The sequence below is a fragment of the Pinus tabuliformis genome, chromosome 7, assembly GCF_031772625.1.
Source record: "Pinus tabuliformis cultivar Carrire ecotype Pingquan chromosome 7, CPIR1, whole genome shotgun sequence".
Taxonomy (NCBI): domain Eukaryota; kingdom Viridiplantae; phylum Streptophyta; class Pinopsida; order Pinales; family Pinaceae; genus Pinus; species Pinus tabuliformis.
Genome location: NC_142293.1, coordinates 1,908,233,593 through 1,908,305,681, shown reverse-complemented (window position 1 = coordinate 1,908,305,681; position 72,089 = coordinate 1,908,233,593). Strand labels below are relative to the sequence as shown.

General features: G+C 38.9%; 1 protein-coding gene across 1 annotated transcript; it reads right to left on the bottom strand.

The window, feature by feature from the left end:
* Positions 1 to 40,729: 40,729 nt before the first annotated feature.
* On the bottom strand, positions 40,730 to 65,792 carry LOC149256122 (nuclear transport factor 2-like). Its single transcript, XM_089455235.1, has 4 exons — positions 65,646 to 65,792; positions 65,352 to 65,411; positions 47,162 to 47,389; positions 40,730 to 41,809 (listed from the first exon to the last, which is right to left on the bottom strand). Exons 1-4 carry the CDS (start codon positions 65,790 to 65,792, stop codon positions 40,730 to 40,732), a joined length of 1,515 nt encoding a protein of 504 aa, XP_089311361.1.
* Between the last annotated feature and the right edge of the window lie 6,297 nt (positions 65,793 to 72,089).

The window sequence follows — 72,089 nt, the reverse complement described above, 5'->3', positions numbered from 1 at the left end:
ATTCCTACTGCATGCATAATGTCTAGTCGGGTACCTGTCAAATAAAGCAAACTCCCAATCATGGATCTATAAGTTGGTTGATGAACTATTGTTGATTCATCATTTGTACTGAGGCTGCATCCTATAACCATGGGGGTACATACTGGCTTTGAATATTCCATGCCATACTTCTTCAAGATCTTCTTGAGGTACTTGGTTTGAGACAAGAAAATACCTCCTTCATTTTGTTGGATTTGCAATCCAAGAAAGTATGTCAATTCATCAAGTAATGACATTTCAAATTCTTTCTGCATAACCAAGGCAAAGTTTTGACTCATAGCCTCTTCATTGCTGCCAAAGATAATATCATCTACATACACAACAAGTATTAGCAATTTGTTATTTTCAACTTTCATATAGAGATTGCTATCTGCTGATCCTTTTGAAAAGCCTTGTTGGTGAAGATATTTGTCCAACTGATAGTACCAAGCCCTTGGAGCTTGTTTGAGACCATAGAGAGCCTTTTTCAATCTGCATACAAGGTTTGGATCATTCCCAAGAATGAAACCATCTGCCTGCTCAATTTATACTTCTTCTTCTAAGTCTCCATTCAGAAAGGTTGATTTCACGTCCATTTGAAATACCTAGAAGTTTTGAAAACTTGAGAGAGCAAGGAACATTCGGATGGCCTCAAGTCTTGCAACAGGAGCAAAGGTCTCTTCAAACTCTATTCCTTCTTGCTGTGCATACCCTTTACAAACAATTCTGGCCTTGTTTCTAATTACTTCTCCATTTTCATTCAATTTATTTTTGAAGACCCATTTTGTCCCTATGGCATTCTTATCTTTTGGTCTAGGAACCAATTCCCAAGTGTTGTTCTTTTCGATCTGCTCAAGTTCTTCATCCATTGCTTTGACCCAACATTCATCTTTGCATGCCTCTTTCACATTTTTTGGTTCAGTGGAAGAGAGTAATGCCAAATAGCTTGAAGCTTCTGCAATTGTTTTCTTGTTTGTACTCCTGCTTCTTTCTGTCCCACAATCTAAGATTCTAGATGATTCTTCTGGACATATCTGGATGGAGTCTTCTCTTCTATTCTTGTCCGCTCCTCTGGTTCTTCTTGAGGTTCTTCTTCTTCTTGAGGTTCTTCTTCATCATTCTGTCTTTGAGGGTAGCCTTCATCTTCTTCGATGTCTTCATGATGAACTTGCCTAGGAATGCATCCCTTCTCATCAACCACAACATCAATGCTGTCAACAATTCTTCCAAGTCTTTTATTGTAGCACTTGTATCCTTTGCTATGTGGAGAATAACCAAGAAGAATGCCTTCGTCTGCTCCTGGTTCAAGTTTGCCAAGTTTCTCATCAGTATTCTTAATATAACATTTGCTCCCAAAGATGTTGAAGTGCTTCACCGAAGGAGTCTTACCACACCAGAGCTCATGAGGAGTTTGAGTGTTGTTTACTCGGACATTTGTTTTGTTGAGAATAATAACTGCAGCATGTGCAGCTTCACCCCAGAAAGTTGCGGGAGTACCTGATTCATCAAGCATAGCACGAGCCATTTGTTGGATTGTTCTGTTCATTCTCTCCACAACTCCATTTTGCTGAGGAGTTCTAGCTGTAGAGAATTCTCTTCTTATCCCATGTTCTTCACAAAAATCAAAAAATTCATTTGAGGTAAACTCCCCACCTCTGTCAGATCTAAGGCACTTAATCTTGTGTCCTGATTCATTTTCAACCAAGGCTTTGAAGGATTTGAATTTTTCGAATGCTTCATCTTTGTGCTTCATAAGTCCTAACCAGACAAACCTGGAGAAATCGTCAATGAATAATATCAAATATTCTTCTCCTCGAGGTGTTCTTTTTCTGAATGGTCCACATGTATCTGTATGTAATAGCTCAAGAGGCATGCTAGTTGATCCTTCCTTCTCAGGAAAATTAGTTCTGGTTTGCTTTCCAAACTGACATGATTTGCATATGGTGTTGTTTGGAATTTTGATATCTGGAAGATCACGAACTACCTGATATTTGCATGCTTTCCTTATTTGTGGAAAGCTTAGATGCCCCAAACTCCGATGACATAGCCAGTGTTCATCATTCTTGCTCAAATAACATTGTTGTTGTCTTTCTTCAAATATGTATAGATTATTTGGAGTCCTTCTTCCTTTGATCACTGTTTCACCTGTATCAAGATCACGAACACAACATCCATTTGATCTAAATATTACCTCTGTTCCTTGATCACACATCTGACTGACACTCAAAAGATTATGCTTCAATCCATCAACATACAGAACATTTCCAGCTTTGACCTTCTCTTTCAACGGAGCAACGCCTTTTCCTTTTATGGCTGCAGAGATATCGTTTCCAAAAGAAACTTTCTTTCCCTTTTCGGATGCGGTATATGATTCAAGTTTTTCTTTGTCCCCTGTCATATGCTTCGAACATCCTCTGTCAATGTACCATAGACTTTCTTGACCTTCTGCATAAAAGGCTATTCCACTTCTTTCTGGTTGTGGTTCCTTTATTCTCCATGTTCTAACATTTGAGGTTTGTTCCTTCTGAGTTGTCTTCCAGAACCTACTCCTGCATTCAGAGTCTTCATGACCAAATTTATTACAAATAGAGCATTCAACTTCATTTTCAAGAACCGAAAAGTTGTTATAGGTCCTTTTCATGGTTCCAGTCATACTTCTTTGCTTTTGAGCTTCTCTAGTCATGATTGTCTTGTAGGCAACACATTGAGCTGCTTTGTGACCGAAGTTATGGCAAGAAAAGCATTGGCCATTAAAGAAATTTCTCTGATAATCAGATCTATCATCCAACCGATTGTAGCTTCTATTGACATCCATTCTTGGGGCAAATTGGGAAGATTTTACCTGTGGTTGATTGTATCTTCTGTTTGTCCTTAAGGCCGCTTTTCCCCGAACTTCTTGATAGTCTTTATTTGTTCTTGAGGTAAACTGTCCCTGATTCACCTGATGACTTTTATTTGGTCTTTGTTCGCTCCTCCTTGCTGCATCAAGATAACTTTTAGAGGTAGAAGCTTGAGATGTTTCTCCATTATATCCCAGACCTGTCTTGATCAGAGGAGAACGCTGCACATTGATAATCTCATCCAAGGTTTCAGATCCTTTAACAAATTTAAGATTAATTGTTTTTGTTTTCTCAATCTCCTTTCTAAGACAAACAATCTCACATTCCAATTTTTCAAGATGTTTTTCCTTTTCTGCCAGTTGACATTGTAGAGAATCAATAATAACACTTTTCTCTTCTAAGTAAACTTTGAGATTATTTATTTCTTCATAAAAGCCTTCTACATCTATAGCATCCATGTATTCATCATCTTCAAAAGCCATTAAAAGTTTATATCTATAACCCTGTTCATCTTCGTCACTATTTGAAAGACCATCACTATCTTCATGAGTGTAATACTTTTTCTTCTTTTCATTTTGTTTCTTGTTCTATTTAACAGGTTCCTTTCCCTTGTCATTCTTATCTTTGTGAGGACATTTGGCAGCATAATGACCTACTCTTCCACAAGCAAAGCATTTAAAAGGTAACTTACCTCTGAACCTTCTAGAACCCCGTTGAAGATTTCTGACAAAATTTGATTCTTCTTCTTCATCTTCTGGCATGTGACTTGCTTCATAATAATCTTCTTTGCCTGAAGCCTTGAAAGCAACTTCTCTTCTGTCTGATGGACCTCCTTTTCTCATTTCATAAGCAGTTAGAATTCCGTGAAGCTGAGACATAGTAAGAATTCGTAGATTTCCCTTTTCTTCTATTGCAGACACTTTAGATTCAAATTTGGGGGACAATGATCTTAGAACCTTTTCAACCACAATAGCCTCTTTTATTTCTTCACCCAAGTTTTTCATGCAATTAACAATCTCATCTACCCTAAGGAAATAGTTAGCCACACTTTCATCATTATACATTCTGAGAGTCTCATACTTAATCCTGAGAGTTTGAAGTTTAGCACGCTTTACCTGTTCGTCTCCTTCATAGCTCGTGACAATTTTGTCCCATATTTCTTTTGCGGATTTATAGTGCATTACCTTCATGAATTCCAATTGGGATATACATCCTAATAGGGTACTGACTGCTTTCGTATTTGTTTCATACTTCTTTTTCTCGGCTGCATCTATAGGAGTAGCTGAAGGAAAAGTGTAGCCTGTCTCTATGATGTCCAAAACTTCTGTACCAAGAGATTGAAGATAGGCAGTAACTCTTACCTTCCAATAATTGAAGTTTGTCCCATCAAAAACCGGTGGCCTGATTGATGCTTCTCTCTCGTAGTTGCTCATGATGAACGATCTACCTTCAAGCGATCAAGCTTCTCTGAAGGACCTGCTTTGATACCAATTGTTGGAAATAATACTGAGAGGGGGGGTGAATCAGTATTATCAGATCAATAAAACTTTTTCAATACTCAGAAACATATACGCTACTTCAGTTAAGTGAACCAGGGTGTACACGCTACTGTGTCTAAAGCAACCAGCGTATAACCAGAAATCTTATGATTCAGTTAGTTTATCTTCAGTAAATGCATCATGACATTGTTAACCATATTAAAATTAAACAGGTGCAGTATAACAGAACAGATCATCACACAAAAGCCACACACATGAACACCATGATATAAGGTGGAAACCCAATGTGGGTGAAAACCACCTGCTGCAAGTCGTCTCTATCTTTCTTTAATAAGAAACTTCAGTTTACAATCTTTTGTACTAGTGCAGCCTTATACCAGTACGCAGGCTACAACCTGCAGAAGGCTACAACCTTCTCTCGTTTTCCAAACTCTCCTGGAAGGGAGCTCCAACCCCCTTTGCTCTTGTACTAGCTAAGATACTAGTACGTAGGTGCTGGCGTACAATATTCTTTCCTTCAGGTACCACTTTTCATCAATTTTCAGACTGGATACTCCTAAAGCACAACATTTCAATCTGAAGACCACGATTCATTCACTTTTCACAAAATAACCAATACTAGCATCATCAAACGTTGAATCACTGAACCACTGAAACCCTGTCAACACCCAGTCACCAGAACACAGAGCAGACTACAGAACCCTGTAATAACAGACAGACCCAACTGAAACCCAAAAATTAAGCTTCAAAAGATATACGCTACTTCAATGAAACAAACCCGCGTATACACGTGCTTTTACCGAATCCAACGTGCGTACAGATCTAAAAATAATTTCTCATAACTTGCAGTTGTACCAGTCATGAGTCATACTCAGAACATAACATTGGATCAGTATGCAGATCTAAAAATATGCGTAATCAACCATATACAGATAGTTCATTTCAAACAATTTGATCCCGATCTGTCCTTCCATCAACCGATGTGATCTCTCCTTGGTTCAAATCAAGCAATGTATCATCAACCTAGAACCTGCATACTAGATCTCTTTCTTCATTAGATATTCAAGACTTTTTCAATACACTAGCCTAATGATCTTCTTCTCCTTATATAGCATTAGGCCCTCTTCCATACCACGGGCCAAAACCATAGTAATACAATACCATCAACTTCAAAACTTGGTATCAACACGATTGTCGAGATACCTTGGTCCAAAAAACATAGGCTCAAGTACCGAGGACTAACTACCATGGACCAAAGGGAAGCTTCTCGACATGTACGCTCTTTTCTGTTCATGAAACTGCGTGTATACGCGACTTAGTATATAGCAAGCCTGCGTATCTGCGACTTAGTATATAGTGTACCAGCGTGTATACGCATCTTGGGCTTAATGAACCTGCGTATATGAAATTTCTCTTCATTCTTGTAGTCTGGACTGAGATCTATCATCAAAGAGAGTTGCCATCAAGGAAAACACCTTTACCGTAGCGCCACACCTGTGCCAAAATGCCAACACATGCTCCTTGAGCTAGATCCCTAGGTTTCTGACAAAATCTGGAAGAAACTTTGGAGGCATCAAGGGTGAATGAAAATTAAACTCTTCATGTGGTTGGTATACCACAGGAAAATCTTGACTTGGGACAATATCAAGAAGAGGGGTGTTCTGGGGCCTTCTAGATGCCTACTCTATGGGGAGCAAGAAGAAACAATGGAGCATCTACTCAACAATTGCATTTTCACTTCCTAGTTATGGGACATATTTTCCAAAATCTTTCAAAAATCCGATAGGGACAAAGAGAGCATCATCAATACCCTCAATAGTTGGATGGGAAATTTTTCGGACTATGAAATTCCCAACTCAGCCTGGGCCCTTACACCAAGCTTCATCATATGTAATGTTTGGAACGGGATTAACAAAAGAACTTTCAAGGAGGAAAAAAATCCCCCATATAGCTTGTATGAGACAATCCTGAAACAACTTGAGGAGACAGTGGGTAACACTGTTTCCAAGCACCATAATAATCCTCCATCATATTTGGATGGGAAAATTCTCAGACAGCTGGGGTTGCAAGGACTATCCCCTCAAGGTCTTAATAGAAAGGTTATAGCAAGGGACATGGATAAGGATTTCTAACATCCTTCCCAAGAAGGTTATCTAAAATAAAACATTTATGGAGCATCGAAAGGAAACACAGGATATTCTAGGTATGGAGGAGTCCTTAGGGATGCCAAGGGAAGTATTATCTTCATCTTCCATTGTCACCTAGGAAACACTACCAATAACATGGATGAACTAATGTCTTTGGAGTAATGCCTAGATTTTCTAAGGCAATGTGATAGTTGAAGCATATTCTGAACTAGTAATTAACTCAATGAAAAGAATAAATAGTGTAACAACGTCAGAGAAAGTCTCCAAACACTAGAAATTCATGAGGGTTTTCTAGAGAATTCATGATCACCTTCAAAATCTGCGCACTATTAGCTTTCATCGTGTTAGTAGAAAGGCCAACAAGTTGGTTGATCTTCTTGACAATCAGGGGGTCAGTAGTATAGAGGTCAAGGTTTCGATGGAGTGGCAGGATTTGCATCAAAGCAGACTAAGAACTCTTTGCTGTGAGCAAGAGGAAGAATATAGGATAGTGTTCAGACACAAAGCCATGGAGGCAATCCCTTAACCTTTTGGCCTTCGTATGTGTCATTAGTTTCTAGCAAACAGGTCTTTGGTGGGGGATCGAACATGGATGGTTGCTAAATTCCCCGGAGTCAGCGGGATGGTCATTATTGTTCTTCGAGGGGAAAAGAGTGGACATGATAGTTCCTTAATTAATGGTGAGCCTCTCTTCTTCTCTGGGATGTAGGTTTAGGCAAGAAAGTCGGGCAGACGTGGAAGGAATCATTCTTTTACCAGCAGCTGGAATCTTCACATTTTTGGGCCTCAGAGAGGAAAACCGCTTCCTTGGAGGTATTTGGATTATCACACAACTCTAAAGTGGGAAATTGTTTTAGTGATTTCTCAACGATCCCATCCATCTTCCTACATGTGGCAGAGTGAGGGTTCGGAAAACCGCCCTCCATCGCACACTAAAGTCTAGTTAACTTGTGTGGTGTGATATGGTTCTCTACCATTGGATCTCTCTGTGTGGATAACTGGTAATGATGGTTCATGCAACTTAGAGGGGTGGCCCGTTAAACTTCGATCGTCTTTGATGTGCTACATCTTGACCGTTGGTTTAGGCGACAGAATGAATGGCTCAAATCAAAGGGACTCTTCTGGGGTATGATAGGTGGTAGATCTCGCGGGCTTCTAGGGGCAGGTTGCAATTTTTGGTTATCTAAATTTTGGGTCAAGATTCACTGTTATCTTTTGGGCATGTTGATCCGAGAGGTCGGAATCAGTGGATTGCGGGCAGATTACATGCACGATCTTTTTTCACCATTCGGACCTGAAATCTGTTTAGTATGGTTTCTATTTTTTCATCGGGTCCATTTTTGGAATCATAGAATATGCCTTTTTTGTCCTGATATGCATCTCATTAGATAGATCTTTATAATTAGATCGGGTGGTTTAGCCATTGCTTTGATTTTTGGAGGTTTTGCAGTTAATTTTGTGGGCCCTTGTCCTGTTTGTCGTGCTTTAGGCTTGGTACCCAAGCTGTGAGAGGATAGTGGATTTTATGTCCCTCAGGTCTCTTTGGGTAGTTGTATCATATGAATAGAAGGTACGAATCTTGCTTTAGCAAAAAAAAGAAAGTACTTTTAGGAATGAAAAGCAGTAAAATCTACATGCAATTCTCAATAGAGCACTTTCAGGGATATTTTATTGCTCTTTAAAAAATATAAACATCTCCGAGTTTTCATTGTTGCACTCGTTAAATCTATACAACGATGGTTAGATCAATTTTGTGATACTTTATTGCTCTTTAAAAAATATAAACATCTCTGAGTTTTCATCGTTGCGCTTTTTAAATCCATACAAGGATGCTCTAAGAAACTCTTTTTTGATCTTCTTCCAGCTCATTAACAGAAAAAGACCAAAGGAGCATTCTTTTTATGCACTTTTTTCTCACTCTTGAAACTAAAAAAATCTCAAGCTATGTCTCTCGTCTAGTTAAACTCAATAAAGATGACACGAGCATTCTTTTAGCTACCTTTTATTGCTCGTTAAATCTGAAAAATCCCAAGTTTTTGTTACCAGGCTCATTAAAATAGACGGAAGCAGCAAGAGAACTTTCCTTTTTGGGACAATTTCTCGCTCTTAAATAAAAAATCCCCGAGTTTTTCCCCTCCTTCGAGCTCGTAAAACTATGAAGAAGGGATGATCCATTCTTTTCCCTCTTTTTCTCGCTCATTAAACTAAAAAAGATACGTTGAGTTTTCTTCATCTAACTCATTAAAAATTTTGATGAAGGTATTGGGTTTTTCATTGCGTGCCTCATTAAAAATTCACGACGCGACACGTGTTTAGTCCATCACCTCATACTCGTAAAAAAATGAAGTTGACATCTATTGGAAAAAGGTTTCTCTTTATCTGGGTTCAATAGATTAAAAGATGGAAAAGTAACTGATCAAGGTATACTATTAACCTTTTTTCACACCCGGTTAACAACTATGACAAAGGGACCACCATGGATTATCGCTTTACGATCTTTTCAGACTCTCTAAACATGAAAAGACCATCGAGTTGTCTAGTCTAGACTCTTTAAATTACACAAACAAGATATAGAGTCGTTCTTTTGATGATACTTTTCAGACTCTTAAAACATGAAAAAATCGATGAGTTTCCCTATCTGGACTCATTAAACTAATCAGATAGGGAAAACAATCATTCCTTTTGTGATTCTTTTCAGACTCGCTAAACATGAGAAGATCGATGAGTTTACTCGTCTGGACTCTTTAAATAATCAGACGGAGAAAGTGAAAAATACAACTATATTCCATATTTCAAAGCGTGGTTTGGCGGCAGTCGTTCCCTTGAACATGGCACTGCCTCAGATAAACCTTCATTTTGATGGCCTCTCAATATGAACCCTACACACCTATGAGTTTTAGCCTATATACCCTGATGTAATTGCATCTACGTATCCTAACACTCTGTAGTGTTCATGAGACTAGGCTATCTGGTTAAAACCATTGTTGTGCCTTCTATTATTCAAGGGTTCTCATTTTTTTCCTCCATCAACCGATCATACAAATCCTTTCATCATGCCCTCCGTTGTTTAGACCCAAATGCTCAAAAGATTCCTCAAAAAACAAAAGCATTCTTGTCCAGTTTCGTGTCGATTGATGTAGGACTGTTGTAGGGAAAAGTATCCGACTCGGATGACCCTATCCCACTCTAAGGGTGACAGTTCCTTAGCAACAACTGTAAAACAAACTACTTAAGGTTTACGTCTTTATGAAAGCAAAAGAGAGTGAAAAATGCACTAACCGTTGCCTTGCGCTTAATGTCGAACCCAAACTCTTCTCTTTGGCCGCTTGCTCCTAGCTCCTTGCTCTTTTGCTTGCCCAGCTACAATGAGATACTGCAAAATAACAAAGAAGGAAACTACAAGAGGCATGCAATCATAACTGGTTCATGGATTAGTGTAAACCAAACATGCAATCATCACAATATATTATTGAACAAGAGCACATAGAAGAACCTCAATAGCTTTTATTAAAGAAGAAGTAAAGGTTCTGAGAGTATTACAACCATTGAAGGCTCCAACTCAGCAACACCTCCCAGCAGAAATAATTGCTCCTCTTCACCTCTCTCAAACAATCACCCCATAGCTCTATAGTGAAACTAACAGCATATCATTACTTTGCACAAAATTCCAGCCTCTTGAGCTCATAGGAGAGAGCTCAATATATAGATGAATTGAGAAAGGATGAGTCAGCTTGCAACTGATGTGTAGCTGCCTTGTGTCCTCTCTCTCTTCAGTTAATCTTTATTTGATCTTCAGTTCTTGAGTCCACTTGGTGAACTTTGCTTCCACTTGGAGAAACAAAGCCTCTGACTCATCACAAGGCGAAATCCCTGATCCAAGTGTCATTTTTGGAAGATTCCAAAGCAATGACTCATAGTGCCACTTGTCCCATCTCACTCAGCGCAGGTGGCCTTTGTCCCACTTGCTTTGCAACGCAGGTACACCATGGAGCAGCTGAGTTTCAGCGCAGAAACCTAGTGGAGCACCTGCTTTGATTTCAGGATTGCTTGTTTTTGAGTGTTTTCAGGTGGAGAACTGATCTGAGAGCTATTGGTCTGCTGACCTTGTTCCTCTAGGGGTAGGAACATCATGTTTAGGGAACTTTGGATCCCTTGGATTATTGACAATTCATGCTTGTTGCTGTAAGGCACAAAATTGTCTATAACAGATGCCCCCTAAAGTATGAGGTCGTTTATCGGGTGAAATGCTTTATTGAGAGGATCCGAAGTTCATTCAATCTGCTGAGAAGTGTCCTGTAATAAGATACAATACAATACATTATTTTTCATACATTTTCATGATCTAGCTGAGGCGGTCATTCCCATGCTCAGCTTTATAAATACATTTTGGTACATAGAACAGACGATCGTCTGATTGTAGACTGATAATTCTCTGCTGAAATTATCATCCTTTGAGGAGGATGATCATATGCTGTAATGATGTACATATCAAATGTCTTTATGTCCTAAATATATATCGCAGCCCGGATGGATGAAACTAGATCCGGGGTCTTCAATCTCTTCTGATTTTCACTCGATGTACAAGTCGATCCATGTGAGAATTTCTTGAAGTCGAACATGGAAAGACATCGCTTGATTACCGGTCAATGATGTAAACCGTTAACAAGCGCGAGAGGAATCACCGATAAGGATGATGACCCTCAAGGTACGGCAGTACAATCCACATGGTGGGAATAAAGGACTTGGCATCGACCACCATGCAAAATCTTCTGGTCGAAGGTCATTGATGTATACCTGTCGCCGGAAGTGAGAAACTTGCCATTGAGGCATGCAAGCTTCAAAGTACTGAAGGGGGTGTTCCTAGATCAACTCCTTGGATAATGAGTTGATGTCGACAAGGAGTGATCCGTCAAAGGAGGGCCTTAATGAATCCCACATCAGTGACACGGAACGGAGCTAATGATTGTGATGAGGTGAAAACAAACTGTGATGTATGATTCAGGGCGGCGGTCGTGAAGTGGATGAAGGATAATGTATGGCAGTGGATGGAACACGTTTGAATCTTTGCAGAACCACATCTCTTGAACATATAACGACACTGATGTGATGGATTGGTAGCATTACCCCAATTGTGGATGGTGTGGCGAGGACCATGGTTATGAGACTGGTGAATGAAACAACCCAACCCGATGTGATACGGAGGACAAAGTGTCATGTTCAAGAGCGACTTGCTACCATTAATGCTGTGAGGTTCTCCCAATTTTTCCCCAGTCATTGTTGACCAGTACCTCTTTATTTTTGTCAAGCTTGAGGATGATAACATATGCTTGTTCTATAACCTGCCCTTCGGGCAAGCCCATCGCTATGTTTTAACGAGCCTAGCGATAGGGAAACTCGTTCTCGTCTAAAGACAAGTTTGTCGCTATTTAGTCATTTTAACGAGTCTAACGACAAGGAAAACTCGGTCCTTTTCATTTTTAGAGAGTCTGAAAAGGTACGAAAAGTTAACTCCAAAATTCCTTTTTCGTCTTCTAATCCCTTAAGTCCGAAAAAGTATAAAACCATACAGAAGGGATGAATTTTCGATTTCTTTAACGAGCCGAACAAAACAAGCGCTCGATCTTTTTGTGCAATAATCCCTCAGGTCCAAAAAGATTAAAATCTAGAGGAGGGATAGCTCTTCTTGTCCTTTTAATGAGCTGGAAGGCCAAAACTCGGCAAACTTTTCATATTTTACGAGTCAGTGAAAAGAGCTCAAAGAAGACTCGTCTTTTGAGGAACGAGTGATGAACAGGGATAGCAGCAGATTCCAGGTACAGGTTGGAATTCTCCAATCACGGCAGTGTCACAAGGATGGCTAAGTGAAATCACTCTTCGCAGCTGTTCCTCAAAATGGGTAAATAAACACATGGAGGTGAACGATTGGCCAAATGAACAGATGGAGGTGAGACTGCAAGAACACGACCAAGGGCTTTAACACGGCTTTCAAAGGTTACATTCTTCAAGGTTATTTACCGGTTCATTTTTTCTGGATGAGCTCGAACTGTTAGGGAAAGATTGCTCACAATTTATGTTTATTTTTTAACGAGCATGAGCATTGCTAAAACTGCTCGATTATTGCGTTTATTTTTTAACGAGCATGAACATAGCTAAAACTGCTCGATTCTTGCGTTTATTTTTTAACGAGCATGAACATTGCTAAAACTGCTCGATTATACCAGTCTTAATACAAGGAATGCTTTAGGTGAGGTAATCTTATTTAAGGAGCGATACCTCACTAATTACTCCAATTTGGCAGGTTTTAACTTTTGCCCTTCATCCTTTCTTTATGCAAGCTGGAAACGGCTAATCCTACGAGTTTAACGGGTTAGACCTACAGGTTTAAAGGGAGGACCTAAAAATTTAAAAAATAAATAGTCGTCCCGTGCTTGCACTTCAAAAGGTTCGCATGCCCCCAGGTATAAAGTATAATTTCGAGATTCTGTCCTCTTACTTATTATCCGAAAAATGGTTTTGTTTGCTGCCGCAAACTAAACTCTCTTTTCGGCGATGTCTATCATTAGGTTGCTAAGGATGGTGACTACTTGTTGCAGCAATTTCCTCTCTTTCTTTGAAGACTACCCCTACTCTCTTTCAAAACATATTGTTTTAATGGGTGAGGCTTGACATTCAAATATGGTGCCTTCTTGCTGCCACAAATAGATCTCCTCCTTAGGAGAGCCTACGTTTTTAGACAAAGGGAGCAATTCTTCCGCTTCAACATAACTTTGACAAAAGAATTTTATCCTAGCACAACCCTCTCTTCCTTTTTCGGATGGGGTACGGACTAGTCCATTCTTCTGCGGAAATTAACTTTATACCCAAGGTTTTCTCTGCCCAAGGCAGGCCAGGGTGCATGCCCCCTGGGTCCCAGTTCTTTTCTTTCCGAATTACTCGCATTCATCGGGAAGTAGAACCGGGGGTGGTGGCATTCCTTGAGTGAATAAACCGTTAAGGGATGGTATTTGACTATTTGCAATGCGTGATCTTGGAAATGAAAGTTGGTCTATGAGCTTGACCATTCTTCCTTCGTGCGGAAAACAGATGACTCTAAAGAGCGAGGACACTATCGCCTCCATGCAATATATATAGTCTCGTCCAAGGAGTAAGTTATAAACCAAGGGTCCCTGGATGACCATGATGTTCATATGAACTGTCTTCCCTTTCAATGTAACTGGAACATTGGGGAGAATCCCTAACGGGTGACTGGTTCCTTTATCAAAACCTGATAGATTTCTCATCTCAGGTAAAAGCGCCGGGCAACCCAGTGCTTTCCAAGCAACAGAGGAAAGGATGCTCACAGATGCCCCTTCATCAATGATAGTTCCAGCCATCACCATTCTGTAGATTTGGACTATGATTCTGAATGGGATACTGGCTGGTAACCGGGGTCTGCCTAGTTGCTTCCAATCAAAGGATACAACTAGGTTGCTTGGTGGTGGGACCGAATATACGACCGGATACGACTCTGACGATGTTCCTTCCTGCGATAAAGGAATGGGCGCATTTCCCTGATGCTCATCAGAGTCTATGTTGATGAAAAGAATATGGACGGTGTCATCCTTATCCTCTTCAGTGAGGGTGTCATTTGAAGATGGGTCTTCAATGACGGAGTCATTGGAGGATGAAACCTCTGAACGAAGAACTGGGTCAACTGCCGTTTCGACCTTTAGACTTTCGTCTAGTCTGGATTCAGTAGGTTCGTTCTCAATGACCGACACTTTAGCTGACCCTTTGAGCGGGTCAGCTGGATTTTCAACTATCGAGGGATTAGGCGCGAGTTTTTGGTATCCAGGAGGAAGTCGTAGTGGTGAAACCGGACAATCTTCCAAAACTCTCTTTGCCTCATCTAAGAATGGACATCGGTGGATGGCATGCTCGCCTTCACACAACATACAGGGTGATCTTGGTCTCCCTCTTCGTCCTTCACTCTTGCTAGTTGACGGACTGCAATCAACATGACTACCAGAGGTTGATGCTACCGGATTGTGCAACCTTGGGGACCAGTCTCTTAGTATCCGGGGAATACAAGGACAATCATGATGGAAGTGGGCCCCTTTGCAAATGACACATGGCGATTTAGGCCCGGTCGGTGCAGTGTGTGGGTTTTTGTCAGCTGTCTTTTGATTTCCCCTAGTCGCCTTCGCCATAGGCCCCTTCTGCTTCTTTTCTCTTTTCTTCTTTTCCTTCTTCTCCATGGGAGGCTGACTTTTGCCGGCTCTACCTTGTGAAGATGAAGGATCAGAGGAAGAATTATAAGAAGTGGAAGGCTGGTGGGTAGTTCTAGATTGGTCTGACTGTTGATTCAACTGCTCAGGATTACTGGCGATCTGGACTACATTAGTTGAAAAGAGCCATACAGGTAGGCCGATTGCCAATCCTGGAAGTGACAATGTGGCCATATGAGGCGCACCAACATCTCCCCAAGAGGAGAAGGGGTTTGGACTTCCACCAAGGTTACTTCCTTGGTTGGTGGGCTCCATACTTTTCAACTGAAAGATCAACGTGGGAATAACAGGTGATTATGTTCCGTTTAAAATAAATTTTATTAACAAAGCTTTTAGACACAAAATTGCTTTTTCATTTTTTAAGAGTCGAGAAAAAGCTAAAGATGACTCTAGTCACCTTCGATGTTTTAACGAGCCCGAAGTGACAAATGCTCGGTTGGACCTTTTCAATTATAGAGTTCGAAAGGGCCAAAAGAAACTGCTCTGGAGATCTAGGCAGAGGGTGTGCCAAACCTTTCGCGAAACCACAGAATACGTTTTACGGTACGGGTGGTCGATCTTTGTGAATGTTGTGTTCACTGCATCGCGATCAGTAGGGCGGCCGACACGGCTTCCTATGGATAAAGGATAATTTCCTATAGGGGTCTCCCAATATATACGCGACGGTACGTGGGAGCACAAGTCCGTATTAGTGCCACCGACTCTCAGGAGGAATCACCCACCTTCGTAGAGATCAACAGTCACTATGTTTAACGACCCCGGAACACGTCTCTACCTAGACCTCTAGATGTTTGCGTTATGTTACAAAGCGTTGTTATGTAAATTGGATTTATTTTAATGTTGATCTTGCTTAGTAGTTTGCCTTTAAGGATCACCACGAGATGTATATAACAAATTCCTGAATGCAGTCTAAGATGAGAAGCAAACTTTTCAATCTTTCAACTTTGAAAACCTTAACTACTGAGGGAAAAGAAAGGCAAATCTTTTCACACAGATCATAGAGCACACACTAAATGCAATTTTTTCCTAAATCGTCAAGCACACAGTCAAATGCAAAATGCACAATGCATGTATTTTCTTTTCCCTTTCTTAATGTGGATGGATTACAAAAAGAAAGTGGTTATATAACTTTGATTTCGATTTAAAGCGAAAGTAAACAAGATTGTCCAAAATCAAAAGACAACTTAAGATTCACTTGCTTAATCAATGGAAATACATGAAATCAAACCATACAGACGAAAGTAAAATGACTAATCAGCTATGGACAGCAAACAAGCTAACTCTTTAGACCAGCAAAAATGCCTAACAGAGGTTCAGATCTAAGAGGCCAAAAGCATGACTAGTTTACTCTTCGTTATGGGAAATTGTAAATGAGTAAGAAATACAAAGAACAAGTACAATTTCGTTATATAACAGAGACAGAATGATGGCAAGTAATATTGGTTTCAGAACAGGCACAAGACTGACACCTAGCAGCAAAACAAAGCGAAAACAGGCAAGAGAAAGGAGGAAACCCCAAATGCACTAGGCAAATTTGGGCCAACGCAGGTGCTGCACAGCCAATCTGGCTCTCAGCGCAGGTAGTCCCTTTGGGACCTACGTTGCAAAGCAGGTAGCCTGTGTACTACCTGCTTTGGAAAACGAGAATTGCGTTTTCACAGTTTCCGGGTCATAATTTTCTAGAAAATGCACGGTTTTTGCTCAAATCAGAAGCAATCAGTCAAGCACACTCAAAGGGATGATTAGGAAGGTAAAAAGCTATCACTAAGAGCTTACAAGGATCTTTTTAGATCAGCTCTTCAAATCATGAACTTGCTCAGAAATGAGCTAGAGTAGCTGCCCTCTACTTCGCTTTTGATATAGTCAAAAGCTTTTCGATTTGGTACTCTTTTGTTCAGGAAATGAATAGCAAAATACTACAAACACAATCAAACAGATACGATCCCCAGTGGAGTCACCAGTTTGTTGTAGGGAAAAGTATCCGACTCGGATGACCCTATCCCACTCTAAGGGTGACATTTCCTTAGCAACAACTATAAAACAAACTACTTAAGGTTTACTTCTTTATGAAAGCAAAAGAGAGTGAAAAATGCACTAATCGTTGCCTTGCGCTTAATGTCGAATCCAAACTCTTCTCTTTGGCCGCTTGCTCCTAGCTCCTTGCTCTTTTTCTTTCCCAGCTACAATGAGATACTGCAAAATAACAAAGAAGGAAACTACAAGAGGCATGCAATCATAACTGGTTCATGGATTAGTGTAAACCAAACATGCAATCATCACAATATATTATTGAACAAGAGCACATAGAAGAACCTCAATAGCTTTTATTAATGAAGAAGTAAAGGTTCTGAGAGTATTACAACCATTGAAGGCTCCAACTCAGCAACACCTCCCAGCAGAAAGAATTGCTCCTCTTCACCTCTCTCAAACAATCACCCAATAGCTCTATAGTGAAACCAACAGCATATCATTACTTTGCACAAAATTCGAGCCTCTTGAGCTCATAGGAGAGAGCTCAATATATAGATGAATTGAGAAAGGATGAGTCAGCTTGCAACTGATGTGTAGCTGCCTTGTGTCCTCTCTCTCTTCAGTTAATCTTTAGTTGATCTTCAGTTCTTGAGTCCACTTGGTGAACTTTGCTTCCACTTGGAGAAACAGAGCCTCTGACTCATCACAAGGCGAAATCCCTGATCCAAGTGTCATTTTTGGAAGATTCCAAAGCAATGAATCATAGTGCCACTTGTCCCATCTCGCTCAGCGCAGGTGGCCTTTGTCCCACTTGCTTTGTAACGCAGGTACACCATGGAGCAGCTGAGTTTCAGCGCAGAAACCTAGTGGAGCACCTGCTTTGATTTCAGGATTGCTTGTTTTTTAGTGTTTTCAAGTGGAGAACTGATCTGAGAGCTGTTGGTTTGCTGACCTTGTTCCTCTAGGGGTAGGAACATCATGTTTAGGGAACTTTGGATCCCTTGGATTATTGACAATTCATGCTTGTTGTTGTAAGGCACAAAATTGTCTATAACAAGGACACGTGATTTCCTACCCTTCGACATGTTTCTTCCTATCGACTTCAACACTCTATCTAGGAAGATAACCTAGAAACACATTCAACGCCTTGGTACTTGTAGACATTAGTGGCAGGTTACCTTGTGTTTGATCAGGGGTTTTCATTATGGGCTCCTAGTTAAGCGATTCTACGGTGTTCGATGACAAAGAAATCCTTCACACTCACTAGTTTGCACTGTGCATCTTGGCGACCATCACCATTATCAGTGGTCTTCCTCGCATCTATTAACGATCTTCATTATTGACTAGTAATTAGATGATTTCATGCATGTTCGATGTCAACACATCTTATCACATGTACCGATCTATGTTGTTCAGTGAAGCGGAAATCATGACCTTGGGTAGAGGCTTGCATCATTCTGCCTTGTTTCCTCTCCCAAGCTATGGATATATTTTTTTGGAGACAACTATTTCAGGATGATCTATGATGACACTGAATCCACTCTGTGCTTATCGGCGGCCATCATTGTTATATCTTTGTAGAGAAAATTACTCTGACATAGCTACTGAGCATGGGAATGCTTGACTCAGGACATGATTTTAGCAGTTTTGTATATCTGTGTTTTTGTATCAGGTTTCCCTTACTGCCCGAATGTTCTCTCTCTAAAAATTTTGACAGAAAATTACATTTTTAGTAAATTATTTCAGCCATCATCTCTGCCTCTGATCTCACACATTAGGGGGCATCTATTATACAACAAAATGACCTCCTCATCAACTCAAAGGTGAAAGATAGCACGATTGAAGGAAAGACCACAATTGCAGGCCTTGAATCCAAACTAACGTGGTTTTGCACTGCTAACCTGCTTCATAAAGCTTGTTACTAAGCATAAGGGAGAATTAGTCACCCTGCTAACTCAAGTTGTTAGACCAGGGGCAGCCTTAGTGAAACTAAGAGATGTTTAAGTGGTCAAGCCAACGAATCTGCTCACAAACATCTAGATATTTATCCCTAAATTTCCTCAAGAAAAGCAGGGAAAGTCCCAAAAATCAAACTATTTGGGGAAATTCCAATCTGAAAAAAGGCAAAAGGGAAAGAGCTAGAATAAAAGGTAGGTTCATTGCTTTTGCCCTAATGAAATCTAGGAGGAGCTTGGAAGCCCTAACTCGATTGCTAAATAAGCAGTGAGAGGGCCATTGTGAAAGGGGTCAGAGCATTTGAAAGGATAGCATACTAAGCTGTTGAGCATTGACTCAAATCTGAAGAAGTGAGCTAGAAGAGAGAGAGAGAGAGAAGAAGAAGGGGAAAGGGAAGACTGATACAATGGATGGCTGTAATCACTCTTATGTTATCTAATATAGAACTACAGTTTTGTTCCTACTCCATAGTGTCGGTATTATTGTCCATTGAATTGTTCATTCCGACACTTGTTTATATGAGTAGTTAAGCTATTAAATAATATATGTTTATTGTGCATTCTTACATTAGTTTTCAAGAGCATATGATGTGATTGGTTTCCCTTGTCCTTTGTGCAGGAATTGTCTTGGAGAAGACTTTGAAGGAGTTCTTCTTGCCTCATAGAGATATCCAAATGAATCTAGAAGGAACTAAAGCTGATGTTCATTCCATACCTTGTCAATTTATGTTTGATAGATAAACATGTGTATAACTTGATATGTGTTGCAGGTAATCTTACAGTCTGTCAAAGCTCCCGAGAAGACCTTTGAGGGTAGATTTCCTCTTTGATACACTGTGCATTTTACCCCATAACAGTCGCTTGCTCAGAACTAGCTGAAAGAGTCCCCAATCTCATGGATGCCTTGGAGTTCGAAGGCTCTTTTGTAATTTTTAAAGTTCTATAGCATGTGTGAAAGGTGAGTTTCATTTTATTTGTTGGTTGCACTTCCTTAATTGTACTTGGGGATTTGAATCACACCATAGTAGAATCTCGTCACATATTTATCCTAGTGGACTGGTTAGATTAGAGGAATGTGGGAGGAGGGTGTTACAAAGTGGTATCAGATCATGCTTCACCCCTTATACTAGATGTGCGGTGCATTGGTCATGTATTTATGTTGGTTGCAAATATTGTTTCTCTATGCTTGTGGTCTATCTCAATGTTGTGTATGCATGGCGTTGGTCATGGTTACAATTGTGTCACCATGTGAAAGTTGATGGTGTTGATGTTGGATGTGTTTATCATGAGTATATGTAATTTATGAATTGGTTATGCATGTTAGTGTTTCTATGTAATGGGCATGAATGTGTGTCGTACATATGTTGAATATGCACACATTGACATGGTGATAGTTGTCATGCATGAGGTCATGGTATGTGGTCGGTATGGTCATGCATTGGTAATTGTGGAAATGATGTTTATGTAGTTTTATGATTATGTTTATACGTGTATGATGCTAATATGTTTTCTCTTGTAGACAATTTATCCTCAACAGAACTATAATGAGGTATCTTGATTATATTATGTTCTAGTTTAGCTAATATGTTGTAATTAGAGAAAGAATATAAAAGATTACTAGGAAGATCATATACTACAGTTCATGAGAATTTCCTTATGGATAAGATGAGAAACGTGGTGTTGGGAACTCATTTTACATAGTAGACACATTGAGGAGATTGAAGGCATAAATAAGAAATTACAAAGCAAATAATGCTAGAATCAAGCATTCATAGAATAAACAAGCATAACTCAATACATTAATCCTTCATATATTGTCAGAATTTCAAAGATAGGGGCCACTTCAAATCAGACATGAGTAGGAGGATAGGAATAATGGGGCATATGGAAGTATTTCTCATAGTCATCACAGGCTATATAGAGATGACAAGATCAGAGGTGGAATTTCCTTATATACTCTGGATAGAAGAGGTGACGGACGCAAGTTCTATTCTTGTTCTAGTTCTGGGAAGCACTATGATCGTCATTGTTATCATCCTTACAGAAGGAGTGATAGGGGATATTTTCTCGATGAGTTTAAGAAAGCTAAGCCACCTACCTTTGATGCAGATTTGAGGAATCTAGAAGATGCAAAACCATGGTTACTCGGGATGAATAAGTTCTTTGAGCTGCATGATTACATAGAGAACATGAAGGCTAGAATAGATATCTTTAGCCTCAAAGGGAAAGCATATATCTTGCGGGAAGATGTGAATGAGGTTAGAGATATCAGGACAAAGGAGTTGAGTTGGCATTATTTCAAGAGACTTTTCAGGTAGAAGTAATTGTTAGAGAGTTACTACGATAACAACTAAGGAATTCTATGAGATAAATATGGGATTGATGATATATGAGGAGTACATGACTAAGTTCTTGGAGTTATTGAGGTATTTAATGTATCTTAAGGATGACAAGGAAAACGTTTAGATATTTTTTAGTGGATTTCCTTTAGCGTTTAGAGATTGGATTATCCATGATGAGCCTCGGTGACTTTAGTAAGTCATTTTAAGTTCAAGCATTGTTATGAACAATAAGAGCGTAAGACAAAATCTCAACAAGGATGGAAAGGAAAAGACAAATGTAAAGGTAAATGGAAGCTGAAGAGAAGAATGCCTCAAGATGCATATGAGAAAGAAAATGTTGCACGTGATAAGAAGTTCAACGTGTTTAGACAGAGACATGGATCAGAGATTGGAGGCCAACAAAATAAGGGTGATGGTACAAGATGGTTAGAGTGTTGGACATGCGCTAAGGAGAATCTCGAGAGATATTTTTTGCAGAATGAGGGTGGTTGGCATTATATTTACAGTTCACAGAAAGCATCGATAGTTGGGCATGTTGGACAGATAATTCCATGGATTTATGCAGTGTTGGATAATAAGTAGGGAGATCACCAATCAAATGTTATCGAGATGGAACGTAAGATTTGTGATCAAGTTGCTTCCATTTTGATTGAACCTAGATCTAATTATAGTTATGTTAGTCATGCCTTGGTGGATAAGTGTGGTTTGAATAAATAAGTGCATGTAGAATCATAGTTAGTGAAGTTGGCTACAGGTATAGATAAGACAGTGTATCATTGGGTAAGAGATTGGTCATTCTAGTTGAATGTTATGCCTAGCTCAGAACATTTGAATGTATTGTCATTGGGATCATATAGTATGATTTTGGATATGAACTAGTACTATTCTCCTAGGAGGAAAGTGGATTGTTACGACAAGACCATTGAATGTTTGGATGACAATGGAGAATAAATAATATTGCAGAGTAAGAAGATAGAAACATCAATTAGAATGTTGACAGTGATGCAGGTAAAGCGTAGTCGTAGAAAAGTGTGTTTTTTATTTGCAGTGCATATTTCTAGCGATAAAGGTAAGGATGTTGAGGAAGTAGAGGTATTGAACAAGTACTCGATGTTGCAACAATTTCAGGATGTATTTCCCGCAAAGATTTCATAGTTTCCTACACAAAAAGAAGTGGAATTTTCCATTGAGTTTGTACCCAGGGCAGCATCGGCATTGAAGGCACCATCCAAGATGACCACTCTAAGAGCGAGGAAGAACATGTCGAGAACTTAGTAGAAATGTTGAGATTACTCAGAGAGTATTAGTTTTATGCCAAGTTAAGAAAATGCAGTTTCTTTTAAACAAACGTACATTACATCGAACATGTCGTCTCCAAGGGAGCCATAACAGTGGATCCTCAGAAAATAAGAGCTATCATGGAGTTGGAAGATCCTAGAAATGTTTATGAGGTAAGGTTGTTCATCGGGTTAGCGAGTTATTATAGGAGGTTGATAAGGAACTTATATTGCATTGCATATCCTATTATATCACTATAGAGACAAGGTAAGAAATTTGAATGGACAGACGAATGTGCAGACGATTTCAAATAGTGAAGAAGTTGTTGTTGAAGGCTCAAGTGATAAATATTGCAGATCTAGACAAAAGTTTTGTGGTATCTACAAATTATTACAAGAGAGGACATGGTGGATCTCTTATGAAAAATGGATAGGTAGTAGGATATGAGTCATGGAAACCTAATGAGCATGAATAGAATTATTCGACACATGATCTTGAGTTAGCAGCAATCATCCATGCATTGGACATGTGGAGGCATTATCTTCTTCGCATGATGTTCATATTGATGAGCGATCACAGTGGATTGAGGTATCTATTTGACCAATTGAATCTGAATTCCAAATAAGCTAGATGTTTGGCCACGAGTAGTGAGTTGAATACGGTTGTAGATGCTCTTAGGAGGAGAGTAGAGGCGAATCACATAGTGACTATGAGCTCTTGTTCGATAGATCTACATGATTGGATCTTATAAGTAAGAGAACATGATGATAGGTACATGGAGCTTACGCACAAGTTATATGAGGGTACAAGTGATCAGGATGTGGACTATTGTCTTACAACATATGGTTTCGTCAGATTTAGGGACAGGATCTATCTGTCGAATGGCAAAGATCCGAAATACTATATTATGAGATTTTCATGCGAAGCCATCTTTAGATAACCCAATGTACTATAAGACATTGACAGTAGTGAAGAAGTTTTATCATTGGCCGAATTTGAAGAAGGAAGTGGTAGATCTTGTGGCTAGATGCTTATAATTTCAATAGGTCAAAGCATAATGCAAGCATATAGGTCCACTACTAAAACCAATTCTGATTCTAGAGTAGAAAAGGGAGGTAATTTTCATGGATTTCATCACATTTTTAGTGAGGACATGTAGACAACATGATTCCATCATGTATGTGGTGGATAGGTTGACTAAGTTAATGCACATCATTCCAGTTAAGGCTACTTATTCAGCTAGTGATGTGGCATAGGTATTCATGAAAGATGTAGTGAGGTTGCATTCTTTTCTAAGGAATATTGCTTTAGACATGGATTCTTAGCTCACTTCAAAGTTTTGGAAGGATTTTTTTGGTTGTTTGGGTATAGAGCTGGCCTTCAGCATAACTTATCATCTGCAGATAGATGGATAGAGAGAGAGGGTCAATATGATGTTGGAGGACATGTTGAAGATGAATTTGATGTATTAGTACAGGAGATAGGAGTACCTTCCATTGGTTGAGTTTAGTTACAACAATGGGTATCAATAGTCAGTCAAGATGAGTTGATTTGAGGAACTATATGGGAGGAGTTGTAATACTCCCATTAGTTGTAGTGATCCAGTGAAAATGTTGTTGATAGGAGCAGATATGTTGGTAGAGATAGAATAGGAAATGCAGGTAATAAAAAAGAATCTAAAGGCAACACAGGACAGAAAGAAATGCTATGAAAATTAGAACAAGTTCCTTAAGGATTTATAGGTTGGGGCACAAGTATACTTACACATCATGAACAAGAATAGATCCTTGAGGATTAGATCATGTGACAAGTTGGCACCTCAACGTTTTGGACCTTTTAAGATTCTTTAAAGGTTGGACCAATAGCCTATCACTGCCTCCAATAGTGAAATTCCATGATGTTTTCCATGTGTCATTACATGAGAAGTATGTTAGAGATGTTGATCATCTTATTTATTGGTTTTTATTGCAGGTGGAGCTAGATGGATAATTGCAGCTGGAACCTCATTGTATATTGTAAAGAAATATGCTCATGATTTAGAACCGAGCAGTCGAGCAGGTCAAAGTGTAGTGGAAGTAGTTTGGGCCCGATTAATCTCTCTAGGAGATGACAGACCATATGAAGGCTATGTATCCTTCTGTGTTCACTCATTCAATGAACTTTTTTTGTATATTTTTTGGTGTGATGTTTTTTTTATATGTACGGTAGCATGCTTATTACGAATATTTTCTATGATAAAAGATTTAACTTTTAATTATTTTATGTTAAAGTTAAAGTTAAGGCTTTTTCTTAGTAATTTAGTGAAATAAATTTTCAAAAAATATTGATTTCTTTGTTATTTAAAATGCATTTTAAATTTGTAACAAATTTGACCAAAAGTATGCCAAAAACAATTCCAAAATAGAAAACAACTAAACTATAACCAATAAATAAATAACTTAGGAGCCTTCGATTGATGTGATGAATATGGTTACTCATGTAAACCTATATTAAATCAAATAGTAAGTTTTGTTTGAACTTTTATTTTAAATTTAAATTAATTTATATTTTAGATATTTTTTAATAATAAATATGTTGATATGAGTCTTTCGGATTAATCACATTGTTAGGATTTGGTCGATGTTTCGAACGAGCTAATGTGGTTCATCATTAGGATTTGGTTGATATGGTCCTCAGGATTAACCACATTAGCTGGTTCGAAACGTTGACCAAATCCTAACGATGTGATTAATCCGAAAGACTAATATCAACATTATGGATCACAAAAGTCTTAGATGTAACAATAAATATGTTAGTTTGTTTTGAATTTTTTTTTACTTAAATAAAATTTTAACTAAATTAAAAGCCAAAAACCAAAATTCTTTGCTATAAATTTAAAATTTATTATATATCTAAATATATATATATATATATATATATATATATATATATATATATATATATATATATATATATATATATATATATATATAAAATTATATATAGCATAACTAACACACACACACACACACATATATAATCACATAGACACACACACATATAACTTTCAACAAAATTTTATAATTATTTAACGTAAAGTGCTCTTCGTAATCACATAAGATGGGTGATTCTCAATAACTTCTTAGGAGTAAATTTTTATCTAAAACCAATAATTTTCATTAAAATTTCCATTACTCATATTGTATAATTATTTTAATTTAATAATATGACAACTAGATATATCTCTTAGTTCTCACCCTTATTAAATTTTATTACTTGAGTAATGATTTGCAACTTAGACTTCCTATATTAAAAATAGATTTTATTTGTTTAATTATTCAACTATATTTAACTTACACATTCTATATTTATATTTAACTATATAATGTAAAATAGCATAACTATAACATCATATATATGTTTATGTGTGCCTATGTTCAAGTTCAAACAATGCGTCATTGACACATACATTTAATCCATGATGAAATGTTCATTTAAAGAGAATATTAGCATTTTGACTCTTTTCTAATTTGTACCATATTATTTCATTACGTAGCATGTTGTACCAAAAACATTGTCTTCGTGTGCTCGCACCCAACACATATGATGTGTCAAAATCAAACATTATAAGAACTCATCTTATGGTGCATTTGGCTAGCATGAAATTTTATTAGTTTTGCAAATAGTTTTATGTCAATTGTTTAAATATTTTTTCTCTATGAATAAAATGCATTATTTAGAAATGATAAAAAATGTAAGTTAGATTTGATCACTTTTGTTGATTGTGTTTACATGGAACTCAATACTATGATTGACAATTTATCAAAATGAGACTCTGAAAATGCGGACTTCAACCTATAGTATTCTACATGAGTTTATAAATGGTTTTCTTGTCAGCATTTTTTCTATGTCAACATTTTTTTTTTCAATTAATTTATATATATTATATGTATAATTTGTAGAGTCATCTATCATATGCCCCCCAACTATAGCCTATTAGAGTGTTGGGGGATTCACTATACATGGTCCGTCTCGTGAAATATCACATAGCCCAACTAGAGTATGTCTTCCACTCATAGATCCTCCATCTAACACCACTAAGAGTGTCAAAGGTAGCATTTTCATTACTGTTAATGATCTTGTTACCGATAGTGGACCTCGTTCACCTGTTGCATGTCACCTCTTGCATTTTAAATCCTATTTAAACTTTGTGTGTTTATATCTTGAAATTGTCTTTAATTTTTAAATCATATTCAACTCATGTGCTTGAGTTTAATGCATATGTTATTATTCTTATAGTTTCTTAAATATGTTAAATTATGTTTATAATTGAGGATGTTAGGGCTGAGTAGACATATATGGCATGAGAGCTCGATAAAATATTTTCTAGTTCACCTATTAGGCATAGTTTGTATTTGATGCGAGATAACATTAATAGGTTAGATATCATATTTTGGGATTCAAGTGTGTTAAGTAAGTCATTCATCTATGACCATTTCCATGAGAGGTAGTTGTAACTCACTAATTTCTCATGATTTTGAATAGTCCACTTAGCACACATTGCATCAGGTGATGCTCATATAGGGGTGAAGAAGTGGGATTCAAACTAGTGAAAATGAATCACATAGCGTCAATCATCACTTCCAAGGCTTGCACCCAGTAACCAAGACTTCCTAGGAGGTCACCGATTCAAGATCACCTCTGGCTTGAGCGCACTTAACTATGGAGCTTTCCCTACAATCAAGCCCACTTAGCTTTCTAGCCCATTTTCAAAACCTTAGCAAGTATTACGCCTCATAAACCATTCATGTAGAGTTCCCTTCACTCTTTTGAATTAAGTATTGTGGGTTTTCATAATGCATTATAGGTTAATTGACATATACCAAATAGAAAGCCCACAAAGGGATGCCCTATATTCCACACGTAATATTAGGGGGCTAGAGGTTAGAGGCCCACATACCTGGGAGGTAGTGAAAGATGCCGCCAAGAACATTAAGATTTGTGGGGAGTTGTTTGACATCCCTTTGGAATGTCATGATAGACATGCTTGTCCAATTATGTTAAAATATTTTAAGAATGTTGATGCAAACCCTTTTGTTTATGATCAATTCATTGGGGCTTAGGGATAATTCCCCTACCATGACCAGGTCCCATTTACTTTGCAAAGCAAATATATGATAAGTTCGTGCTACACATGAGGTTGGATTACACCATCACGAGATCTAAGTTTTATGGACATATATATGACCATGTCGGAGCTTGTAGGGATGTTGCACATGTAGAACCACCACCATGATTGTCGCCATGACCATCTGAGAGCCTCGTATTGTCGACAAAGCTAGAGGCGTAGTCATCACATCTCGATGCTCAGACTAGGCATACCATTTAAGATAACATTCAAAGGACATGGGTCATGTCACATGTTGCATAGCATGGAGAGATGATCTAACCAACTCCATTTCCTCATGACCCACGAGTTCCATTACATGATGATTCATATCTAAGCATTTAGAGCATGACCGGTTTTTTTCATATGCATATGCATGTCATGATACCATACATGACACAAGGAGGGTGCACAACCCATTTTTCATACACCAGGTACACAAATATAGAAATTTTGACTCTTATTTTCAAATAATACATTATTTGTATTAATGTCCATATGAGATGCAATTTATATTAGTAATTTCATGATGACATGCATACACAACCCAACTACATAAATGAGGTTCTGAGGTCATTTGAGGGGATAGTTGATGAGCCAATGCAACCTCATGTAGTGCATGCTTCCATGGTTTAGTATCCTCCACCTCTACCTCCACCTCATAACACTCATGTGGAGGAGAGTCACTATGTACAACCACATGGAAGAGTAGTTGAGGTAATTGTTTTTATTCCTAAGATTTCGTCATTTTCGTTTTTTAAGTTACATGTATACATGAAAATTAATTCATACACAAATTATAATTTGTCTTTGCTAGTGTGTACACATGGTCAAATGTAGAGTGGTGTCGGTGTTGCAGTTATGTATACCCATGAGTGGGGTGCTAGGTATGGATATGTTGTCTCATAAATAGAGGAGAACCAAACCGAGATTGATCAAGCCCCCATCTCATGTGACTTCCATTTACACTCGATTGAGTCATAGGTAGGGAACTAATTAAATGAACAATTGATAATCAATTATTTCAAGATCATTTATTATCTATAAATAATGTTATAATTAATTTGAATTTGAATGTCTTATATTGCAGTACTAGATTATGGACATTCACTTTGTGCAGTAGAATAGACATAAGAGTTCTAGAAGTGATACATTCGAGAGTGGATCATAGATATTTTGTATGTTTTCAAGACCATTTCATAGGGCATATTCGCATGTGATACAAACTTTGTATATTTTCATACATGGATAATTTATGGATGCATGAACGTTATTTCAGTTTATGGAGGCTTACTATTTTAGTTTATGGATGTTCTTGTACAATGTAATTTGTAAATATTTTCATATGAGCAATTTATTATCATCCATTCATTATTTAGTCTATGGATGTTTATTAATCTTATTGATGTATTTTCATTAAATTTTTGTCTAAGGATAAATGATAAGTACTTAGCTAGTTATTTTTTTCTATATTATAACTTTTATTAAAAAAGATAATAATTTTGACTTCTCGCTTCATAAACTAAGAAAATAAGTACAATCTTAGACCATGATGGAAGTCACTTTGATACTTAAAATAAACTAAAATATATCATGGTGACTAAAAAACCAAATTTAATTGAAATAAGTCTTAAATTTAATTTTAAAATATGTTATGGATTGGATTGGAAACTCTTCCCACTTCGTGCTATGGAGTGGAGCGGTACTCCTACCTGTGAAAATGAGGCAATGAATTTCCTTAGGTACTATGCTACCCAGATAAAACTCCTCACCTAAGAGACATTAGTAGGCATCGAACATTTCATGATGGTGTCCATATTGGAAGGGTCTATCTTTAGTTCTCCTCCACCTATCACATACCCTAGATACACGAAAAACTATTCAAACTAGCACTTCTTGAGATTTTCTAGCAGTTGGTTCTTCTTCAATATTTCCATCACATTAGCCAAATGTGAAATATGCTCCTCCTAGGTATAACTATATACCATAATATCATCAAAATAGACAATAAAAAATGAATATATAAAATGGCATAGTATATGATTCATTAATTTCATAAATGTAGCAAGTGCCTTGCATAGGCCAAATGGGGTGACTAACCACACATGCAAATCTTACCTAGTTTTGAGGGGGCTCTTCCATATATTTTCTTATTTGAATGGAACTTGAGGATATCTAGACTTCAAGTCGAGCTTGGTGAATTATTTTCTTGTTGTAGATCATTCATTTATCCTCGGGAGACGTTATCTATTCTTGAGTGCGATTTTTAATCTATACACATCTCACAAGTCCCATTTGTCTTTGGCACAATGTTGATGGGTGACCCACATGGTGATTTACTTGGTCAAATGACACCCTATTCTACGAAGTGTTGCAACTATTTATTCACTTCGTATGCTTCTATAATGAACTGGCTAAACAACATAATATTTGGTAGTGGGGGGTCTAAAAATAGTTGGATATCATGCTCCACTTCTCTCTTAGGTGGTAACACTTTATCCTCTCAAAAAACATCCTTGTTTCCTACAACAAGTACTCCAATTGTTGTTTTTGTTTCTTAGTAGACCCCTCAATGCATAACTTACCTCTTGTTAACACCTCTACAGACTTTCTCTTAAAAACAATAAGATATACTTCCTCATTGAACTGATCAATTTCTTGGCTTGGTTGGCACTTACTAGTGAAAATTTCTACTTTTCTATGTGGGCATTGATGATGAACAATTTTCCATCCTTGACAACCATGTATTGGTTATATCTCCTCATGAATATTTCATCATGCATGTAAATGTATGGACTCCCAAACACGACTTTGTATGCATCATGGGGAACCACATCTAAATATACTTCGTCAATATAATCTACATTGATAGAAAATCTAATTTTGCACTATTTTGTTACCTTCAAATCCTAATAATTATTTATCCATCCCAATGTATATGGATTTAGATGATAATGAACTTCCATCCCGAACTTCTTGACCAACTTAGTTGCAATGATATTTCATGTGATCCTAAGTCAAACAGAGCATCAAAATTTGTCTTCTTAACCTGTATCTTTATATGAGAGAGTTTGGTCATTTCCCTAGGCTAGTTCACCTCCTTCTGCACCCATATACAAATGATATTGGTCTGAGCTACTTTCAACTTGGTTGCTAGAATTTGTGGCCATAAGACTCTTCTTCTTATTATCTTTATTCTTGTTCTTTGTGATTAGCTCTAGATGCAACTTCCAACACTTCTCCTATGTATGACCATCAATATTGCAGTGGTTGCTAGGATCTTTGTGGTTTGTTGTGGCTCTTATAATTTTATCCTTTACGGTCTTCTCTTTCTTCTTTCCCTCCTTAGAAAAATCATTCTTCTCTTTCTTCTTTGATCCACTTGATTGTGCTCTATTGAGGCTTATGTTCTCTAGGTACTGTCCATATAAACAAGCCTAGTCCAGTGATTTGGGCTTGAATAACATCACATTCTCACACATATGGCTGTGAAAACCTGGGAGATACTTTAAATGAATTTCTACAAATTAGTCCACTCAAATAAACAAAGAATACTTTGAAAAAAACACACAAAGGAAAAGGTATCTAGGGTTCTAAGAGGAAGCATGTGAAGGACCAAACCTTATATCTAGAAATAAGTTGGATTAGCTAACTTCCCAAGAGGATACCTCAACACAAGATAATGATTATGAATCCTCTAGAGTGGGGAAGGAGGTAACCCCAAGACAAAATCTATTTCAACAACGGACAAGTTGAAGAAGATAGGACAATGATACTATAGGGAACATCAATATCTATGAATAAATCCTATTAGCACTTCTAAAATATTGGAAATGAAAATATTCAGAAACTATTCTAGATCATCATGTTTAGATGTTTGAAAAAGATTGCCTCAATGGAAAGTAGTGGAAACGTGATACTCAACATAAACCTATCTCTTTGGATACTAATCTGAATTTACAATCACTCATTTAAAGAGATTTGTAAGCTAGTAAAGGTGAAAAAAAGGCAAGCATAACTGCAATAAGGACTTATCAAAGAATAAATGTTTCCTAATTCAAGAAAGGCCATGCTTATGACAAAGGCATTTCCCTCCAAACCAAAAATCAATGAAGATAGTATATTGAAACCTTAGAGACCCCAACTATACAAGGAAACAAATGCTTCATTATGAACATATATATAGAGAAATCCTATGATAATACTACTCCAAGATACTAGATGTTATAATGAAATAATAAGTGAAATTGCATGTGAGTGTTGGAAAGGTTGTCAATCAATTGAAATTAATTCCAGTAGTGCCATAAGGGGATGACTGTGATTTGGAAGCCCCCAAAAGTAATAATTACAAACCTATTATCTACTTTGCATACTCTTGGCCTAGTTCTATTTAATTGGAATAGCTGAGATTGGATTTATAAAAAATAATTATGGTTGTCACTTGATTGGAAAAAAGGACAAGCATAACTACAATAAAGACTTGATCAAACAAGTAGAGTAAATGGTGACTAATTCAGAAATGGCATTCTAATGTTGTAAAGGTTGTGAATCAACAACAATGGATGTCAATAGTCTCTCACAAGGGGATTGGCTATGATTTCGATGCTCCCAAAAGTAATCATTACAAGCTTATAACCTAATCATCATACTCCCTGCCTACTTCTATTTAATTTTCTTCCTCACTAGACCAATCAATTAATCTACTACTTCTTCAACACTGTCTAGAATAACCCATGCTCTTGTGGCTTTACTCCCAAGGGTTCACAACCAAGGATCGATTGAAACACTAACTATTAACTTAAGTGATTTTGATTACAAAACACAATTAATTTTATAGAAAATAATGGCAACAAAACCACTATAAAATTGTCATAGAATGAGGTGAAGAAACTGTTGTATGACCTACTTATTGCAATGAGAATATGAGAAGAAAATTGTGTAGCAGTAAAAAAATATTGAGATGAATTTTGGTGATGATGTGCTAACAAACTAGGGAATTTGTTCATAGGTTGAACATCACTGTCACAATTATAGATTTCGAGTCTATTGTGCTAAATTGGTTTCAGTAATTCAAATTCAAACTAATGAATGTAGGATAATGGATGCTCAATCTCACATGAGTATGAATATCATGTATAATTAGGGGGTCACACATATGAGGTATGCTACATTGCATACTTAAGTTATTCAATTAGAGTCACAAATCTATAATGTATTACTACCATGTAAATTTTATTTATTTCAAATTCATCCATCGATTGGATTTAAAAATGATATCAAAATAATTTTAATACTTCATGTGTTCCACTTTAGAAATATATAAGATATTTGAAGTCAAACTTGAAATGATTGAAATGACATTTCTATCAAACTAGCAATTTTAAGGTGGTGAATTCTATGGAAACATTGCAAGAACACTTCAGATACAGGTTGAAGTCATCATCAAGAGTTTGGGGATGGACACTGTTCGGTAACCTATCAAATTCTGGGATTGCTCACATTGTTGTCCATGGTAGAACCTCGCTGACTGCCTCTTCCACCATTTATGATTTGAATTTTATCTCTTTGGTATCTATCTTGGTTTGCATGAGAAAAGAAACCATTACCACGTCCAGGAAAGGAACCTCCCCCGGCTCTGTTGTTTACTAAATTATTTCGTCCATTTCCTTGAATGTCATAGGAATAGCCACCACGTCCTCTTTCTCCATCATTTGTTAAACCCTCCGGAGGAGGGTGTTTCTCCCTCATAAAGACTTGATGGCCACCAATTAGAATAGGGGATGCATCAATTTCACGTTGGACTGAAGCTATGTCTTCAAAATCAACAAAACCAAAATAGTATCGAATCCCTTTGCTACTGTTAATGTTAATCCCAGAAGGTTTAATTGCCCCAAACTTCTTTAACTCCTCCCCAAGTTGGGATGTTGGGAATTTCTGATAATTCTAGAACAAAAATAACTGAACAGAGAATAATGCTCTGTTTCTTAACACAGGAAAAAAAAAGAAATGTTTCGAGAGGACAGAGTTTCATCAACACACATAAAAAGAATTTTTTTTTCATTAATAAGATAGCTATTACAAAATTCTTCCTCTGGGAGAGGGATTTCACCAAGAACTCTTCAGATGCAGTCCCAAAAAAAACTTCAGTGTCTCTCATGCAAATTTAACACACCCTATCTTTGCACTGCTGCGCAAAAAAAAAGCTCTGTCTTTGCTGGAAAATACACTGTCTTTGCTTGAAAATTTCTTTTACACTATTGTGTGTAAAAAAAAATTCCTTACTTTTGCATTGTTGTGTGTAAAAAATTCTTACTTCTTTTCATATGCGCGTTGCTGCTGCGTATTGCCCTCTTTTCATATTCAACAACAAAAAAAACATGACATAAATTTTTTGTTCGACTTGTGCCGTGTAAAAAAATAATTACACCCGTGAATTAAAAAAAATGCTACACATCCTATTTACCAACCACAATACATTTATATTAATTACATTTAACATGGCGATTTTTTTTGTTTTAACCGTAGATTACGGTTCTATGCAATATCGCACGGAAGATCTAGGGACAAGAAGCAATGAAGTACCCTCATGCTCATGAGCTATCATAATGTTGATCTTACCCTCAATAATCGGATGGCTAACGGTCAATCTCGCACAACCCTTTCTTCTGAAATTTACGTGTCGGGGAAGGTAGTTTTGGCAAAAACTGCTCAGACACGTGTCCAGCATTGAATATGCTCTCTACCGTGTCGAGAATTGAAATGACATTTCTATCAAACTAGCAATTTTAAGGTGGTGAATTCTATAGAAACATTGCAAGAACACTTCAGATACAGGTTGAAGTAATCATCAAGAGTTTGGGGATGGACACTGTTCGGTAACCTATCAAATTCTGGGATTGCTGACATTGTTGTCCATCGTAGAACCTCGCTGACTGCCTCTTCCACCATTTCTGATTTGAATTTTATCTCTTTGGTATCCATCTTGGTTTGCACCAGAAAAGAAACCATTACCACGTCGAGGAAAGGAACCTCCCCCGGCTCTGTTGTTTACTAAATTATTTCATCTATTTCCTTGAATGTCATAGGAATCGCCACCATGTCCTCTTTCTCCATCATTTGTTAAACCCTCCTGAGGAGGGTGTTTCTCCCTCATAAAGACTTGATGGCCACCATTAGAATAGGGGATGCATCAATTGTACGTTGGACTAAAGATATGTCTTCAAAATCAACAAAACCAAAACAATATTGAATCCCTTTGCTACTCTTAACATTAATCCGAGAAGGTTTAATTGCCCCAAACTTCTTTAACTCCTCCCCAAGTTGGGATGTTGGGAATTTCTGATAATTCGAGAACAAAAATAACTGAACAGAGAATAATTCTCTGTTTCTTAACACGGGAAAACAAAATAAATGTTTCGAGAGGACAAATTTTCATCAACACACAGAAAAAGAAACTTGTTTTCATTAATAAGATAGCTATTACAAAATTCTTCCTCTCAGAGAGGGATTTCACCAAGAACTCTTGAGATGCAGTCCCAAAAAAAAACTTCATTATCTCTCATGCAAATTTAACACACCCTATCTTTGCACTGCTGTGCAAAAAAAAAGCTCTGTCTTTGCTGGAAAATACACTGTCTTTGCTTGAAAACTTCTTTTACACTACTGTGTGTAAAAAAAAATTCCTTACATTCGCATTGTTGTGTGTAAAAATTTCTTACTTCTTTTCATATGCGCGTTGCTGCTGCGTATTGCCCTCTTTTCATATTCAACAACAAAAAAAAACATGACATAAATTTTTTGTTTGACTTTTGCCGTGTAAAAAAATAATTACACCCGTGAACTAAAAAAAATGCTACACCTCCTATTTACCAACCACAATACATTTATATTAATTACGTTTAACATGGCGATTTTTTTTGTTTTAACCGTAGATTACGGTTCTTTGCAATATCGCACGGAAGATCTAGGGACAAGAAGCAGTGAAGTACCCTCATGCTCATGAGCTATCATAATGTTGATCTTGCCCTGAATAATCGGATGGCTAACGGTCAATCTTGCACAACCCTTTCTTCTGAACTTTACGCGTCGGGGAAGGTAGTTTTGGTAAAAACTGCTCAGACAGGTGTCCAACATTGAGTATGCTCGCTACCGTGAGAGGAAAGCCATCAATCAGTGAAAAGGGGTGCAGGGAAGGAACTGGCAATTTTCCAAAAGTAAACACTGCAGTTGAAATTAGTATTTCAACACTCCCCTTCAATTTCAACTACTGGGTTATGAGTCATACCCAGAAATTTACTCAAAAACTCAAAACTTTTCTACCCCAATGGTTTGGTCAGAATATCAACAACCTGCTCCTGAGTCTTGCAGTGTTCTAAAGAAATTTCTTCATTGTTTACCAATTCCCTGATGTAATGAAACATTGTGTCAATGTGTTTTGTTCTCTTATGAAACACATTATTCTTGGATAATGCAATAGTTGAGCTATTGTCACAATAAATCACAGTTCCTTTTGCTTGTTCTTGGCATAAGCTCCTTAACATCCTTCTCATCCAAATTTCTTGACACGTTGCTACTGTAGCTACCACATATTCTGCCTCTGCTGTAGAAAATGCTACAATAGGCTGTTTTTTAGAAGCCCATGAAATGGCTCATGAACCCATGTGAAAAACATAACCGGATGTGCTTTTTCGATCATCTACACTTCGACCCCAATCACTATGAGTGTATCGAGTTAAATCTAAACATTCTAAAATAGTATATAAAATGCCAAACCTTTTAGTACCTTTAACATACCTCAGAATCCTTTTTTCTGCGTGCCAATCTGCTTCTTTTGGCCTCTCCATGAATCTAGAAATTAAACTAACAGCATGCATTATATCTAGCCTAGTTGCAGTCAAATACATGAGGCTACTAACTATGCTCTTGTACAAACTAGGATCAAAATCCTTGTTGTTGTCCTCTTTGCTGAGTTTTAATCCCATCACTGTGGGAGTGATTGTTGCTTTGCTCTCGTGCGTATTAAATATTTCCAACACTTCATTAACATATTTTTCTTGTGAGATAAAAATATCGTTTTCATTTTGTTCTACTTATATTCCTAAGAAGTATCTCAACAAACCCGTGTCAATCATTTCAAATTCTTCTTTCGTGACTGTTTTGAAATTATCAATAAGGTAATCATCATTACTTGTGAAATAACATCATCAACATATAACACAACAATTAGTATTTTACCATCCTTTTCTTTGATGTACAGAGTGCGTTCTCCCTCACATTTTTCAAATCTATTTTCCAGTAGATAGGAATCTATCATAGTGTACCACACTCTTGGTGCTTGCTTCAACCCATAAAGAGCTTTCTTCAATCTACACACTTTGTGCTCTTGGCCTTTCTTTTCATATCCTATAGGTTGTTCAATGTAAACTCTTCCATTAACACTCCATTTAGGAATTCTCACTTCACGTCCATTTGGTTAACTTTCCACATGTTTTGTGCTGCTATGGAGAGCACTGCTCTCACAGTTTCCATACTAGCAACTCGTGCAAAAGTTTCCTCATAGTCTCTTCCATACTACTGCTTATATCCTTTCACAACCAATCTTGCCTTGTGTCTTTCTATCTTTCCTTGTGTCTTTCTATTGTCATCGGGATCATATAGTATGATTTTGGATATGAACAGGTTCTATTTTCATGGGAGGAAAGTGGATTGTTACGACAAGTCCATTTTGTGGTTGGATGACAATGGAGAATAAATAATATTGCAGGGTAAGAAGATGGAAACATTAGTTAGAATGGTGAGAGTGATGTAAGTAAAGCGTAGTCGCAGAAAAGTGTGTGTGTTATTTGTAGTGCATATTTCTAGCGATAAAGGTAAGAATGTTGAGGAAGTAGAGGTATTGAATGCAAGTTAAGAGAATGTAGTTTCTTTCAAACAAACGTACATTACATCGAACATGTTGTTTCCAAGGGAGCCATAGGAGTGGATCCTTAGAAAATAAGAGTTATCATGGAGTGGGAAGATCCTAGAAATGTTTATGAGGTAAGGTCGTTCATGGGGTTAGCGGGTTATTATAGGAGGTTCATAAGGAACTTATATTGCATTGCATATCCTATTACGTCAATATAGAGGCAAGGTAAGAAATTTGAATGCACAGAGGAATGTGAAGACAATTTCAAATAGTGAAGAAGTTGTTGAGAAAGGCTCGAGTGTTAAGTATTGCAGATCAAGACAAAAATTTTATGGTATCTACAAATTCTTACAAGAGAGGACATGGTGGAGCTCTTATTTAAAAAGGATAGGTAGTAGGATATGAGTCATGGAAACCTAATGAACATGAATAGAATTATTCTACACATGATCTTGAGTTAGCAGCAATCATCCATGCATTGGACATGTGGAGGCATTATCTTCTTCGCATGATGTTCATATTGATGAGCGATCACAATGGATTGAGGTATCTATTTGGGCAATCAAATCTAAATGCCAAATAAGCTAGATAGTTGGCCACGACTAGTGAGTTGAATAGGGTTGCACATGCTTAAGGAGGAGAGTAGAGGTGAATCACATAGTGACTATGAGCTCTTGTGCGATAGATCTACATGATTGGATCTTATAGGTAAGACAAGAGGATGATAGATACATGGAGCTTACGCACAAGTTATATGAGGGTACAAGTGATCGAGATGAGGACTATTGTCTTTCAACATATGGTTTGGTGAGATTTAGGGACAGGATCTATGTGTCGAATGGGAGTGAGATCCAGAAGACTATATTTTGAGATTTTCATGTGATGTTGTCTTTAGATAACCCAACGTACTATAAGACATTGACAGTAGTGAAGAAGTTTTATCATTTCTCGAATATGAAGAAGGAAGTGGTAGAGCTTGTGGCTAGATGCTTAGACTTTCAATAGGTCAAAGCATAATGCAAGCATATAGGTCAACTACTAAAACCAATTCTGATTCTAGAGTAGAAAAGGGAGGTCATTTTCGTGGATTTCATCATAGGTTTACTTAGGACATCTAGAAAACATGATTCCATCATGTATGTGGTGGATGGATTGACTAAGTTATAGCACTTCATTCTAGTTAAGTCTACTTATTGAGCTAGTGATTTTGGCATAGGTATTCATCAAAGATGTAGTGAGGTTGCATTCTTTTCCAAGGAAGATTGCGTTAGACATGGATTCTTAGTTCACTTCCATGTTTTGGAAGGAGTTTTTTGTTGGTTTGGTTATAGAGTTGGCCTTCAACATAGCCTATCATCTGCAAATAGATGGATAGAGAGAGAGGTTCAATATGATATTCGAGGACATAGAGAGAGAGGTTCAATATGATATTCGAGGACATGTTGAGGATGAATTTCATGTATTAGTAGAGGAGATAGGAGTAACTTCCACTGCTTGAGTTTATTTACAACAATGGGTATCAATAGTCACTCAAGATGAGTCTATTTGAGGCACTATATGGGAGGAGTTGTAACACTCCCATTAGTTGCAGTGATCCAATGAAAATGTTGTTGATAGGATGAGATATGTTGGCAGAGATAGAGATAGAATAGGATATGCAGGTAATAAAAAAGAATCTAAAGGGAGCACAGGACAGACATAAATGCTATCCAGATTAGAACAAGTTGTTTAAGGATTTATAGGTTGGGGCACAAGTGTACTTACACATCACGACCAAGAATACATCCTTGAGGATTAGATCATGTGACAAGTTGGCACCTCAACTTTTTGGATGGGGAAGGAGGTAACCCCAACTCAAAATCTATTTCAACAAAGGACAAGTTGAAGAAGATAGGACATTGATACTATAGGGAACATAATTGTAATAAGGACTTGATCAGAGAAGAAATGTTGCCTAATTCAAGAAAGGCCATGCTTATGACAAAGGCATTTCCCTCCAAACCAAAAATCAATGAAGATAGTATATTGAAACCTTAGAGACCCCAAGGTACCAGATGTTATAGTGAAATAATAAGTGAAATTGCATCTGAGTGTTGGAAAGGTTGTCAATCAATTGAAATTAATGCAAATAGTCACATAAGGGGATTGACTATGATTTGGAAGCACCCAAAAGTAATAATTACAAACCTATTATCTACTCCTCATACTCTTGGCCTAGTTCTATTTAATTGGCATAGTTGAAATTTGATTTATAACAAATAATTATGGTTGTCACTTGATTGGAAAGAAGGACAAGCATAACTACAATAAGGAATTGATCAAATAAGTAGGAGAAGTGGTGACTAATTAAGAAATGGCATCGTAATGTTGTAAAGGTTGACTCAACAACAATGGATGTCAATACTCTCTCACAACTAGATTGGCTATGATTTGGATGTGCCCAAAAGTAATCATTACAAGCTTATAACCTAATCCTCATACTCCAGGCCTACTTCTATTTAATTTTCTTAGCTGAAATGAGATTTATAATGAATTCCTATTGTCCTCACTAAACCAATTAATTAATATACTACTTCATCATCACTCTCCACAATAACCCATGTTCTTGTGGCTTTATTCCCAAGGGTTCACAACCAAGGATCTTTTGAAACACTAACTATTAACTTAAGTGATTTTGATTACAAAATTCCACTCTATTGTGCTAAATATATAGTAAATGCTAAGGTCAAATTGGTTTCAGTAATTCAAACTAACTAGATGAATTTTGGCGATGATGTGCTAACAAACAAGGGAATTAGTTCATAGGTTGAATATCATTGTCTGGATTATAGATTTCAAGTCTATTGTGCTAAATCTATAGTAAATGCAAGGTCAAATTGGTTTTAGTAATTCAAATTCAAGCTAATGACAGGATAACCTATGTTGAGTGTCACATGAGCATGAATATCATGTATAATTGGGATCACACACATATAAGGTATGCTACATCAAATTATTAAATTAGAGTCACAAATCTATAATGTATTACTACCATGTATACTTTATTTACTTCAAATTGATCCATTCGATTGGAATTAAAAATGATATCAAAATAATTTCAATACTTCATGTGTTCCACTTTAGAAATATATAAGATATTTGAAGAAATGAAATGATTGAAATGTCATTTCTATCAAACTAGCAATTTTAAGGTGGTGAATTCTATAGAAACATTGCAAGAATACTTCAAGTCATCATCAAGTGTTTGGGGGACACCCTACGGTAACCTATCAAATTCTAGGATGTCTGACGTTGTTGTTCATCGTAGAACCTCGCTGACTGCCTCTTCCACCATTTCTGATTTGAATGTTATCTCTTTGTTATCCATCTTGGTTTGCACCAGAAAAGCCACCATTACCACGTCCAGGAAATGAACCTCGTCTAGCTCTATTGTTTACGAAATAATTTGGTCCATTTCCTTGAACGCGATAGGAATAGCCACCACGTCCTCTTTCTCCATCATTTGTTAAACCCTCCCCAGCAGGGCGTTTCTCCCTGATAAAGACTTGACGGACACCAATTAGAATAGGGGATGCATCAATTGCACGTTGGACTGAAGCTGTTTCTTCAAAATCAACAAAACCAAAACAGTATTGACTCCCTTTGCTACTCTTAACGCTAATCCCGGAAGGCTTAATTGCCCCAAACTTCTTAAACTCCTCCCCAAGTTGGGAAGCTGTAACATTCACAGGCAACTTGTTGATAAAAATAGAGAACCCACTTTCTTCTGCAGTGCTTTTAACAGTCCTAATGACATGATTGGAACTTGGTGCAGTGGAAATGGAAGTAGTTGTTGGACGTTGAGCTGAATTTCGTACATCCCTTCCCGTCACGAGAGACGATTTCTTAACTGCAACAACGGGTGGTGCTGCATTTTGTTTAAGAATTGAAGCACAGGTCGTTTGACTTGCTTGGACCTCTGCTAGAGTTTCTTGAGAAGGAGGCAGTTCTCCATTTTGAGCTTGTTCAATTTCTGATCCCTTTTGGCCACCTGAGTCTTCTGTGACTTCCTTCTGCTGCACGTCATTTTTATGTACCTCCTCAGCAACATTAGCAGGTTCCTCCACCGCTGTTGTGGATGGCTCACTCACATCGCTTTGACCTACTTCTTCAGGTTTGACAACTTGGCGTGAGACATCATATGCTTTGGCAGCATCTTCCCAAACATTTTGCTCTTTTCGTTGTGGTGCTTCACCTAAATACCTTACAACGTCATTCAATACAAAGTACCCCCTTTCCTGAGGAGCGAGGGAAAAGGATTGAGTGAATGTTAGCGTTCCACTGTTTTTAAAGGTAATTGATCCAGTAACCAAAACATGTAATCCTTTGTTATAAGACAACTGTGAATCGGTTGTCTTGATCTCGACCTCTAACGCACTGTAGTCTGGGGAGGTTACCAGCTGATTGATACCCCCCACAGTAGTCACCGATATCATTTGTCCACTGGGGTCTGTTGGAACTACTACACACCACTCTTAGTTAGAGCATGTGATTGCATGCAAGATTCCTTTTGCATGTTGGAACTACTACACATCTGCATGCGGACTTTTAGTTAGAGCATGGGATTGCATGCAAAATTCCTTTTGCATGTTTTACTCCTTGATTTACTCATTGATTTGCTCCTTCTTTAACTCCGCAACTGACTAGTTATCTCCGGAACTTGTTGTAGGTGTTGAGTCTTCTCATTGATCACCACTATAGTCATTACCTTGGGATCTTCACCGAGTAATGCTATATCATGAGCATTGTAACATAATTTTCAATTGAATCATTCTTTTCTTCTTTGGATTTTCTTTTAGCATTTTTGCTCTGCAAAGCTGTGTGTTCAACCTTTACTGGCTAGATTCATCTGTGCAGGTTTTCTAACACATTTACATGGTATCAGAGCCCACAGGTTGCTAGATAAAAGGCGCACCAGTACTTTATTTTACAAGTATTACAGCTTGGGGATCGAAGATTGAAAGAAAAATGGAGTTTCCCAAAGCATCGATCCTAACACCGTACAACTATCATGAATGGAAGGATCAAATGGCTCGATACCTTCGTCATAAAGGGTTGTACAGGATTACCATGGCTACAGAAGTGGAACCCACTTCAGCCATAGAGAAATCCAAGTACCTCAACCGTATGGATGAGGCACATGGATCCATATGCATGTGCATCTCTCCAGAGTTGCAGTTTCATCTATCTGCCTGCAATACTCCCAATGAGATTTGGAAAAAGGTTGAAGAGCTCTACGGGAAATAGGATGAGATGAAAGGACATCTGCTCGAAGTGGAGCTGCTATCATTGGATCCACGGAACTATGACAGAATTCAAGATTTCGTCACCAAATATAATGATCTATTGCTGCAACTCAAGGGTTGTGGAATTGACAAATCCAAGGAGGAGAGTCGCCAAGTTATCTCTATTATGTCAAAGCTCGGACCGGAATACTCCATCTTTGTGTCTACATTTCATTCAGTAAGGCTCGCAACAGGTAAATCCTACACTATGCCTTCTCTCAAAGAATTGATGGAGTCCCTTATTTTTGAGCAAGATAAACTCATTGGCATGGGGAAAATCAAACCTCCAAAAGCACATGCACTTGCTGTGCATGATGGCAGCCACAATAAAAATCACAGATCTGATTCAAATCAGAAAAATCAGCAGCAAAAAGACAAAGGAAAAGCACATTCCCATCCAAAGAAGGAAGGGTACACCAAGCCCTTCAATGACTCCTCCGGCTCAAGAAATGAGAAAGGGAAGAAAGGAAACAGATGCACCTACTGTCAAAGAGGATTCCATCCAGAATCCTCTTGCATGAAGAAACAAATTGACCAAATGGCAGAAATCCTTCAGAAGCACAACCTTGGGGACCACATCCCTCAGGGCGCCAAGAAGAAAACTGAGGATCCGCCACTCGGGAAAGGTAACAATTTTCATGCTTTAGTTGCAATTAATTCTTCTCCTGATGCATGGATTATAGATTCTGGTGCATCACACCATATGGCTGCTGCAAAGGAAGCATATTCCTCTTTGGATGCATGCAAAGGACCTCCCATCCTCATGGGAGATGACTCACCTATTGAGGTCACCGGAAAAGGTAGAGTGGAACTTTTACACGGAAGCTTTGAAGATGTGCTTCATGTTCCAAAACTTTCGGTAAACCTGCTTTCAGTTTATTAGATCACTCATTCCGGCACCGGAAAGAGAGTGGAATTCACTCCAGATGCAGTGAACATATATGATCTACATAGCAATGACAAAATTGCAACTGGTGAGGTAAACAATGGAGCGAGACTGTATACATTTTCTGAATTTATTGAATCTGAATCCTCCTTATTGCTTACACATGCTGATGATAGTAGTAGGCTTTGGCACGAGAGGTTTGGTCACTTAAATTAAAGGTATATGCAGCAGCTAAGCAAGAATGAGATGGTGGAAGGCTTGCCAAATATCAGTTTCTCCAAAGGAGTTTGTGAAGGGTGTGTTCTTGGCAAACATCCTAGAGAAAAGTTTGACACCGGCAAGACTCAGAGAGCATCCTCTCCTCTAGATCTGATCCATAGTGATCTCATGGGGCCTTTTCCTCATCCTTCCATCAACAAAGCAAGGTATGTGATTACATTTATTGATGATTTCTCACGGTATACTTGGGTGTATCTTCTCAGGAACAAATCTGAAGTTTTTGAGCACTTTGAAGATTTCAAAGCACTAGTTGAGACACAGTCAGAGAGAAAGATCAAAGCCCTCCGTACAGAAAATGGGGGGGGAATATGTTAACACAGCACTTCAGAACCTTTGCCTTCAGTCCGGCATACAGTTGTAGTATACAGTTCCATACATTCCGCAACAAAATGGAGTTGCTGAGAGAAAGAATCGATCTCTCAAAGAGATGGCTTCCTGCATGTTGCATGCCAAGTCACTGCCTCATAAGCTTTGGGCCGAAGCACTTAATTGTGCTAACTACATCCAGAACAGATCTCCTCATAGGTCTGTTAAGGATCAGACCCCCTTTGAGGCTTGGAGCGGCACTAAACCAGAGGTCACTCACCTCCGTGTTTTCGGCTCTCGAGCATGGGCCCGGATCCCCTCTGAAAAGAGGAAAGCTCTTGATCCACAAAGCATTGAGTGCATCTTTGTTGGATACCCTGATGGTGTGAAGGGATATCGACTACTGATTCCCTCTACGGACAAGCTCATCATTGAGCGAAGTGTCAAATTTGAGGAAAGTCTCTCGCATGCACCTCAAGCGCCGCATGAAGACACTTTTTATCTACCTCATGTCCAAGATGATGACTCAGTGCATTCAGATGCAGATACAGATCATGCAGATGCCGAGGAAGAGCATGCAGATACAAAGACAAAGTCTTCAGATACAAATCTAGTGCATGCAAATGATGATCCACATCCAAGCCTAGATCGGGCTTCCAGCAGTGAATCATATTCCCCTGTCATAAATCAGAGAACAAGGAGCTTACGTGAGATATATGCACAAGACCAACCAGCTGCTAGAAATGGTCTTGTGGGGGATAATTCTGATCTGCAGAGTACTAGCTCAGAGTTTATTGAGCCTCCTCTTGTCCTCACTGCCGCTGAACCATCGCCCTCCTGGCATTGTCATCTGGTTCAGTCTTCTGATCCATAGTCTTATGCTGAGGCTACTGGGCATCCATCTTGGGAGTCTGCCATGGAGGAGGAGTATAACTCCCTCCTCGAGAACGAGACTTGGGATCTGGTCCCCCTTCCTTCAGGAAGGAAACTTGTCCGATGCAAATGGGTCTACAAGGCCAAGAGTGCTGCAGATGGGCAAATCACCAGACGGAAAGCAAGGCTAGTAGCCAAAGGCTTCCAACAAGTGCATGGAATTGATTATGACGAGACCTTTGCTCCAGTAGCAAAGATGGATTCCATACGCCTTACACTTGCCATTGCGGCTGCCCAGCGGTGGGAAGTACATCAGATGGATGTGAAGAATGCCTTTCTTCACGGAGACCTATCTGAGGAGATCTACATGGAGCAGCCACATGGTTTCATTCAGGATTCATCTTTGGTCTGCAGACTGAAGAAATCTCTCTACGGCCTTAAGAAAGCCCCGAGAGCTTGGTACACGAAGATGGATTCTTTTCTCTTATCGAAAAACTTTGAAAGATGTAAGTCTGATCCGAATGTTTACATGCTTAGGACACATGATTCTCTTCTTATCTTAGTTTTGTATGTAGATGATCTCCTAATCACTGGCAGCTCAGCTTCAGCCATTGCTACAGTCAAGAGGGCCTTGCATGATAGGTTCTTGATGACGGACATGGGTCCATTACACTTCTTTCTTGGTCTTGAGATTAGCTAGAATGCCACAGGCATCAAACTCTCTCAGGCTAAGTATGCACGGGATCTCCTCGAGAGATTTCGCATGACTGACTGCAAGCCAACATCGACTCCTTTTTTGTCTGGGGTCCGCCTTGAGGATGGAGGTGACACTCCATTAGTTGACAGCACTCTCTACCGACAGCTAGTGGGGAGCTTATTGTACCTCACCCACTCCAGACCAGATCTCTCATACGCAGTAGGGGCATTTTCCAGATACATGCAGGAGCCGCATGAGCTACACTGGAATGCTGCCAAGCGCATCCTCCGATATGTGTAGGGCACCATCACCTTCGGGATTCACTATGCAGCAGGAACTTCATTGAATCTCCTTGGCTTCACAGATTCTGATTGGGCGGGAGACAACATTGATCGCAAGTCCACCTCCGGATATTCACTCAGTCTAGGATCTGGCCCTATCTGTTGGTCGAGCAAGAAGCAGGCTGCTATTGGTCTCTCTTCAGTTGAGGCTGAGTACCGAGGAGTAGTCAACATCACCATTCAGGCTCTGTGGCTACAACACTTCCTCACTGAGTTGGGCGTCCAGTTCAACCAGCCCATTGTCATCTGGTGTGACAACCAGAGCACTCTCAAATTTTGCAGGGATCCAGTACAGCGGCACCGGACGAAGCACATAGAGATCCATATGCACTACATTAGAGACTTAGTACATGATCGGGTCATTGATTTGCAGTTCTGTCCTTCAGCAGAACAGACTGCAGACATCTTCACCAAGACATTCATTGAGCAGAAGTTTCGCTCTTTGCGTGATCGTCTTGGAGTGAAGGACACGATTGCTTAGCAACTGTATGTTTCTTCCTCTTCTCTTTTGATTACATTGTATTTTGAGGGGGGGGTTTTCCCACGAGGTTTTCCCTCTTTCCTCAATTTTAGTACAAGTTGCACTGTATTTTGGGTGACCTTTGGCCTTAGTTGCCAGGGCCCATTTTCTATTTTTACCCATAGTGGTGTTCAGGGGGGGTGTTGGAACTACTACACACCACTCTTAGTTAGAGCATGTGATTGCATGCAAGATTCCTTTTGCATGTTGGAACTACTACACATCTACATGCAGACTTTTAGTTAGAGCATGGGTTTGCATGCAAAATTCCTTTTGCATGATTTACTCCTTGATTTACTCATTGATTTGCTCCTTCTTTAACTCCGCAACTGACTAGTTATCTCCGGAACTTGTTGTAGGTGTTGAGTCTTCTCATTGATCACCACTATAGTCATTACCTTGGGATCTTCACCCAGTAATGCTATATCATGAGCATTGTAACATAATTTTCAATTGAATCTTTCTTTTCTTCTTTCGATTTTCTTTTAGCGTTTTTGCTCTGCAAAGCTGTGTGTTCAACCTTTACTGGCTAGATTCATCTGTGTAGGTTTTCTAACACATTTACAGGGTCCGGGCGACCAACTATGTTGCAATTCTGATAAAATTTGTACAGCGATTCAGGTGACCGAACAAGAACATTGTAATAGTGGTTCACAAAGGAAGTCCCAATCTGCTGTACATCAGGAACCTTAGGTATGGCAGCTTGTTGGATGGCCGTTTCCCTGACAAGAAACTGTTTGGAGTTCACCGAAGAAGATTGAATTCGCTCCGAGTTCGCTTCGAGTAACAGAAACTGTGGCCAATCAAACCCACCTCTTTGTCAAAGCTTCCTTGCGCTAATTTGTCTTTGCTACGTGTTGCCATCAACGTCAGGTTGGTGTTGATATATATTAATATTTGAAATCGGTATGGCCGACAAAAAATTTCAAACTCGTTAATCGTCACGTTCGACATCAATTGGATTTGGAGGGTTTCATAATAAATGCTCTTTAAAGAATATTTATGTTTTAAATAAAGTACAAAAATATGTATACGTGTAAGAGTTTTGTAGCTAAAAAATTTACGTGCAAGAGTGTTGGTTGTAAAAAGTTTTTAAAAGGTTTACCATGATGATGATAGTGGTGTAAAAAGTTTTTAAAAGGTTTACCATGATGATGGTAGTGGTTAACTTCCACTTAGACTAAACTCTTGTATTGTTTTTTAGTAGTTTTTAATTGATGGGTAATTTTTTTCAGCATTAGACAATACCTCTCTTTCATATTGTGCACATTTAGAACCTTTGAATGGAGTAGTCATTGCCTCAATCATAGTTTGAAAATGTTATGCCACTTGAAATTTGACCTTAGTGTTTTCACCACCATAATTCCAGAGGATGCCACATCATTCTAAATTATTCATGGAAAAGGGGTTACCCACATGATCATCACAACAAGGGCTCCAGAATATTGTGTATTTTAACCTCAGTTGAAGAGTTGAGGTAGTCTCACCTAACCACTAGTAAATTATCATGTTGTGTTGTAACTTGCCACTAGGAGGAAAAGGTGTTCCATTTTTTTTATGCATTTTGTTTCACAAACAAACTAAGGAGCTATGAGGGATACAAAGAGACACTGGCACATAGAGAGGATTTTTTCAATATAGCAGCCCATGAGACACATGTCTTACTTCATTATGTTTGCAAACATTCTTTATTCAAATAAAGAGAGGAGAAAAACCTCACCTTCGAGTTGGGTTTTCTCTCGAAAGGGTTACCAGGTTATATCTTTTCTCAAATAATGTACTCTGATTTCTTATTTAATTTTTGTCTATTTTCTACATAATTATAATGTGCATGGGTAGATAACTAAATAGTAATTTACAAATCCATGAATGGAAAGAGAAATAAACCTTCATATTGTAGATTTGGGATTTTGGGATTTTAAGTATATCCAGGACAAATTATGGATAAGAAAAGAGAGAGGCCACTTAAAGAAGCTATTGTTGGGTGCATATTGGTAGAATCAAAATCTAGTGAAATGCAAGATTCAGGATATGAACTTCAATATAGCAAGATAGTAGAATACATTTAATATATGCAAGATCATGCTTTGATCTACAAGTTTATAGGGATGTGGATTTTTGGAAAAGAATTGATCTAGTGGATCCAAAATAAATGGAAGCCTAAAGGAAAAAGTAAACTTGGACTTAGGAAACAAAGGCTTATGTACAAAAAAAATTGCTAGTATGGAGAGTAGAACATAAATTTTATAGCAAGATCCTTACTTCTTCAATAATGCGAGGATTTTCATGAGATTATAGAAGGAGAAATACAACCCAAATAAGGGACCTTTTTTTTAGTTATTTTGGTTCATCTCTAAATTATTTCTCTCCTAAAGGAATACTACGAATAAGAAACTCTCCATGGAATCAGTAATTCCTTTGCCAACTTAGTTAATTTTTTTAAGTCTACAAAAAGAGGATGATAACACATCCTATTTCACTATATGTATCTATATGATTATATCATAGAATATATTAGCTTTAATATACATTTATTATCAAGAAAATATCTAGAGTCATCATTAAACTGCGGGCATGTCCTATTTTGATGTCAATGGTGCCATGCAATTGGACACATGTTCAAGGATTTCCCTCTTATCTCAAAGGAATTCATGCGGATTACTCCACTAATATAAACCAAGAACCCTTTGAAAAAGCCACATAAAGGAAAGTGTATATGTGGTCCTAAGGGGAAGTGAGTTCGTGACAAAAACCTGTATATAAAAATAAGTTTGAGTTTCTAACCTCCCAAGAGGCTATCTCAACAAAACATGATGATCATGAATCCTCCAAAATGGAGAAGTAACCCAAATGCATTATTAATTTTAGAAAAGTACAAGTTGAAGACTCAACTAGAATATTAGTAGAATCCTTTCCAAAATATATGGCAAAAATAATAATTGAAGAAGATAAGACACATTTCACTTCAAAGGACATGGATCTATGTGAATAAATCCTATTAGAACTAGTAGAGTATTGGAATTGGGAAGTATCCATAAACTATTCTATATCATCATATTCATATCCTTCACAAAGATTATCTCAAGGAAAACAAACGAAAATTTAATACTCAACATGAATCCAAGTATTTGAATCCTGATCTAAGCATTTAACATCACACATTTAAAGATCCTTGTAAGCTAGTAAACATGGTAAAAAACGTATAGCATTACTACAACAAGGACTTGATCAGACAAGTTGGAGAGATGTTGGCTAATTAAGGATGGTCCATGTTGATGAGAAAGGAATTTCCTTATACCCAAACCAAAATTCCATGAATATAATATGTTTGAACATTAGAGGTCCCAAAATATATCATAGAATAAATTCTTCTTAAGGAACATATCTATTTATATATTCGTGTGATGATACTTCGCCCGTGATACTAAATGTTTTAGTGAAAAGGTAAGTGAAATTGCATTCTAGAGTTGGAAATGTGTTCAAACACTAGCAATGGATGCTAGTAGTCACACATGGGGACTTGTTATGATTTGGAAACCTTAGAAACTAATAATTATACACCTACTCCTCATATTATCTTGGCCTCTTTCTATTTAATTGGCTTAGATGAAATTGGATATATAACCAATGTCTATGGTCCTCACTTGACTCTGAAAAAAAATAACTTTCTTCAAAATTTAAAAAACCTTGGACCCATTCTAGTACGATCTATGGTTAATATGTGGTGATTTCATTCTAATAAAATCAATGGAGAAAAAATGAGAATGGATATTGTTATATGAAACCTATGGCTGCAGACAAAAGTATCCTCCCTACAACTAGTGGCCTACTCTAGAACAACAGAAAGAAAATAATATAATGTCACCATTAGAGAAATTGGAGAATGAAAATATGCTTAATGGGATCCCCAACAAGCTTCATTCTCCTCTCAGTCTATAAGCTTGAGTCATAGCTCTCATCCCTATAATTTGATCTTGCACAAACACTCAACACAAACCAAATATCTATGACATCTATGTACCATTATCCAATAACTCTATTCAATGGATCAACATAGCATTGAAATATATGAATGTAAACATAACATAACACATATGGGAAAACAATATACTCTTTGTATTAATATGAAAGGGAGAGAGTTTACAACCAAAAGTGGAAACTGATCTTGTAGAGATCTCCCCAAGTTGACTTATCCTTCCTTGTCACAATGCACACCTCAAGGTCATCCTTATGAATGGAAATGATAAATCTCTTATCATCAAAGAAACAATATGAGGGTATGATTAGTCTCTAAATTCCAACCCTCATGTTGCACATGGCTATATATTTATAGGAGACTGTGGTAGTTTAGAAATTATTATCCATTTACCAATCGATGCTTCAGATCCACTTAGAAGGGGACGATGAGCTCAAGAGGTAAGAGGTTAAATATTCATATCAGATAGGATTTAAATTTCATATCCAAGGTAAATGGTTGTAACAAATCCTAGAAGCTTCTAGAAGAGGAAGCTTCAGGATTCTTTTTATTTTTCTTGAATTTCTAGAATCAACACACCCCAAATAAGGAACAACCTATTGTTGATGAGAGAAGGCGAAGAAGGGAGAAACGTGCTACTCAACATAGTTCCCTAAAGGGCCAGGGTCCATTGGGACTTAAAAGCACTAAAATAAGGTAGTCAAACTCAGAAACATAGGGATTTTGGAGAGTCATGCATACAACTTTGTGTAGGTATGATAACAAGGTGTTCATGGATGTTGATTGATCTAGTTGGTAGGCCTATTTAGATGTGACAAAATGGCCTATAAAAGATTGACCCTGAAGTGCAAAGTTAGAAATGACAAGTGATGACTAAAGTGCTTTACCTTGTGAAAAGTTTGAATTAAGAACATCTCCTTGAATCATCATTTGTTACAATATATTTTCATCATGATATAGTTGTTGAGGGAAGCATACCCATATTCAACACATAAGCTAACATTACATGTATAATGATCAAGAAGTCATGTCCGATGATGACAAAGGGTGGATCAATGATTGGAGGACTATTCGTATGATCATCGCCAACATACATTACGATCCTATATTAATCCTGAAATCACATCCTAGATGGATGGACCTAGATCTTGGGTCTTCTATCTCATTCACTGGATCATATAATGTGTGAGTCTAACCATGTGAATAAAGGAGTTGGAGTCAAACATGGCAGACACCATATGATTACTCTCCAATGATGTCAGTTGTTAACAAATGCGATAGAAACCATTGTTCGTGTCAATGGCTGTCAACGTACAATAGTACAATCTGCATGGCGTCAATGAATGAGTTGAAGTTGAGCACCACACAAAAATTTTTGATTGAAGGCCATTGACGAAAACCTTTCATCGGGAGTGAGGAAAATTTCCATTGATGGCTTTGATGCATGATGGCCTTGATGCATCCCCCATAAATGACATGAAACTGGTATCATGATTTGAGACAGAACGATTTTAATATGAAATTGGTTTAGGAACGACAAACATGAAGGTAGGCTTAAACGTATCGTAGTAGATATCAATTGAATGACTTCTCTTGAACACATTAGTGACACTGAATTAAGTTGGAATCATTGACCCAAAAACGAAAAAATAGGCTTTGAAAAGGTATCATGCACCCAAAGACAAGCATATTTCCCAACTCAATGGCGACGAAGATGAAGTGGAAGAGTTTCATGTTCAAGATCAGCTCGCTATCATTAACACATTTATTAATATGTTTTCCAATTTCCCCGCCATTTTTTGTCGGTACCTCTTTATTTTTAATAAGCTTGAGGAGGATAACATATGCTTCATGTGTAAGTTCATCATTAGGATGAATCCTTGTAAGTATGCATAATGAACTGTGAGAAGGAGTGGTTAGGCCTCATCATGTTTGACATTTACATCGATGTTTAAGTTTTTTATGAGTCCAACAAAGTTCTAACTCGAGTCCTTTTCATGTTTAGAGAGTTTAAAAAGGAAAACTCCAAAGGTTCCTTTTCCTAAATAGTCTCTTCAGTCCGAAAAGGTAGCAAACAATAATCAGGAGGACCTATTAGCCATGTTCGACTAAGGTATTCGTTTTTGGTAAATAGTTTATGTCAATCTAGAAAAGGGTTAAACTTATAATGAGTAGATGTATTTTCATTTACTTTAATTATTTTGAAAATACAAGTGCTCAATAATATTTTCACATTTAGGACTCTGAAAAGAGGTGAAAGAGAAATCAATTTCTAGTAGTGAGTGGTATAAAAGGGTAAATATTGGTTCTCGTCATGATGGAACTTCTTAAAACATGTAGAGGTCAAGTGGTTGGCTCATAAGACCACTCATCATAGCGGTTCCTTAGGAAAGGGTAAGAAAAACAAGTGAATTTATATGATTCGCCAAGGAGATTGTGACAATGGAAAGAGAAAACCAAGGTTCGTATGGTAGAAACACGCTGATAAAAATGGAAATCACAAGAATAGGATGAGATTGGATTCATTTTTTACACACGCTTGAAACATGGGGAACTATGGTTGAAATTGGTTTCATTTTTTGACAAGCTTGAAACATGAGAAAAATTATGTTTGAGAGTGGTTTCATTTTTTACACAAGTTTGAAAGAGAGAAAAACTATTCTTGAAATAGGTTTGCATGCCCCCAATATAATGACTAAATTCTAGGCATATTCCCTTGAAGCTTCATTTAATTCGCCTAAGTAGACTATCGTTTACTAATAGGTGGATGGAAATAAGGTTCATTTACGAGATCAAGTGAGAGACTCAAATCATAATTCACAATATATAATCAAAGGTTTAGATTAGAAGGGGATTTGTTTCATTTTTTAGCGATCTTGAAATCAGAAAAAAACTATGCTCATGAAACATTGTCTAAGCTTTCAAAAAGCTTGACATAAGAAAAGAACTTTGTCGCAAGAGGTTGTTTCATTTTTTAACGAGCTTGACACAAGAAAAAAAACTTTGTTCCAGGGACCTAATCATGACCATCAAAAGCTCAAAGTTTCCAAGAGGTTCTAATCATATGAGAGAATAATGTTCTGGAAGCTATCAAAGGATCCAATGGAAACATGAGGCTCCAATTCTCCCAATACATGATGCACTACATCACTTACTAGATTATCAGTAGATGCCGCCATGGAACAGGTTGCCACAAAATTAATCTGTGGTGGGGAAGATACCACTTGCATATAAGGAACATTTAGTGATGCTATTTTATTAGGAGTCAAATTAGGACTAACAAACAAAAGTTAGTCAATGATCACGATCCTTCCTTCATGTGGGAAATTCTTCACATGAAAGAGTGAAGAGAGAAGAGCTCCCACGCCATAAAAATAGTCATGCCCAAGGAGTAAAATAAAATCCAAAGAGACTTGGACTACCTTCCCATTAATATAGACAATATTTCCTCCCAAGGTAATAGGAAAATGAAGAAGGATCCCAAACATTTGACTCGTTCCTCTATTAAAATTCAAAAGATTATGGGCAACAGGCACAAGATGTGAGAACCGGAAGCTTGCCAAGTAGTTGAGGACAAAATATTAAAAGACACCCATTCATCTATGACTCTCCCAGGTACAGACATATTATAATTCTATACTATAATCTAGAAGATCACATAAGGAGGAAGATGATATCTTTCCAATCGACTCCAATCACATGAATGGACAATACTACTAGGAGGGGGTGTGAGGGGAATTGGAGAACTACTCCCTTGTGTTATGGGACTAGGATAATTTTTCCGGTATGTTGTGGTAACGGGAGAATTTCCCTCCTGTACTGTGGGAACATAAGGATTGTCTCCCTCTTCCATTGAAACGAGAGGCTTTCCCCCCCATCTCATTAGAATACGAAGAAATGAAAGAACCTAAGAGATATGCACTTCACTCCCTACAGGAAAGGTACGATCAACTAATGTTGGAATTGAGTCAACCATTACCTCAACCAATGGTTGGTAGATAACGGACTCATGCAATTCAAGTTTAGAGAGAGTGGAATTTATTGGATTTGAATTGTGATCAATCATTTCATCATCTAGTGGAGGATTAGGGGAAAATTAGGATATAGTAAGGTTTTCCGAAAATTTTGAGGATTCATTCATATAAGGAAAAAGGTGAATAGGATGATTGGCTTCATATAACCTATAGGGAAACTTGACTTTACCCTTTTTCCCATGGGCCTTGCTATTAGTAGTTGAATTTTTATCACCAACATGATCTCAAGAGGTTGATGGCAAACATTGATGTGAGTCAGTTGCAACAAACATAGTAAAAAATTCCATGTAATAAAGTTAATAAAGGAAAAAATAATACCCAAGGTCATGGGACACATATTCGAAGCTGAATGTTGGGAAAAACATCCAAGTGCGGGTATTCATTTGGTTTATTATGGCTAAGAAAATTGGAAAAGGAAATGACAAAGGCTAGAATGGCATGAGGCATTAATTTGCATTTTATTTATGAAAACAATGGAATTTATGAGAAAATGAAGGTGAAATGTCACAAGTTTCATGTGAGGAGGAAAATGAAGGAAAATAATGGAAAATTGAAAAAAATAGAGGCCTCATTAATAAAAAATCTTCTAAGGACGACTTGGTACCTTTTGTTAGCTTAGTTTTGGAGATCTCTCTCTCTTCTCTCTCTCGCACTCTTGGAAACTTAAAACATTCTTGTAGCACTCTAGCATTGGATGGAGAAAGCAAAGGAAGGTCCAAGAAGTAAAAGATCAAGCAAGGAAGAGCAACATCTCGTAGCTACATCAAGATTATTTGTGGGTATCGATTTTCATGTGTGATTTCCTTGCTATTTTTGGGTATGCATTTTTTATTTTGTTCTCTTTCTGTCATTGGCATGGGTCTTTCCAGGTGTGGGAGTATTCATCAACCCTACCTTTCCATTTCCGGATAACCATGATGTGATGGGTTGTCTTCTATTTTGTTGATCTAGATTACCATTAGGTCTCAAAACTGAGTGAGGTGGTCTCTGAAAGAAAGAACACAATGCATATGAATCCCTCAACCAAACTGTGATTGTGGAAGCCAAATTTTTGTGTGCCTTGGAGGGCCGAGGAATCATCGAGTGTTGTATGATGGGATATACAATAAAGCATATATGTTTATTCTCTTGATGAGGCCTATAAATCCTTGACTCGTGAATGACGGGATATAAGGTAAATCCTAGAGGATGGAGTCATGATTAGGCCTAGGATCCTCGACTATTGTATGGTGGGATATAGAGTAAAGCCTAAATACTAGTGGATAGGAAGAATTCCTCATGGTTTAGGTGGAGAAATCAGGTGGCATCCATGCTTGTCTAGGGCCTAGTGGTCTGATGGGGATTGCGACAAAGCCTCAGCAAACCTGGCTTGGTTTGGTTTTGATTCCCACATTCCTACTTGGAATATGGCATGGAGGTGATTGGCTAAAAGAAAGATTTGTTTCAACCATTATATGTTTAGGTGGTTCATGGAAGTCCCATACCTGGCTGGCTCTTCCTTTCATTAATAATAGCTTCTTGTCTTTGATATTTCACATGTAAATGTACTAGCTTATATGTGGCTTGTATGGTTGTTATATGCATTTTATTTATATTGGTTATATGATGGTTATGACTATATTTTGTGACAGATTTGATGTATGGCTCTCATCGTGTTTTGATTTTCAAATGAATGTATAATGAATATATGACCTAATAGATGATAATGCAACTATTTTGATAAGGAAAAAATTCTTCTTTAAGAATCATGGATAAGTATGTGATCCCTATGCTTAGATATGTTTTTATGACCTGTAGAATGTATTTTTGTCACATGTTTGATGAAATGTCTGTCATCGGTAGTAGGGATCCAGTCAAGTCATTGATTAAATATTTGCATTAGTAATATTGTCTTAATGTTATTTATAATTTCTGAAGATTTCATGAAGTCATGGCAAGTGTCGTCAGCCTTGGCCTTGAAAAAGTGGTAGAGGATAAGGGGTCATTGTTATACAACAAAATGAACTCCTCATAAACTCAGAGGTGAAAGACAGCATGACTAAAGAAAAGACCACAATTGTAGGCCTTGAATCCACACTAACGCTGGTTTTGCATTGCTAACCTCCTTTATAATGCTTGTTACCAAGCATAAGGGAGCGTTAGTCACCCTGCTAACTAAAGTTGTTAGACCAGGGGCAGCATTAGTAAAACTAAGAGATGTTTAGTGGGTCAAGCCAATGAATCTGCTGAAAAATATCTAGATATTTATCCCTAAATTTTCTCAAGAAAAGTAGGGAAAGTCCCAAAAATCAAACTATTTGGGGAAATTCCAATCTGAAAAGGAAGGCAAAAGGGAAAGAGCTAGAATAAGAGGAAGTTTTATTTCTCTTTCCCTAATGAACTGTAGGATGAGCTTGGCAGCCCTAACGCAATTGCTACATAACCAGTGAGAGCGCCATTGTGAAAGGGGTTAGAGCATTTCAAAGGATAGCCTAATAAGCTATTGAGCATCGACTCAAATCTGAAGAAGTGAGCTAGAAGAGAGAGAGAGAGAAGAAGAAGGGTCAAGGGAAGACTGATACAACAGATGGTTGTAATCACTCTTCCATTATTTAATATAGAACTGCAGTTGTGTTCCTACTCCATAGTGTCAGTATTATTGTCCGTTGAATTGTTCATTTCAACACTTGTTTACATGAGTAGTTAAGTTATACACTAATATATGTTTATTGTACATTCTTACATTACTTTTCAAGAGCGTATGTTGTGATTGGTTTGCCTTGTCCTTTGTGCAGGAATTGTCTTGGAGCCGACTTTGAAGGAGCTCTTTTTGCCGCATAGAGATCTCCAAACGGATCTAGAAGGAACTAAAGGTGATCTTCTTTCCATACCTTGACAATTTATGTTTCATAGAGAAACATGTGTATAACCTGATAGCTGTTGCAGGTAATCTTACATTCTGTCAAAGGTCCCAAGAATACCTTTGAGGGTAGATTTTCTCCTTGATACACCATGCATTTTACCCCATAGCAGAATTGGAAACTTCACTGGGAACTATACATCTAGTTCCTGGTTTACCCAAACCCTTCTCGGTTCTTCACTTCCTTCTAAGAGCTCCCTACTTCTTCAAATCCTTTTCTGATCCACCAAGTATCTTGCTACATCCTACTAGTTTTCATTCACCACAAAATCTAATCTTGAAAGCCCTCTGTTTGAGCAATTTCCCACACTAACACAGGTTACTAGGCTACACAGAGCTTTATAAAGCACTGTGCCTATGTATAGGGAGCGTTAGTGGACCAACTAACTCTTTGTTTCCACTAAAATAGAGCGTTAGTCTTCCATTTCCATGATTTCCAGTAGTTTCTGTTGACCAAAAGGGATGGAAAATCTTCTCATGGGCTGAAATAAGATCTGTAACTGTATTATGTCAGAAAATTTGGTGTCCTAGAAATTTATTTTTAGGAAAAAGTTTTGGTTTTTCTCTCTTAAATACATCTTTTTTTGAAAGAAAGACTGACAATCTGTATTCATCCTTCTGTCAAAATAGTTGTAAGCTGCTTCATTTTGGTTTTCAGTAGTTGTTAGGAAATATTGGAAAATAATCTTTTGGTTATGCAAGTGTTGAAAGGCTATAGATGCAGAGACGAAACTATGAATAAGTGAAAAGATGAATATGTAGAATAAAGCTTGTTTGCATAAAAATTGAAAAAAAATAGAGCATTGTTTTGCATGATTTATTGAGTCAACAGTCTAACCATATTTCCTACGTCAACACCCCTACTGAAGACAAATAATCAAGTACACATAAAAGTTACATTAAAATCAATCATTTACTCTTTTGAGCAAACCAACATTAGCTAGGCTAAGATCTTGGGATAAGCATGTAAGGGAACTGCCCAAGGTTGAAAACCAAAACTAGTGTTGTTAACAAGAAAAAAATTCCTTCTGCACTCACATTACCAGGGCCGCTCCACTAAAAACAGAGTGAAATACGAGACAACATCAGACTATAATTGAAGGTAGTCCGCCTTCTCTTACAAATCCTTTGGGCATTTTATGTACAAAGAAAAAAAATAGGGAACTAAAGACAAGAAACAAAAGGGACCCTACAAACCCAAAGTTGAGATCACTCCCCGATTTATTTTAAACGACCCTACTCTGCAGGTGCACAGGGATCACATGCAGAAATATGCTATTATCTGTAAGTTCATGGGACTATGGCCCACTGAAAAAGCATTACAGACATGGATCAAATATCACTGGAAACATAAAGGGAGCATTGACCTTCATCTTGGGTCAAATGGATTCTTCACTGTGGTGTTCACGAATATTGAAGACAAGGACAAAGTATTTGAAGGAGGACCCTACTTCTATGGACCCAGGTAAGAAAAGAGGCAGGAAAAAGCAGAATGAACTCTTTGATGGAGTGTGGCAAGCTAATGATAGATTCAAGTAAGATGAAATATCTAGCTAACTACTCCTTTACAAATCTTTCATTATGAAGTTTACATATTGAAATATCAGAGGTCTAGGGAGTAAGAGAAAGCAAAGAATTATTAGTAATAGGATGAAACAAGAAATGCCGGACATAATCTTTATCCAAGAAACGAAATATTCTATTCAAAAATTAAGACAAATCCATAGTAAATGGCTTAGTAGATTTGAGTTTCTAGAAGTTAAAGTAGAGGATACAGCAGGGGGAATTCTCACTCTTTGGAACCCTAAAAAAATTAGCATAATAGATGCTGAGGCTACCACGAACATTTATCAATCATTATTCAACCTGTAGGAGACATGTACACCTATCTGGTCACAAATGTTTATGGCCCTCAAAGAATAGATGACAAACTAAAGTTTCTAGACTCAGTGGTGGATCTCAGGGACAGACATGCAGGAATGCCTTGGATCATGGGAGGGGATTTCAACATGATCAAATCTCTTTCGGAGAAAAAAGGAGGAATCAAAATTCTAAGTAAAGACTCTTTAGAGTTTCAAACCTTTATAGACAATATGAACCTTGTAGATACTAAAATGAATACTAGCCTCTTTACTTGGAATAATAAAAGAGGAGGAGAGTCTTAGGTAGCCTCATAGTTAGACAAATTCATGATATCAGAGGATCTGATGCTAACAAAAAAGGAAGTAATAGCGGAATTTCTCCCCTTTGGAGGCTTAGATCACTGGCCGATTCAACTGGAGATCAAAGGTATGGGCATTCTCAGAAATAGGCCTTTCAGATTTGAAAATATCTAGCTCTCGCACCCAGATTTCTTCAATAATATTAAAGAATGGTAGTTAGAAGATTTACAGATTCAGGGAACAAGAATGTTTCTTATTCATAAAACATAAAAGCATATCAAACTCAGACTAAAGGATTGGAACATAAATGATTTTGGAAATATTTTTGTGGAGAAAAAATTAGTTGAAAAGAAAATGAAGGTTCTCAACCAAGCTCTGATCAAGGATGGATTTGATAAAGTGAAAATTAACCAAGACGATAAATATCATCAAGAATAGGATAATTTGTGTAAACAGGAGGAAATTTTTTTGAGACAAAAGTCTAGGATTCAATGGCTAAAGGAAGGGGAGCGTAACACTAAATTCTTTCATAGGTCCACCATGGCACATAGGATGCACAATAGAATATCTTCAATTAAGAAAGAAGAAGGGAATATTCTCACCTCCCATGAGAATATTGAAGCTATGATAGTTCAGCACTTCCGAAGCATTACTCAGGAAAATAATTCAGATAGAGAATAGTCCATCAGTGAGGTAATGAGAAACATACCAAAGATGGTATCCAAAGAGGACAATTTCAATGTAAATAGGCCAGTCTCTCAAAAGGAGGTAAATGATGTCCTCAAAGAAATGCAGAATGGAAGAGCACTAGGTCCGGATGCTTTTAATGTGGATTTTTTTAGAGCATGCTAGGGCCTTAAGCCAACTTCTATGAGCTCCTAGAAGAAGCTTTTTAAATGATGGGTGAAAGCTAACTCAAAGGAAGCTAATCTACTTGCGGAAAGAACTGAAAGCCAAAAAGTAATGCAAACCCTAGCAAACCCTAATTCTACTAGCTAGCCCTATTGCTGCAAAGGAGAGAATGCAAACTACTGGAAGGAATGCCATTAATTCTATGACGGTAAAATACATGTGCCTAGACTACCTCTACCTGAAGAAAATATCTTTTTGTATATTTGAATAAGTTATTATAATTATCATGCATGTGCTTTTGACTCGCTTTTTACTGTGCAAGGGTGAATCAAGGAGGATAAATGCTTGGAAGAGGTTGGGAAGGTTCAGAGAGGGTCTAAGGAGTCCCTAACACCCTTCCAGAGAGTTTCACAAAGTTTGTCTCTCAAGAAACCTCATTTGTGAGCTTCTACAGGAAGTTTGCAAGGGTTCTATAGGAAGTTCAGGATTTTGTACAGGATGTTCAGAAATTTCTACAGGATGTTTAAAAATTGGATTTTGGTGGATGGGTGAGTCAGGGGAGATGCATTGATGGATATGGAGGTAGGAGAGGGGTCTGGTAGTGGCCCAGGGACTGGGGGATGGAGTGGCAAGAAGGTGTGGAGGGCTAAATTGGCTCAAAGGAGGCTGAAACAATGATTGCATAAAGAGGTAGGGTTACATGGGCAAGAGGATAGATGTGAGATGAGGAACCTAGCTAGGAGATGGAACAACTGGCTCTGATGAGGCTTAGGTGGATGATGGAATGGTCGAGATTCCCTACACAATGTACATTTAACCGAATCAACAACGTCTTACAAATATTCAAAGTCCTAGCTAATCTACTCTAACTGTCAATAAAACGAATGAACAACAGTGTTATTGGGAAAGAAAACCATGTACATCAATCATGCAGAGAACAATTCAGAGATATAAACCCAAAATTAACTTCTGCAAATGAAAACAGTAGACTAAGGATTTCATGGTCAAGCAAACTAGTGTTTTTGTTGGGGCAACACTGTTTCTTCAGTTCCAGCCCCTGATCCAATAAGGATGAGGCGAAACAGTGAGTGTGGTTTACCCATTTTTTGGAGCTTCTTCCTGTTATTATCCTACCAATCCATTTTAAACATCTGAACCAATTCTATTCATAAACAGTGACCTATTTAACCAACACACCTAAATCTGCCCAACAGAAATATGTTTCAAATGCATAAAAGGAGAACAATGATGCATAAAGGAAAGGTAACTGTACAAAGAAGGAGGCCCTAGCCTCTCAGGTTGGGCCTGAACCTGAGAGCTATGGCTCCTATAGGAAACTCAGAGTTGATATAAAATAAGACTACTTCTCATTATCAAAAAAATAGTCATAAGTCAAGAGTTATGCCACAATGGCTACAAGAGAACAAACTAAATATAGCAGCACTGTAGTGCAAAATATGCAATGGTTTGCAAAAAAGTCCCTCACGAAGCCTGAGGCTTTAACATTTATACACCATGAGGGCCCTAGCTGGCCTCCTAAATCTATGGCACTTGGCTGCCCAAACTATGAGTAGACAACTTCTTCCAAAATATGCTTGGCCGCCTTCTAGATCCGACTTTGGTGGCCTTTGGAGCTTGGAGTTGGGGTGAGGATCCCGAGGAAGGCTATTTAATGCCATTGACAACCCCCCCTACGAATCCTCACCACAATCTTGGCTGTCTTCCAACCCATGATTGCTCGGTTTTGCTCCAACATGTGTCAAAAAAACCTAAAATGAGCACATGTTAGCCACCTTGGAAGAGTGACTACCCTTATTCGTATAAATGACATAAACATACTGAAAAAAAATGCATAATATATGAAAAATGAAGGATTGAACAAGGATAATTAGGCCAAATGAGCCCAACAAGTTACCAAATTTGGGTCTCATCATCACCCCCCTGCTAAAAGGGTTGCTCATCCTCTGAGCAACTAGTCCAACTCCTCATCTTTCATTGCTTTAATCGCCACCCTCACATCCCAGGCTTCTGAAGTAGTATCCTCCTCACTGTCATGGAATCTGACCTTCCTTCCCACCTCTTCCCACTGCTTATTCTCTTCTTCTTCTGTGCTTCCTTCTAAAAATCCCAAAAGCAAAGGTGGACTTAGCTTGAGGCCGATCCAGCTGGCCTGGATGTTCTGCATAGACTTCTTGTAGGGAGGCACTCGTGCCAAGGCCTCCCTCATTTTAGTAGGAGTGTGATGTTCCCTGATTTTGAGGCTGTGGGACAATGTGTTCCACCTACGGGTGAAAGCATGAACACAATTGTCCCTAATAATCGCTCCATATCCTCGAAGTGTGTTATGGCCTAAGCGTGCTGATCCGTGTACTCTAATTATGCCTGAGAGTTGGTTGCTAGGTGCTAGTGGGCTGATATCAATGCTGTGGGGTCCCCTGGCTCTTCTCTAATCAACAGTGGTTCATGTAGTTCTCGGTTAATGACATTTCTGACCTCTTCTGCTCTCTTTTCTTCGTGGTTTAACCATGAGGTCATTTCCATCAGCTGCATATCCCCTACTGCTATGTTGGGGTCCCATGACGTTACATTTGGAAGGACCAAATTATGCAGGTAGAACTCTGATAGCTTGGCCTTGTCTTCTAATGAACTGTTGTTACATAAATCCATGAACTGTTGGGGGTTTTGGATTTGGGATATACCCCTCTGTGCCAATGTGTTAATTTGGAATTGCAGCCACTGATCTCTTAGGTATAGGCCATAGGATTTGGTCGGCTACCTACATTGCAGAGCGTCCATTGCCCAACTGGCCATGTAGGCTAGTTGTGCCTCCTTTTCTTGCATCTATTGTTTTAGAGATTGTATCTGTATGCCTGCCTGCAATTCCCTTTCCTGTAGTTGCCGATTTAGTTCCTCAAGATCAGCTTGCACTCCTTCTTTTTCTTGGGGTTCTGCTGTGGTGTCCTTGGCTGCTGTGTCCTCTTATTTCCTCTGTCCCTGTAGTTGTAGCTGTCGTTTGAGCTGCTCATTTTCTTCCTGTAGAAATACTCGTTGGCAGTTTCCCACATGTTTTTCCATAGCCAATTCTCTTCTTGCCTCCTTGAGTTGTTCCTCCAAGGGACCTATGTCTGCTACTCCTTTAGACTTGGCTATTCCCATCCATGTGTGGGTCCTCACTCTTTCTTCCTCTAGTGCAAAGAAAAGCGGCACTGTGAATTTCTGTGGAATGATATTTCCGGCCTCCAAAAAGTTATAATAAGAGCCCAAGCTGGGCTAGGGGCTAGGTTCCATAATGTGCTCTACCTCTTCCTCCTTTTGTGGTGATTTGGCTGACTCCCCTTCCATTCTTTCGGTCTCCTTGAGCCTGGCCAATGTTTCCTGTAGAACAGCTTCAGCATCCTGTAGAGAGGTTTTTGAAGCCAATCTTTCCATTCTCTCCCTCTAGGTAGATGTCTTCATGCTCGCCCGCTCATAAGTGACTGATTCTTTGGAGGGGGACTTCTCCTTTGGCGAGGTAGGGGTGTCTTCAATGGTAATTGGGTCGTTGGATGGAGGTTGGGGTCTGCCGGTTTTAATTCTTACACTTCTTCTCGATTTGAAATACAGAGGAGTATCCCTCTTTCATTTTTCCTTTGGCTTGGGAGAGGTAGCTAGGGTGGCCAGCACGACTTCTGCCTCCCTAGCTAGAATTTCGGCCAATTTCTCCTTCTGCTTTCCTTATTCCAGACTTCCTATAGAAAGTCCTGTAGTGGCTGGTTTCTGGCTTCCGGTAGAAATAGCCTTTTGGTTTTTTGTAGAAGCGGATGGCACCGTTTTAGCCTGCCTGGCGGAGGGTGCTTTTTCCTTTAGCTTGGCTGAGGCTGCCTTAGGGGTGCCCTCGCTAGCTTGGAATTTCTCAGTCCTTTCTACCCTGCTCTGTAGTCTTTTCTCTCCCTGGGTGTTGGTGTAATTTTACCACCCCCTGTTTTGGCAGCTTGGCTTTTTTCTTGTGTTCTCTTCTGTTCTTTCTTTGGTGTTTTTCCCGGGGTTTCTTGTCCTTCAACTTTCTTCTCTGCCTCAGTGCGCTCCTTCTCCTCGTTGTTGGAGGAAGTGAGGTCCTCGGCAAAAATTTGGATGTCATCACCCTTAGACAGATTCTAAAAAGTTTCCCAGGAGAGAGGGACGGTGTAAGTGTGGAGTGCATCTTCCACGAGGAGCTTGATAAGCCCATGATGGGCTAGCTGGTCTGGCGTCCCCTCTCTCAGTTTGGTGGCACACTCAATCATGTACTGCAGGAGGAAGTAAGGAATGCTAAACTTCTGCTCTGAGGGTAGGTCCATTTGGTGCCTGAGTTCTGTGAGAAACTGGAAGTGATAGCCATACACGATGCTAAATCGCCCCTCACACATAATATACTTTATAATTTGGAGGTTGACTTCACTCCAGAACGACTGTAGGCTAGTTCTTCGAACTCCGTTCTTGTCCTCTGAAAATTGTTCCTCTGGCAAGAAGAACTCTTTTTTAGCTTTCTGACCCAATTTCCTCTCTTCCTTATCCCAGGGTACCCCCATCGGTAGATCAGTTACTCTACTAATGAACTGTGGGGTGAGCCTAAGGGTCAATCCTCTGAAGTTGACAACGGCCAATGTCTTTGACTTCGGCTTCAGGGACCTTAGGAATTCTTCTGTAATTTCATTAGCATGACTTTGAAGCTTGTCACAGAATGACATCTAGTGTGAATGGGAAAACAAGTCCACCACCTCAGGGGTTTCCCGTAATTTCTTGGAGTCCGAAGGTTCTTTTCTAATGAACCATCCCGGCATGGTAAAAACTTGCTTTTTCTGTTCTGAACTTGCCTGCTCGTGTACAAAAGGAGAGCTTCGGGGTTTTTCTACAGAGAGCGCAGAGCTATGTCTCTGTTATGCAAAAAGTCATATAAAATTCACAATTTCCCACTAGTGAGCCTTTACAGTGGCTCAATTTTAATTCAACACCCTGGAGAAAATCTCGCATGCAGACTACGACGACAATTTCATGGAGCAATAAGAAAATGACTTTTGAATTCATAAATAGACTTGATTCACACTCTCAACACTTCGAATTCACCACCTTTTGAATTATGTGCATGGGAAAGTTATGTTCATGCCTACCTCACTAAGAATTGCCACCCTCGATGTGAACAGTCCAAGCTTCCCCGCAATGTCGGGCTTCCTGTTGCGCAGCTTCCTATAGAAATCGTGCACGGCTTCTGGAGAACGTGACAATGGTTCTGGACTTTCTGAGCAGCAACGAGACATTGGAACAGGCCGAGAACTGAGGCTAACAACCTTCAGAGGATTGAGGACGCGTACTCAGCTGCCAAACGGTTGTGAGTAAATGACTACAGTGTATCATAAGTGATTTAGCCGGCCAATTTTGAATTGCTGTGGATTTCATGGCACGGGGGTGAGCTATCCCAGTCGATCCGTTGGCCGATGTCACAGCCGTCATTCCGCGGCATGTCCCTGACCGCCGAATCCTTCCCTCTGCATTCACCACTGCCATTCCCGTTATACTGCCGCTTCTCTCCAACTGGACGCTTCCCACTTGTCAATTGCCCGTCTTTTCGACATAACCATGGACATTCAGATCCGACGAGGCCGTCGAACTGGTTGTGGTGGCCAGTTGAATGGCTACCTGACTTGTTCAATCCATTCATTCTCACAGTCGTGCACATTTAGAGTACATCTTATGTAATTTGATGAAATAAGGTTAGGCACTTACCTGTGCGGTCGTGGACGTGGGTTTTTTCAGGCTTCAGGACGAGGAATGCTGGATCTACTTGCTGCTACTTCGTGTACGGGTGCTGGAGCTACTCTTCATTGGTTGTTGCTAGCTATGAGGCCTTAAGACCTGATTTCCTGGTGGTGTAGACTGCATGCACTCGTTTCATGAGCTGTTGGTGTCTCCATGGTACGTGCTCCAGTTGGATCAGCTACTACAGGATTCCTGTAGGACATCCTGTAGCCGTTTCTCCTCCTGGGGTGCATGTCAAAATAATTGAGTCACGTTCACAAGTGCAGGGTCATGAGATTGCCTTGACAGGTAAGGTGTGCGAGCCTCTGCATGCTTTATTTCCTGCTAAAAAAAATCTTTTTTTCTCTAACAAAACAAAGTTCTGGGATGACTGTGCAGGTATATTCGGCCATATAGCAGCAATGGTGGTGAAAGGAGGTGAAGGATGGAAGATAAGAGTGGTTGCATGCCTCCTCAATGGGCTTCAAGCTTCTAATTCTTCTTCATAATCGATCCTGGCCCGCCCAAAGGCTCTACAAGATGTTTCCTGTAGAAATACAGAACTTCCTGTAGAAAGTCATGTAGCTTCCTATAGAAGGCTAACCCATGACCAGATTGTGTCCAAACCTGGGAAAAAATGAGTGTTCATGGAGGGAGTGTATGTGAGGTCGCCTGGTAACTTGGTAGGGACCCTTGTCCTTGAGTTGAGAGGCCTCGTTTTTGCATTGTTTGCCTGCAACAGGCAAGAATTTCCAGAGATTAAACCTGTTTTTTCTATTTCTTCCTTCTTCTTTTTCTTTTCCTTTCTTTTTGTTTCTTCCCTTTTATTTTTTTTTTAAAGAGACAGCAGGGGCGCCTCAATGAGGTTTTCGCCCCTACTATCTGCCTTGGGCGCCTCAGAGAGGTTTTCACCCACGCATCTTTTTATTCCAATTCCTTTTCAGAGAGACAGCAGGGGCGCCTCAATGAGGTTTTCACCCCTAACATCTGCCTTGGGCGCCTCACAAAGGTTTTCACCCAAGGATCTTTTTTATTTGCATTTTTTTATATATATATATATATGATGCTCAGGGTATGCCCAAAACAGAGGCAGAACCCTTCTCTATGACCAACACTGATTTTTCCGAAGTTTTGACGAACTCTTGCCTCAAAAGAGGTTTCCTGTAGATATTTAGTTGATGCCCATTGACGAGCATGGGGATGGCTTCTTCATGAATGGTCTGGATAAGGACAGAACCATTGTCATTACACTTCTCCACTGCATATGGTCCTAGCCATCTTGTCCTCAGCTTCCCCTTAAAATCCTTATGTCTGGAATCATATAGCAGCGCCCAATCTCCGGCTGGAATTGTTTGTCATTGAGGTGTCGGTCGTGCCATATCTTCCTCTGAAGTTGAACCACTTCTAAGTGAAGGAGGGCCTGCATTCAGTGTTCATATAACCCATTCAGCTGCAATAACCTTTCTTGTTGAGCATGGCTGAGGTCTAGGTCCAGCTGAGCTGCCATCCTCAATGTGTTGTACTCGAAATCGATTGACAGCAAAGCTTTCTTCCCATAGACCAGCTCATAAGGTGTGAAGCAAGTTGTGGTCTTCCAGGTGGTGTTGTAAGCCCAACTGGCCTCAACCATGTGATCTTCCCAATCCTTTCTACTGATGCTCACCACCTTAGTCAAAATCCCTTCTAATGCTCTATTGGTGACTTCCACTTGCCCATTTGCTTGAGGATGATATGGGGTGGAAGTCCTATGCTTGATCTTGTGATGAGCGAGCAAGTCTTCAATTAATTTGGAGGTGAACTGGCTTCCTTGATCGGTGACTACCTCTCTTGGGTAGCCAAATTTGTAGAAGATGTTTTCTCTCAAAAACTCAGCCACCTTCTCTTCTGTCACTGCCTTGATGGCATTGGTTTCTGTCCACTTTGTTAGATAGTCTGTGCACACAATGATGTAAGACCTTTGCCTTGAAGGAGGGTTGATAGGACCCACAAAATCCATACTCCACTTCTCAAATGGCTCAAGAGTCACTTGAGGTTGGCGAGGCATTTTGTCCCTTGGAGCCGGTTTCCCCATCCTTTGGCATCGGTCACATTGGCTGATATATCTTCTGACATCTTGATGAAGCGTGGGCCAATAGTAGCCTGCCTGCAGAATTTTGAAGGGAGTCCTCTCGGCTGCAAAATGTCCTCCACAAGGCCCATTGTGACAGGTTAGGAGGATGTCAAAGACTTCGTCCTCCCTTACACAACGCCTTAAGATCTGATCGGGGCCAAGTTTGAACAGGTTGCCCCCGATCCAAGTGAATGAGGCACTTTTCCTCATGATTCTACTCTTCTCCTTTGAGGATAGATGCGGAGGGAACTGTACTGAGACCAGGTAGTTTGCTATGTCAGCAAACCAGGGAGAGAGTACTGAGATAGCGAACAAATGTTCATCTGGCATCTGGTCATCCACTGTCCCCTCTTCACCTGCAAGTAAATCCAATCTAGACAAGAAGTCAGCAACAACATTTTCTTTACCTGGTTTGTCAACGATAGTCAAATCAAACTGCTGCAACAAAAGTAACCATCTAATAATACGAGCATTCACATTGGGTTTATTCATTAAATATCTAATTGCAACATGATCAGTATGTACAAATGTTTGATAGCCAGTGATGTAATGTTGGAACTTGTTAATGGAATGGGCTACGGCCAAGAAGTCTTTCTCAGTTATAGTATAATTCATTTTTGCCTTGGATAAGTTTTTGCTGACAAAGTATATGTCATATGGAAGCTTTTGTTCAACTTGTCCTAAGGCTGCCCCTATGGCTCTATTCGAGGCATCAGTGTGGATGTGGAAAGGTAGGGCCTAGTTTGGACCTCTCAAGATCGGGGCGAACACCAACTTATCCATTAATTCATTCAGAGCTCTCTGACAGTCATCAGTCCATTTAAACTCAGCATCTTTTGCTAAGAGGCCAAACAATGGCGAGGCTAGCTTACTGAAGTCTTTAATGAATCTTCTATAATATCCCGCTAAGCCTAAGAAACTCCGAACATCTCTTACCTTCTGAGGAGGTGGAACCTTTTTGATGAGAGCAATTTTGTTAGGATCCACCTGTAATCCTTGGCGAGAAATGGTATGTCCTAGCACGGTCCCTTCAGTCATCAGGAATTCACATTTTTCACGACTGAGGGACAAGTTCATCTCAATGCACTTGGTTAGAACTTTTCCGAGATTGGACAATGCTTCCTGGAAGTTGGACCCATAAGGAGTGAAGTCATCCATATAGATTTCCACCGAATCATGGACCAGCTCAGAAAAGATGCTCAATACTGCTCTCTGGAAAGTGGCAGGAGCATTGCATAGCCGAAAGGGAAGGACTCGGTAGGCAAAGGTACCCCAAGGACAAGTGAAGGTGGTCTTATCTTGGTCCTCTGGTCTGATTTGGATCTGATTATACCCACTGAACCCATCTAGGAAAGAGAAAAACTTCTTTCTTGCCAGTCCATCCAACACTTGATCTATGAAAGGCAAAGGGAAGTGGACTTTCTTGGTGGCTTTGTTCAGTTCTCTCTAGTCCACACAGATCTTCCACTTCCCATTTTTCTTAGGTACCAACACTAGAGGGGAAAACCATTCGTTGTCCGACATGGGGTAGATGACTCCTGCATCCAACAATTTTTGCAATTCTTCTTTGACAATGTCCTTAAGGGCTGGATTCATTCTCCTCTGAGGTTGCCTGACCAATCTACAATATTCTTTAATGTAGATGTGATGGGTATAGACCGAAGGATGGACTCCTTTCATCTCCTTATAGCTCCAAGCAAAAGCATCTAGATGACTGGTGAGCAAGCTACACATCTCCTTTTCCTGCGAAGGGGATAGGGAGGAGCTGATCTTTAAAGTTCTCTCGGGACCAAACTCCACATTCTTAACTCTAGGAGAGGTTGGATCAGTCACACAGAGGTCCACTAAGGTACTGGCTTGAGTATCCTCCACTAATTCCTCTAAGGACAATGCACTGGGAGGTGGATTCTGAATCAAGGTCTCAATCAAATCATCCTTGGTTTGAGGACCTCCCCTGCTGGTTTCTAAGGTGCACAAGGGTGCAGAGTATACCTCATCCTCTTCTCCTTCTTCCAACCAAAGTGGTAAGTCATGCTCTAACAGAGGTTGGGCACGAGGGTATAGGACTAGCTACTTGGACATAGGACCATTTTTGATGATCATGTTTCCCGCTCGGCAGCTTATGTAAGCATCCGCAGTGGCTAACCAAGGCCTTCCCAAAATAAGGGGGTATCCAATAAGCTTTGCCTTTGGTTTAAGGACCAAGAAGTCCGTAGGATACTCCCAAGAGTCAACAGAGACCAAGACATCCTCCACAATCCCTTCGGGAGTCACGGTGGAGCGATTTTCCAGCTACAGGACTGTCGAGGTCTTCCTTAAGGAACCCTGAAGGTTGAGTTTGAGCATGGTGTCCCTGGTCATCACATTAATGGCAGCCTCTAGATCAATCAAGGTGTGGGGTATGATGGTGCCATTGATGTGGACATCAACTATAGGACTCCCAAGATCCAAATACTTTGGACAGATTACTTGCCCCAACATAAGATCAGACAGTTGCCCTATGACATTGATAGTTGAGGCATCTCTTTTTCGCTTGCCTGGGTGCCTGAAACACTTTTCCTTAACCAGTTTGTTGTATATCGGTAAATCTTTAATGGCCTGGAGAAGTGGTATTCTCACACATAACTGTTTGAGTTCTCCCAAAAGCTCAGGAAAGGGTTGGGTTGTGTGGTTACTATGAGTCTCTCAGGAAAGGGTGGAATGGCTTTGGGTTCACTTTCTTGTTTGTCTTCCTCGTCGTCTGGGGGAGGAGGTTGGCCATCTGGAAGAGTCTTCCCGGATCGCAGGTTGATCTCTTGGATCTCCACAGCATAGGTAGGGCATGTTGTTTCCCAAGTATATACCTGATGGGCTTGTCGGTTTTTGGGCTTTGGGTTCGGTTGAGCAGGCATTTGGGGTTGTCTTGGAGGAGAAGGAGGTAATGGTTGTGGTTGAGCTGGTGGTGGAGGAAAAATGGCGGGAGGAGTGTTGTACTGGGGCCTCCACCACGGTTGAGGTGCATTCCACTGAGGCTGTGGCTGGACATGTGAGTGAAACGAATGAGTAGTGGGTTGAGGATGGTATTGAGGTGGGTAAGACCACGGAGGGGGTGCAGACCAGGAAGGATGAGCAGGGGACCCAAAGAAGGCATAGGAGCAGATTGGTTGGGGCTATAATAAGCTTGGGATGCCCCTTGCATCCCCTGCTGGTAAGGTCTAGGTCCATGTGGCCTCCTTTGGTTGAGGAAGTAGAGAGGTTCAGTGGGTGCCTAGGTTGGGCATTGGTTTGTGGGGTGGTCCTCCTCACAAACGAAACATACCTCTACTGAGTGCAATGCACACTCGTCCTTAGGGTGCTTCCTTGTACACCTGGGACAAAAGATGGCTAAAACCCTCTCAGCTTCCTCTTTCTTTTGCTAGATTCGGAATGTATCAAGTTGCATGGAAATGGTCTGTCTCACCTCGCTTTTGAGGTCCTCTAGCTGATTAGCAAACTCATGCTTGGAGAAAGTAGTACTAGCTGAAAGTGGGTTTCCCCTACCTCTTTTCTAGGCTGCCTTAGAGTGGTTTCTAAACACAGTCTTTATATCCTCATAAGGTAGTTGGCAAATATTTCCTCCAGCTAGCATGTGAAGGGTATCTAGAAGTTCTTGAGGGACTCCTCGAAGCAGGACCATCTTTAGAGATTCAGGGTTAAGTGTGCACCTGGCTCGTTTATAGCTAAGTTGGAA

Bases quoted from the DNA above. Each gene is read 5' to 3' on its own strand.
- LOC149256122 (XM_089455235.1), bottom strand. From the start codon at position 65,792: ATGTCTCGTTGCTGCTCAGAAAGTCCAGAACCATTGTCACGTTCTCCA. The intron at 65,412-65,645 runs GTAGGCATGAAC...TTTGCATAACAG, and splicing joins GGGTGGCAATTCTTAGTGAG to AGACATAGCTCTGCGCTCTC. The intron at 41,810-47,161 runs GTAAATGTGTTA...GGTATCAATCAG, and splicing joins TAGTTGGTCGCCCGGACCCT to CTGGTAACCTCCCCAGACTA.